Here is a 61,277-nt window from a genome sequence, read left to right as displayed (position 1 = left end):
CCCTTGTAGAAGCCCCAATTTGACACATGATTGGGGGGGGGTAAAACCCCCTGTGTTATACATGAAGAAAGAGGGCAAGTTGTTTTTCAGGGGGCTTCTGTACTGTTGTAATGAGTGGATGAATGCCGTATCTGTGTAGGGATCATAGAACTGTAGTGTCTGAAGGGACCTGCGGGGTCAGCAATCCAACCCCCCCCCCCCCGCAATGCAGAACAGGGGCAGCCACCCTGAAGTCCCTACTCCATTTTACATGCTGTGGCATTCGTACAGCCCCCCCCCCATCATTCCATGGACTATTGAACCTGCACCATCACGACTTGTCTGTTCCACTGCCACCAACCAGGTTTCCACGGTAATATATTCAGACTCAGTTAGGTTGTAACGTATTAACAAAGATTACAGTTTATTGTAAATGCAAACAAGTTTTAAATACACTCTAAACCGATTCACTCTCTCTGTTTCCCTTCTGTCTCTAACTCACTCTGACTCCTATGCCTCCCACCCACAAGAAACCAACGGAACTAACTGCCACAACCCCATGGTTGAGCCTTAAACACAGTTAGGCTCCGCCCCTGGGCTTCTTATTGGTCAGCCTATTAACCCTTTCTCCCTCTTCCCCAGTACGACATCTCCATAATGAGTGGGAAAACATCACACACGCCTGGATTGGATATCCCGCTTTATCACTACCTGAAGGAGTCTCAAAGCGGCTAACATTCTCCTTTCCCTTCCTTCCCCAAAACAAACACTCTGTGAGGTGAGTGGGGCTGAGAGACTTCAGAGAAGTGTGACTAGCCCAAGGTCACCCAGTAGCTGCATGTGGAGGAGCGGAGACACGAACCCGGTTCCCCAGATTAGGAGTCTGCCGCGCTTAACCACTACACCACACTGGCTCTCATAAGGGATAAGGGAAACCAAGAGAGACCCTGGTCTCGTATGATGCATGCCTTGCCAAGGGGAACCCAAAAGGGATCTAGTTCTGCCTACTTACCTGGCAACACTGGCCCAGAAGCCTCGGGGCTCTTCTTTTGCAACAAGGGTCGCTGCTGCCTCACATCTTGCCTGCTGCTGACTGGATGGACTCTGCTCGCCTGGCACTGGATCATCTCCGGGAGAACAACTGGCTGCACCTTGTTCTTTCTGCCGGCCTCTGCGGGCCTCACCAGCGTTGGCAGGAGTTGAGATCTTCTTTGGGCAGCACAGGCCTGGCTGACACTCTGTTGGACACTCGATGTCTGGGCCGCCTGCTCATCCCGCTGCACCTGCTGGATGCTTTCCCTTGCTGGCTGAACTGCGCTGTACAACTTGAGGGAAGACGACCGGGTGGATCTGGTTCTTCCTCAGGGCCTCTGCCTGCGACTGTGGCTTTGCCAGCATTGGCAGAAGTTCGGATGTTGTTCTCTGGCCAGCAGGGGCCTGGGCCACACTCTGTTGGTAACTCAATGGCTGCCCCTCCTCCTCATCCCACTGGGCCTCCTCTGCTGGATATACTTTGTTTTTTCTTTGTTTTTTCAAAAAGAAAGCCATCCTGCAAGAAAGGAAATGGCCTGCATAAGGACATCAGAAGAACAACTCAGCAAAAAGAACCCACCAAATAAGCTACATTTTAATATGTTATGTCCCAAGTGTTGGTTTTGACCTTATCAGAAGTAGTTTCTAGTGTGCCTCACGGAGGACCTGACGTTCTGCAGGAGCCCGGGCCCCAGGGAAGTCCAGCTGATCTCCACCAGAGTCAGGGCCTGCATGACGGAGCTGCTCTGCCAGGCCTTGGGGCAGGATGCAGGGGAGAAAAGAAGCCCCAAGGACCCCACTGGTAGGATCGGGGAAACAGCGGGGCCTGGCAAGGAGGAACACTCTCAACTCCAACCTGATAATTCCACCTGCCCAGATTTGAACTTGTCTGAATTACATTTCAGAGGTATTTTCATTCATTGATGTTGTTTTTATGATGTTAGCCACTCTGAGCCCAGCCTCAGCCAGGGAGGGCAGGATACAAATAAAAAATTATTATTATTATTATTATTAAAAGGGAACACAAATGCCAAATAAAAACTAAATATTATCACACTGACTGGGGGGGGGGGAGAGAAAACACACCCACTCTCTTTGAAGGTGCCTCTCCGCGCCAGCATTGCTAGTGACCCCCAGGCCCCTGGAGACAGGAGGTCACAGCACTAGAACAACATGATGAAATGATGTCAGTGGAAAGGAGAGCCCTTGCTCCCCTGGCCTGGGACAATGGGCCAGGGGTGTGCAGATGTGGCCTCCCAGTTTCACTGCAGCCTCCACTGGGTTTTGCTGAATTCGGCCAAGCATTATTATATTTATTAAAGTAAATAAATTTATCAAATTTCTATGACACCCTTCATCCGAGGATCATTTGCTTGGTTCACCTCCGCAGTTGTAGCATACATAAATAAGTTATTTGTTTTCTTTGGAATATCCTGTCCTAAAATCCATTGTCTTATCATCACAATCACTGGTGTATGACTTTCTACCGTGTTTAACAAATCCATATGTCTATTAGCATGCAAGAAGCATTTTATTCTGTGTTGGTTGTTATCCGTCAGTTGATTTTCAACACGCCCCCCCCCCAGAGCCCCCCCCCTTCATTCCAAGTTTTTATCTTCCAGGGCTCTGGGCTCTCTTCCAGCTCTCCTTCGTTTAATAAGATTTAAGGTGCAGCAATCTTCCAGGCCCCTTCATGGATCACTGCCTTGTCGTGGCGAAGGGGCTTGAATTACTCAGGCAAGCTATGGACAGGTCAAGATGGACAGGTCATAGCGGAGAGTTTGGACCAAACGTGATCCACCTGGAGAAGGAACTGGCAAGCCGCTCCAGTATCCCTGCCAAGAAAACTCCATGGACAAAGACAACAGGCATATAAAAGATATGACGCTGGAAGATGAGCCCCTCAGGTCGGAAGGCGTCCAACTTGCTACTGGGGAAGAGCGGAGGACAAGTACAAGTAGATCCAGAGCTGATGAAGCGGCTGGGCCAAAGCCGAAAGGACGCTCAGTTGTGGATATGCCTGGAAGCGAAAGGAAAGTCCAATGCTGTAAAGAAAAGTATTGCATAGGAACCTGGAATGTAAGAACCATGAACCTTGGTAAGCTGGATGTGGTAAAAAATGAGATGGCAAGAATAAACATTGACATCCTAGGCATCAGTGAACTAAAATGGACAGGAATGGGCGAATTCAGTTCGGATGACTATCATATCTACTACTGTGGGCAGGAATCCCGTAAAAGAAATGGAGTGGCCCTCATAGTCAACAAAAGAGTGGCGAAAGCTGTACTGGGATGCAACTTCAAAAATGATAGAATGATCTCGATACGAATCCAAGGCAGTCCTTTTAACATCACAGTAATCCAAGTTTATGCACCAACTACCAGTGCTGAAGAAACCGAAATTGATCAATTCTATGAAGACTTACAACACCTTATAGAAATGACACCAAAGAAGGATGTTCTTCTCATTATAGGGGATTGGAATGCTAAAGTAGGAAGTCAAGAGATAAAAGGAACAACTGGCAAGTTTGGCCTTGGAGATCAAAATGAAGCAGGGCAAAGGCTAATAGAGTTCTGTCAAGAGAACAAGCTGGTCATCACAAACACTCTTTTCCAACAACACAAGAGACGACTCTACACATGGACATCACCAGATGGGCAACATCGAAATCAGATTGATTATATTCTCTGCAGCCAAAGATGGAGAAGCTCTATACACTCAGCAAAAACAAGACCTGGAGCTGACTGTGGCTCAGATCATCAGCTCCTTATAGCAAAATTCCAGCTTAAACTGAAGAAAGTAGGAAAAACCACTGGGCCAGTAAGATTCAATCTAAATCAAATTCCTTATGAATACACAGTTGAAGTGAAGAACAGGTTCAAGGATTTAGATTTGGTGGATAGAGTACCTGAAGAACTGTGGATGGAGGCTCGTAACATTATACAGGAGACAGCAACGAAAACCATCCCAATGAAAAAGAAATGCAAGAAAGCAAAGTGGCTGACCAATGAGGCCTTACAAATAGCGGGGGAGAGAAGACAAGCAAAATGCGAAGGAGATCGTGAAAGATACAGGAAATTGAATGCAGATTTCCAAAGAATAGCAAGGAGAGACAAGAGGGCCTTTCTAAACGAGCAATGCAAAGAAATAGAGGAAAATAACAGAATGGGAAAAACCAGAGATTTATTCAAGAAAATTGGAGATATGAAAGGAACATTTCGTACAAAGATTACCACAATTAAGGACAAAAGTGGAAAGGACCTAACAGAAGCAGAAGACATCAAGAAGAGGTGGCAAGAATACACAGAGGAATTATACCAGAAAGATATGGAGGTCTCATACACCCCAGGAAATGTGGTTGCTGACCTTGAGCCAGACATCCTAGAGAGTGAAGTCAAATGGGCCTTAGAAAGCCTTGCTAACAACAAGGCCAGTGGAAGTGATGATATTCCAGCTGAACTATTTAAAATTTTAAAAGAGGATGCTGTTAAGGTGCTGCACTCAATATGCCAGCAAGTTTGGAAAACTCAGCAGTGGCCAGAGGATTGGAGAAGATCAGTCTACATCCCAATCCCAAAGAAGGGCAGTGCCAAAGAATGCTCCAACTACCGCACAATTGCACTCATTTCACACGCTAGCAAGGTTATGCTTAAAATTCTACAAGGCAGGCTTAAGCAGTATGTGGACCGAGAACTCCCAGAAGTGCAAGCTGGATTTCGAAGGGGCAGAGGAACCAGAGACCAAATTGCAAACATGCGCTGGATTATGGAGAAAGCCAGAGAGTTCCAGAAAAACATCTACTTCTGCTTCATTGATTATGCAAAAGCATTTGACTGTGTCGACCACAGCAAACTATGGCAAGTTCTTAAAGAAATGGGAGTGCCGGATCACCTCATTTGCCTCCTGAGAAATCTGTATGTGGGACAAGAAGCTACAGTTAGAACTGGATATGGAACAACTGATTGGTTCAAAATTGGGAAAGGAGTACGACAAGGCTGTATATTGTCTCCCTGCTTATTTAACTTATATGCAGAATACATCATGCGAAAGGCTGGACTGGATGAATCCCCAACCGGAATTAAGATTGCCGGAAAAAATATCAACAACCTCAGATATGCTGATGATACTACCTTGATGGCAGAAAGTGAGGAAGAATTGAAGAACCTTTTAATGAGGGTGAAAGAAGAGAGCGCAAAATATGGTCTGAAGCTCAACATCAAAAAAACTAAGATCATGGCCACTGGTCCCATCACCTCCTGGCAAATAGAAGGGGAAGAAATGGAGGCAGTGAGAGATTTCACTTTCTTGGGTTCCATGATCACTGCAGATGGTGACAGCAGTCACGAAATCAGAAGACGCCTGCTTCTTGGGAGAAAAGCAATGACAAACCTAGACAGCATCTTAAAAAGCAAAGACATCACCTTGCCGACAAAGGTCCGTATAGTTAAAGCTATGGTTTTCCCAGTAGTAATGTACGGAAGTGAGAGCTGGACCATAAAGAAGGCTGATCGCCGTAGAATTGATGCTTTTGAATTATGGTGCTGGAGGAGACTCTTGAGAGTCCCGTGGACTGCAAGAAGATCAAACCTATCCATTCTCAAAGAAATCAGCCCTGAGTACTCACTAGAAGGACAGATCCTGAAGTTGAGGCTCCAGTACTTTGGCCACCTCATGAGAAGAGAAGAATCCCTAGAAAAGACCCTGATGTTGGGAAAGATGGAGGGCACAAGGAGAAGGGGACGACAGAGGATGAGATGGTTGGACAGTGTTCTTGAAGCTACTAACATGAGTTTGGCCAAACTGCGGGAGGCAGTGAAGGATAGGCGTGCCTGGCGTACTCTGGTCCATGGGGTCACGAAGAGTCGGACACGACTGAACGACTGAACAACAACAACAATCTTCCAGGTCTTAGGGGGAATGGGTGGAACTCCACGTTGATTTCTCCAAATCATTCTGTCTGTGCAAGCATGCCAGTTTTCCAGATTTGACAGAAGAAAAAAAGAGCAGGAGATTCATTTGCCCCCAGAAACGCCCTGTGTCCCCCACCCCTCAGCCTCTTTCCCCCCAAAGGCTTTCCCCCCCCACCTGATCCAGTTCCTGAGCCACGGCTTCCCCTCCACCAGGATGAAGAGATGGATGAGGAGGTCTTGCCAGCATCCTTCTTTCACCTGCGAGAGACAAAGGGAAGTGGGGAGTCAGGAGCGCATGGTGCTTCTCTCAGAGGTGCATTCTGGCCTTTGTGCCCATTTCATATTTTAGTTATGTTGTTATAATTATCTTCAGATATTGAAAGAACCCAGGGATTAGTTCCAGTGTCAACAGAATGTGGCCAGACTGAGAAACAACTCCTTCCTCCTTACCCAGCAGCTTCTCTCTGATGTCCAGCCGAGTCCTCTCTGCCTCAAAGGAATCAGGACCCATTTCTGCAGACAGATCCTTTTCTTGAAAGAGCAACAAGGATTTGTCATAGAGAATGTGGAGATGGGTTAGAAAAGGAATGCCTGGGAACTGGTCTCAGCTCTGCATTCACTCACCCAGCTTGCTTCTGTCCATAGAATCATAGAGTTGGAAGAGACCACAAGGGCCATCCAATCCAACCCCCTACCAAGCAGGAAACACCATCAAAGCAATCCTGACAGATGGCTGTCAAGCCTCTGCTTAAAGACCTCCAAGAAGAAGACTCCACCACACTCCTTGGCAGCAAATTCCACTGTCGAACAGCTCTTACTGTCAGGAAGTTCTTCCTAATGTTTAGGTGGAATCTTCTTTCTTGTAGTTTGAATCCATTGCTCCGTGTCCGCTTCTCTGGAGCAGCAGAAAACAACCTTTCACCCTCCTCTATATGACATCCTTTGATATATTTGAACATGGCTATCATATCACCCCTTAACCTTCTCTTCTCCAGGCTAAACATACCCAGCTCCCTAAGCCGTTCCTCATAAGGCATTGTTTCCAGGCCTTTGACCATTTTGGTTGCCCTCCTCTGGACACGTTCCAGCTTGTCAGTATCCTTCTTGAACTGTGGTGCCCAGAACTGGACACAGTATTCCAGGTGAGGTCTGACCAGAGCGGAATACAGTGGTACTATTACTTCCCTTGATCTAGATGCTATACTCCTATTGATGCAGCCCAGAAGGAGGTCTGGAAGTCGTCCTTGGAGGTCACCAATTGCAACAAACCTTTCACACTCCCCTCCCCTGTTACTAAGTTTATTTATTTTTATTTTTATTTGCTCAGGTGTTCTGGGTCAGACTAATTAGCCTCCCCACCTGTCCCTCGGAGGTCCGTCAATGAAGTAAACTCCCTGGTAGATACAAAACGGGAGTATCTTAGTAACCGGAGTGTATTTGTCCAGCTGCCACGGCCGTTTATAATTCTTGCTCTGGGCTTCAGGGGTTAAACACCTTATTGCCTACAGCCCCAGGGTCTCTCTCTCTAGATCCCTCACTGTAGAAGAAGAAGAAGAAGAAGAAGAAGAAGAAGAAGAAGAAGAAGAAGAAGAAGAAGAAGAGTTTGGATTTGATATCCCGCTTTTCACTACCCGAAGGAGTCTCAAAGCGGCTAACATTCTCCTTTCCCTTCCTCCCCCACAACAAACACTCTGTGAGGTGAGTGGGGCTGAGAGACTTCAAAGAAGTGTGACTAGCCCAAGGTCACCCAGCAGCTGCACGTGGAGGAGCGGAGACGCGAACCCGGTTCCCCAGATTACGAGTCTGCCGCTCTTAACCACTACACCACACTGGCAACTCAGTGGCATTCACAATGTTTCAGCCCGCTAGCCCCTCCTGAGTGAAACCCCTAAGACACAAACTAACACCCCGCAGGATAGTTTGGACTCTTCCCTGGGGTCACCTCTTCATGAGCAGTTTACAACCCGCTGGACCCACAAATTGACGACGACTGACTTATAGGAACAAAACTAGTCTTTATTTTTCTTTATAGAGCATAACGGTTTCAGAGAATCAAATGTTTAAACGTAGTTTCATAACGGCATAAAAGGTTTTCTATTCAGTATAACATACTAAACCTACAACCTAGCCTAACCTACCCACCACTATCCTGGTCTCTAACCTTCTCTCCCTCAATCACCACTCACTCCTTCTTTCTCCTTCCTGACCAACTGCCGCTCCCTCCTTTTAAAGGGCGAAAAGTCTGCCTCCTGCGAGCGAGCTGCCAGTCACATAGAGTGTATGATAACTCCTAACACGCTGGGGCTCCTGACCATGCCCTGCCTAAGGGCAGATCCGTTACACCATGCAATAGGCTAGCTATGCTTCTCAGCCATACTAGCATTCCTTACTCAGGTGAAAATCCCATGGTGCTCCCTGCCCTGAATGTGCCCCCTGCCCCTGCTTGGCTACACCCATGCTCACTGCCAAGGATTCTGCTGCACTTGCCTGTGGATTTGTGGGTTTTGTAAACTGATTCGAGGTTTTTTTTATTCTACAATCAAGCAACACATACTTTTTATGAAATAGCGAAATGGAAACATGGCCACCTGCCCGATCTGAGGTGTGTCAGGAGATCTCCAAAAACAGAGTGGGTTTTTGTTGGAAGGGGACAACACCTACTTCTGGTGCTCATGAGCAACAGTGACTGGGTGTGAGTTGCAATCAAAGTGTACTTCCTGCATTGCAGGGGGTGGGCTGGGTGACCCTTGGGGGATTGCTGAAGCCTACAATTCTCTGGAATCTGAGGCAAACTGTCAAACTGTTTAGCTTTGGTGTAGGTGCCAAATGAAGGCCTTTCTGTGGCAAATAGCCTGGATTAGTTGGAAAATGTTGATTACTTCAACTACCTTGGCAGTTATCTTTCCACAAGGGCCGAGATTGATGCTGAAATCCAGCATCGCCTGAGATCTGTGAGTGCAGCTTTCTCCCGACTGAAGTGCTGAGTGTTTGAGGACCAGGACATTCACAGGGAAACCAAAATGCTTGTTTACAAAGCTATTGTACTACCAACCTCACTGTATGTTTGTGAAACATGGGCCACTTATAAACACCATCTCCAACTCCTCAGAAGATTCCATCAATGGTGTCTCTGAAAATTTCTACACATCACTTGGGAAGACTGGTGAACTAATGCCAGTGTACGGGAAGAAGGAAAGATCACCAGTGTTGAAGCAATGATTCTTCAGCATCAACTTCGTTGGACTGGTCATGTTGTGCAGGTGCCTGATTATCGTCTTCCAAAGCAACTACAGTCATATCTCAGAAGTTGAATGAAATCAGTTCTGGAAGTCTGCTCGACTTCCAAAATATTCGGAAACAAAAGCTCCTGCAGCCAATCGGAAGCCATGAAAGTCCTGTCGGATGTTCAGGTTCCAAAGAATGTTTGCAAACTAGAACACTTACTTCCGGGTTTGCAACGTTCGGGAGCCAAAACATCTGAGTACCAAGGCGTTTGACAACCAGGGTACAACTGTACTCTATTCCGAACTTTAAAATGGAAAGCGTAATGCTGGTGGTCAACAAAAGAGGTTTAAAGAGTCTCTCAAGGCAAATCTAAAAAACACAGACAACTGGGAAACACTGGCCTAAGAGCGCTCCAGTTGGAGAACAGCCTTTACCAATGATGTCATGGGCTTTGAAGACACTCGAACTCAGGATGAAAGGGAGAAACAAGCTAAGAGAAAGGCACGTTTGGCAAACCCTCACCATGATCAACTCCCGCCTGGAAACCTATGTCCCCAATGCAGAAGGACATATAGATCCAGAATTGGCCTCCACAGTCACTTATGGACTTACTGTTAAAACTATGTTTATGGAAGACAACCTTACTTGGCTATGAGTGATCGCCAAAGAAGAAGACTATAAGGACACCAGTCCCCACTGTGCCTCATTTCTAAAGGGAAACAGACATTGTGTAAGCACCTGGAACCCCTGGAACCCCACATCTCTCAGAGATTGGGGTGGCATGTAACTCTATATTTATCCATCTGCTTGTTTCTTCCCATCAGTTACATCACAGTATATGATTTATTGGTAACCATCCTGATCCCACCTTTACATATATTTTGCGGGGAAAACAATTGTATTGATTGAAATTGTTTTTGCGTGCTATGATTCTCTTCAGAATCAATAATAAACAGTTTCACCATGTCACTTCCAGAATATTCCCAGTCTAATGGAATTCATGTCGTGATAGCAACTCCTTTTCAAACCAGAAGAGTCACAATATTATCTTCATTTGGCACTATTACCGGTAAATTACAGAGTTACACCATTAGAACTGGGATGGTTCACCACAGTCTTTGGGAGGAAGGTCAATATTGAAAAATGAAACCAGTTTGGGAGATGAAATTTATTAGAAATAAGACCCAGGATGGGTTACAGCAGAAGGGGCTGTGTGCTGTGACTTCTCACAACCTGCACCTATTTTAAATGATGGAGGAGCAGAGTGTTCAGGCCCTTGTTGCAGCAAGAGGTGCCCCATGCTGCTGCCCTTTCTTCCCTGACCTCTGGGCACCTGCTATGTGCTGGCACTTCTCTCTGCAGTGGGCAGGAACTCCAGAGCTTCCAAGCCTTCAGTGCTGGCGCTGACAGACTGGGATGAATGCAGTCTGTGATTGTGATGTCACGTATGACATAAAGTACATTGTGGTGAACAGGAGAACAGAGTTGCCCACAAACGTCTGGAAAATGTCAGCCAAGTTGAGTCAGACAAAATTCACAAAAGAACATGACTCTCTGTGGAAGGTAATTGGTGGACAGATGTTGAGACGTTATCTTAGATGATTGTCAGATCTTTGGCCTTGTGCTTGGCAAGGTGGGGGGAGACTCATGAGTGAGGAGCAGGAGGGAGGCTGGTGCGAAGGGTGGAGGGGCGCCATTTCCCTGGCTATGCCAAGATGAATGGTTTCAGCTCGTTGGAGCTGACCCAAGGAGGTGCCCAGCTGCATATGCCTTTTGCAGCTGGAAATGTGCAAGCCATCAAGTAATGTAGCTTACCTTTCTCTCTGGAGCTACTGGCTCCCCACTTACCCACCTACCCACCCTAAAGCCCAGGTGTGGTTTTAACAGGTGCACATTAGCACTGGTGTTTCCATGACTGAGTCTCCTGACTAAGAAAGCTGTATCTGTTGACTATCAGTTTGCTGTGCAGTTGTGAAGGAACAAAGACTCTGGTCAACCTATACAGGCCTGGAGCTCTCTCAGGCAATCCGTTGTCACACCAACCAGCAATTCAGCAAGGGGAGGAACTGAACCCAGCCCTTCCTCCTCCTCCTCGCCTTTCTTTGAAGTGGAAAGTTTGCAAGAGTCTAACAGGCTAAAGGCAATGCTGTCTTCAATCCATAAAATGCAGCCACACTTATATCCCACCCTAAAAGGGCTAAAGTGAGGATGGGAACAAGACTGTGCAGCAGCTCTGCCTGATACGGCTGAGAACTCCTTTCTGCTCCACTTCAGCTGCAATTAAACAACCAAATTCAACTTCTCAGGGATGGGGAACCTGTGTTGTTCCAGATGATTTGCAAGGGGATATAAGTTACCACTAATTGAGCATTCACGTTTATGTATCTGTTACTTTCTCACATATGCTGTGGATTTTGTGTGACTTCCTTGAGTAATGTTTTCTTTTGAAATATTTAAGACAATTTTTTTTTGTTAAATTTGTGTTAAATATGTGTTCTGTAGCTTGCCTCTGTAATGTTTTATTTTGAAAACTTTAAGGTAATATTTTAGTTTCCTGTTAATTATGTTTCTTTGAATGTATACTTTAGATTTGACTTTCTTCAGTAATCTTTTTTTGTTTTGTTTTATTTGATGCTTTAAAGTGTTTTAAGATTTTTTTTCTTTAAAATCTAAAGTGGTAAAGATATGAAGTGAATAAGAATAATAAGAAATAATAATTAGAGAAGCCATGCTCAAAGCAGTCCATTGCTGCTGCTTTACTCCAGTCATGTTAACTTCTGCACATAACAGGTTCTCCTCTGAGTCTGCACAGAAGTGTGGAGAAAGGGTGTCCTTGCTGCATCCATGGCGGGATGAGGTGTTTGGTCATATTCCCAGAATAACAAACCAAACTGCCCCCCAAATGCCCCAATCAGGGACATAACTAGTGGCACCTTAGAGACCAACTAAATTTGTTCTTGATATGAGCTTTCATGTACATGCACACTTCTTCAGATACCAATGTTTCAGCAGGTAAGGAAAAACCTCCTGAGCCTCAGCTGTCCCTTTGATGAGGGAGATTCCCCAAATGTCACTGATTCCCTTATTCTTTTGGCCCTTGTAGGCCTATGTGTGCATGATGCTATACTTTGGCTTGTACATGTTCTGTTAAAGTTCAGAAAGTTTATGTATTTCACCTTATTCTGTTACTCTTCTGTTATGGTTTTATTAGATCTTGATAGAACTTCATGCTGGTCTGCTCTGCATTTTTAGCTGCGTGGGCTCTGTAATCGCATGGGGGGGACTGAGGAGGCTGTCTTCCTCTCCTATATTCTTTTGGAGAACACACAGTCTCTCATATTAAATATTGAACAGCTGGACAATGAGCTCTTTATAAACTGCCATTCAAAAAAATAATAATGTTCTCTTCCTTCTTTGTGCCCCCTGTCTAGTCTTTTTTTGAGAAGACTTGCAATAACGTTTAACATGATATTACAAGGTGATGGTGGGTTTTGGAAACATCTAAGTAATCTTTGGGAAAGATATTTCCACCTGCCTCAGCTCTCAGTTCTGTTACAGGATCTGCTCCGTATTCAAGAGAGCAAGTCCACGGAAGAATAGAGTCCGGGCTCATCCAGCGAGGGAAGAGGAGCGCACTTGGAACAGAGACACAGCACCTGCTGCTCTTCCCCGGCAAAAGGAGAGGGCAGAGCCTCACAAGGAAGAGCTAGACGAGAATGGTGAGCTGTCAGCCTTAGGCAGAAGAAGGGGGTCATGAAACCATTGTCCCAGTGAGGCACCCTTTTTCACAGGGAGGGGCTTTTGAGCCCCCAACCCACCCCCCAGAAAAGGCTGCCTCACTTGCTGGCTACAGAGAGCGGAGCTGAACTGCTTCTCTTTCTGAGGCAGCACTACTGCTGCCTGCCAGATTTTCTCATTGACTTTGTGGGTGCCCAGCCTCCAGAATTATATTATTGTGGGTGCCCAAGCACCCATGGCCCCTGGAGTTGGCTCCGATGCTCAGAGGCCCCTGAGAGTCTCTCTGGGGCAGAGTTGGGACCAGCAGCTTTCAGCTGCCTGTATGGACAGGAAATGTCCCCCACCCACTTTTCATGTATTATGACAGAACTTGCATAAATGTTAATAAATAAATAAATAAATACTGTAAATAAATAACCCATTCAGGATGGCCTGGTCAGGGTTCACTCTTTCCTTTTATCAGAATCACAGATCTGCTTCTGCAACCTGAGGAATCTCCGGGAAGGAACTGGTCCCTTCCTGGTGCAGGCCTCCATCGACAACCTGTGTGCCCTGGCAGAGACCAAGCTGGCCGGGGTCCTGCGGGCCATCTGCAAGTATCGCCAGAGCATCCACAAGGTAGGCAGGAAACCTCTGTGACTGTGAGATGCTCCCAAATGCCTCATGGCTGCTCCCAACAGCTCCACGTGGATGTTAAATAGCAATGGCAATAAGGCTCAGCTGCAGAAGGGAATTGAGGGGTCTCTTGGATCTGGTCTGCCTGTGCCCCCCAATGATTACACATCATTTATGGCATAGGGAAACCCAGGCACATTGGTGGGGTATAAATAATAAAATTATTATAAAATGTGGTTTCTACATCCTCATAGTCAAAACACCCTTAGGTGAATCATGCTGCGTTCTGCATCTCAAGATGCTGTTTGAACTTGGAGCCATTATCAGCCATCAGGAAGAGCACCCATCAAAAGGGCTCTTCTGCTGTTGGGACCCTTAGACACTTCTAAGCAAGAACCACCTGCAGAAGGCACCCACTGACCTTGGGAGCAGCAGGGGGGCAGTGGGACCTGCATACCCCACAGCTGCAGCTTGGTGTGTCTGTCTGGGCACTTCTGAAGCATTTATGTGAAGCAGGGCAGTGTCTGGGAGAGTCAGACACACAGACTCTGCGATGGTGTGTGTGGCCAGAAAGGAGAAAGCAGAAAGGGTGGCTCACCGGGGGGGGGGGGGACAACACAAGGAGGACTGCTCCATCTTGGTGTGGTGGTGAGACAAATTGGTGGGAGGGTGTCAGGAATGTACCGCCCTCCCACCCCCACAACACAGGGGTAGAGTTAGACCAGGGGTAGGCAACCTAAGGCCTGTGGGCCGGATGTGGCTCAATCCGGCCCACGGACGGTCTGGGAATCAGCGTGTTTTTACATGAGTAGAATGTGTCCTTTTATTTAAAATACATCTCTGGGTTATTTGTGGGGCCTGCCTGGTGTTTTTACATGACTAGAAGGTGTCCTTTTATTTAAAATGCATCTCTGGGTTATTTGTGGGGCATAGGAATTCGTTCATTCCCCCCCACCCAATATACTCCGGCCCACCACATGGTCTGAGGGATGGTGGACCGGCCCATGGCTGGAAAAGGTTGCTGACCCCTGAGTTAGACTCAGAAACTGAACTAAATAAATGAGGGAACAATTCTGCAGATGAGAGCTGGTTGACAGAGTCAAGGAAGGGCAGTTAGACACCCCCCTTCCCGGGGAAAACTCTGTTATCTCTCAAGGGGAGGAAGAGTTGGAAGGCAGCTAGAGCATTGCTAGGCAATCAGTAGATAAGCAGAGGTCTGCGTTTGTGTCGAGTGACAGTGGGGAGGGGGCAGGACAGCCTCTCAGTCCCCATTCTAGGCATCTGGATAAGATCAGATGGCAACAGAAGGGCAAGGGGGGAAAGACGGGAGTTTGACATCCTTCCTACTGTGGGAGGGGCCAAGATTCAGACTGACCAACTATTGTAAATGCGAGCAGGTGAGAAGCTGTGCTCTGGATGGGGTTTTTTTTTTTTTTTGTAAATAAACATACATAAAACCACCAGAGAGTCATTACTTCTTATCAGGGCTTGCTTGCCAGCCAGAGATCATTACAGAGGGCAGCTGACCAGCCCTGACCAGAGCAGGCCCCTTTGTGGCACCTGCTTGAATGGAAGCTGGTGCAACAAAGGACAGACATGGCCCACAAGGGCAGTGGAGTTCAGGATCCACCCCTGTTCTGTGAGAGGAAAACCTTGTAGTGAGCTGTGAGGGGGCTTGTGCTAACCTTAAATCTGTCTCACCCTGCAAGCATTTCTGTGGCTTCTCACCAGCATGAATTCTTTGAGGAGTCAGGTGTGGGTTCAGATGGAAGCTCCTTTTCTCTTCTTTTTGCAGGGTGCCTTGAGTGAATCCAATGCTGGCCTTTGCTGCTTTTTGCATGCATCCACAAACCACCTTTGGCACTTGACATGAGACTTTTGGTTTCCTTTCGCATTTCCTTCTTTTCTACAGATCTCTCCAAAACATCGACTGCGCATTAATGAAATCCTGCAGACGGTGATCAGGTCAGCACACAGCGTAGACTACAAACTGGCTAAAGTCATAATCAAACTGGCTGCTGAAGATATGCTGAGGACCACAGTAAGGAAATGGATGTTTCTTATACCACTAAGCTGAAGGAGTGAGCGATGCTAGCTCTCTCCCACCACCTTTCAAGCCTTGCAATATTTTATTTATTTTTTCATTAATTTTGTATACCACCCTTCATCTGTAGATCCCAGTGCAGTTCACAACATAAAATTATAATATAAAAAGCACAAAATACATAATAAAAATAAGGATATAAACAACCCAATAATTTCCAGTACTTGGGCATATTACAAATATGGGAGAATTTCATTCAATCAGAGCCCTGATGGAACAACAGGCCATCCCATTAGCCCATCCCCAGTCATAGCAGCTAAGAAAAAGGTGTGGTTGGCATCCCAGTCTATGCTGGCTGTAGCTGCTTTTCCCTAGACATCATCTGAGCCTTCAGTGACAGAGATGGGTCTAGGAGCTCCCCAAACAATGCACTTGTTTCTTGAGAGGGAGAATAACTCCATCCACAACTGATGATCTCCCCAACTTCCAGACCTTGGAGACTCTTTTCACAGAGTCTCCCATCTTACCAAGATTCGTTCTCAGTTTGTTGGCCTCATCCACCTCACCACTGCACCAAGGCACTGGCTTAAAACAGTCACAGCCTCTCCCAAGTCAGATGCAAGTCAGATGCAAGACAGAAACAGAGCTGGGTGTCATCACCATACTGCTGAAACCCTGCTCCAAATCTCCCAGAGACCCTTCTCAATGGCTTCATATGATGTTAAACAAACTTGGGTAAATTGGTGCCCTGCAGACCCCCACAGCACAACTGCCAAGGGGAAGCATAAAACTCAGAGGTAGGAGCAGAACTGCTAGAACACAGTGCCACCAGCTCTTGGAGAAGGTCCAGAGGAGGCCATGGTCAGTGGTGATGAAAGCCACAGAGCAGCAAGGTCTCCATTCCCATCCCTCTCCTGAAGACAGTTCTCTGCCAGGTTGACCAAAGCAGAGCCTGAAGCCAGGCTGGAAGGGGTCAAGGCAACCCATTTCCACCAAGGGTGTCTGCAACTGGACTGCCACCACCTTCTCAACCACATAACACCCAAAGGGGTATTTGTGACAGGGCGGTTACCATAATTGTAAAGCACCTTGGGGTCCAGGGAGGTCCTCTTTAGGAGCAACCAGCCCCACCCCACACAAATGTTGACAGAGGAGTCTAGTGAGTCAGCAAACAGATGCCCTGGGCACAGGAGGCAGCAGTAGCCAGAAGTGCCTTTGACCACTTTGTTCTTATACACGGACTCCATTATCTTCACTCTGGGTCCTGCAGTGGTCCAGATGAGATTTCTGCAATGTGCTTCACATGCGTCTGCCCTTGAAGGAGCTCTGGGAATCTCAGGTGCCTTGAAATGCAGCCGTCCAAGTTTTTACCACAACCAGTTAGCTGGACCATGTTGTTCCAGGGATCTTTCACGACCCCCCTGCCAACATGTTTCCAGGTTAAATTGAAGGAGCTTCTTCTTGTCTTTCAATGGCCTGTGATGATAATTTCTGGCAAACAACCTTTCACCATATTACCCTGACCAACAACTTTGTCCACCCCTGTTAGAAATACAGCGGGTCGGGGGGGGGGTGCCTGAGTGAAAGGTCCCTTCAGCTGCAGTGCCCCCCCCCACTCCCCACAGAGCAGAAATGAGCAAGTGGCCTCAGCTGCCCACCTGACATTTATATCCCCTTTGCTTCTGCAGGATCTTCGGGACCTGTACCAGGATGCAGCTGGTGACATCCTGGTGGCCCTCTGGAACCACTTCCCAGCAGAAGTGCTGAGCAAGCTTCTGGATGGCTTCCAAGGGCGGCTGCTCCCATACCGTAGCATCCTCTGTGTTCTGGGGAAACTGGCAAACAAAGGTACAAAAGCCTCATCCTTCCCAGTACTCCCTTTCCACTCTGCCTCTGTGTCGTCAGAACAGAGCTGGTTCTGATCCAAAGTCCTCTGGGGTGTTTGGGATAGGGGTCACCTGGAGAAAACTAGGCCTGCTCAGCCAAATGAGCCAGAGGCAGCAGCCAGCTTCTATCAGCAGGTCCCTGGGAATTCTGCACAGGGCCAGCATTGCTGGCTGCCCATCATAGAAAATGGCCACCCCTTATTATACTGGGGCAGATGGGGGCAAATACCCAGACAGTGTGTTCCAAGAGAGGCCCGGCACAGCGGACTCTGCCTGTCTCTCCCTCAGGGTCCCTCATTGTTCCCCTTATACTTCTCCTGCCCCTCCCATGTGTGGGAATGTTTTGGGATGCAGGAGAGGATATATTGTTTAAGATATCCTATTCCAACTTGTGTTTACAAGTCCCAGAAATTAGCAGAGTTCTCATTCTCCTTTTTAAACACACACACAGCAGAAAGCTTGCTCAGGTTCGTTAAAACCTCTGTAATAAATATCCTGGTATTTCCCCCATTAATCCCTCTCAAAATAAGACATTACACAGTCTTCTATAAAAGCATAAGAACGTTTACTCACGAGAAATCATCTTTTCACAATTGGATCCCAGACGGCAGACTTAAACTTAGTAAAAATTACATTTACTCAGGAGACTGTTCCATAAAGGAAAACAGCTCCTTTGTGTTCTCTTGGCTGGAAGCCAAGAGAGCATCCTAGCGGTCTCACTTCTTTGAGAGTGTGGTCCAAAAGAGGAAGATGGAGTCTGGCCCCTGTGGTTTTGTGTTAACCTGCTCAGGTGAGACTACCCCCATCTCCAGTTACACAGAGGAAGTCCATCCCAGCCCAGGAGAAACAGCAAGTTCCGACTGGCTGGCCTAGAGTTCCCCTTCTATGTCCACTCTAGCAATGTTGTGTTTGACTGCTCCTGTGCTTTACATCCCACACCATGAACAAAGGTTGCCTCATATATTTGGAGAGCTGCTCATGAACTGCCCATGGCTGCTGCTGAAGCCTGCAAATGAGCTCTGGGGAAATGCCTAGCAAAGCTCTTCTGGACACACACAGTTTGAGTGCTGCTGATAAGCTTGTGTTTATTTTGGTGCACAGTCTGTCACTGCCATTACCACCATGTCTACTCAGAATTAAGTACTACTGTATTCAGTGGGGCTTACTCCCAGGAAAGTGGGGTTAGGATTGTAGCCTATAATGGCATGCACTTCAAATGCAAGGACCTATGCTATGCATTTGAAGCCCGCACCATCAGATTTAGCATTGCATAGGCAAAAAGGACCAATCCTTGCTTGCTCCACAGACTTAGTGTCTGAAGCGCTTTATGATGCTCATGAAACTCAGTGGCCCTGATCCACTGCCTGCCTTTCCTATGCAGCCTTTACAGAGAGTGACGCCTACAAGACTGATGTGTGGGAGCGAAAGCTGGTGGAGGTAAGGTGAGAGCTCTTCTTCCTCAAGGGCAGGGGGGGGGATCTATTCAGGTGGCCTAAGCAGAGCCAGCCAGTCTTGAGGCAGAAGGAAATTGGGGCTGTTCTAACTTGTGGGGTGGGGCAATATTAAAGTACATTAAGTTTGTTGGCTAAGTTCAAACAGCCTTTCTCTGCTGCTGGCACCACAGTGGGGACCCTCAGGCACCATTCAGGTTTTTAAAAACAAAATCAAGGGATATATTTGGGCGATCTTGAAGGCACTCCAAAGCATTTGGCATTGCAGTGGAGGGCCTTGGGAAGAGCCAGATGTTGCCCTTCAGTCTGTTTCTCCCGTTTGTGTCCTGCAGTTTGTGGAGCGGCTCCTGATTGACGTCACGGACAAGGCCTGCTGTGCAGAGCTCAGCCGTGAGTTGATGAGAATGCAGCAGACCCAGAATGACCAAAGCCCAGAGAAGGTTCGTGGAAGAAGGAAGCCCCATGAACTGCTCTGCTTACAGGGGGCCTGGGGCTCTGGCCACCCCTGGGGTCAGTGGGGTCCTAGCAATCCAGTCAGCTTTCCAGAAGAAGTTTCTCATGGAGTTTTCATGTGATCCGTCATCCAGTCATGTTTCTTTTGTCCATTAGTTCAGTTCCCTACAGCTGTAAAATGCTGCCCCTGAAACCCTAACCCAACCACAAAGTTACAGGTAGGTAGCCGTGTTGGTCTGCCATAGTCAAAACAAAATAAAAAATAAAAAATTCCTTCCAGTAGCACCTTAGAGACCAACTAAGTTTGTTCTTGGTATGAGCTTTCGTGTGCATGCACACTTCTTCAGATACACTTCTTCAGAAGAAGTGTGCATGCACACGAAAGCTTATACCAAGAACAAACTTAGTTGGTCTCTAAGGTGCTACTGGAAGGAATTTTTTATTTTTTATTTTGTTTTGACTATGGCAGACCAACACGGCTACCTACCTGTAACTGGGAATGAGGGACAGTGGAGAATGTGGTGCCTTTTGGACCTATAGTTTATTTAGACACATATACAACCTCAGCCTATGATGGAGGAGCTCAGAGTACAGTGGTTCCTTGGTTCTCAAATTCCTTGGTACTCAAACAACTTGGAACCCAAACACTGCAAACCTGGAAGTAAGTGTTCCAGTTTGCGCACTGTTTTCAGAAGCCAAACATGCTCCATTTTGAGCGTTACACTTCCAATTTGAGTGCCACACTTCCATTTTGAGTGCCACACTTCCATTTTGAGTGTTATGCTGAGGTCTGTCTGTTTTTGCTATTTATTTTGTGGTTTTGTGGCTCTTTTTTTGTGTGTAACTGTGGAACCCGGTTCAGCTACTGATTGATTGATTGATTGATTGATTGTGTGACTGCAGTACATTGTTTATTGCTTTCATTTTATGGATCAATGGTCTCGTACCAAACCTACTATGGTGTTAAACAAGGCTGCGTCCTTGCGCTTACTTTATTCAACTTCTATATTAACTCCTTCGTAGGAAACAAGGAGAAAGAAAATGCCCCCCCCCTAAATTGGCTGGTACACCCCTCCCGGTTCTCTTATATGCGGATGATGCAGTTCTAATTTCCTTCTACTGTGTAGGCCTAAGAAAACCTCTAAGATCTCTCACAGTCTATTGTAATGCTGAACAATTAACAATTACTGTATATACTTGAGTCTAGTTTTTCAGCACATTTTTTGTACTGAAAAAGCTGCCCTCGGCTTATACTCGAGTGAGGCGGGCAGTGGGGGCGGTGAGAAAGAAGCCCTTTCTCTCCGCTCATGCCGCCACCCGCTCTCCTGTCAACCGTTCCTTAAGAAGCGTACAAGAGCGGTGGTTCTTTACTCTCCCCAGGCAGCTTGTTCCATTCCTGAACTGCTTGCATAAATGCAAACTTGGCAAAGGAGGAAGAGGAAGGAGCAGCCCAAAGAGCTGCTTTCGGGCTGCTCGTTCCTCCTCCTCCTCCACAGCGGCAAAGGTGAATCGGCTTATACTTGAGTCAATAAGCTTTCCCAGGTTTTTGTAGGAAAATTAGGTGCCTCGGTTTATATTCGGGTCGGCTTATACTCGGGTATATACGGTAACTATAGCAAGTCCAAAGTTATGGTGTTCTCTAAAAAAAGAATGAGACACAAATGGAGAATTGACAATCAACCTATTGAACAGGTACCGTCTTTTAAATACCTGGGTATAAACTTTCAGGAAAAGGGCTCGTGGCATTACCAGGTTAAAAATACAGTGGTACTTTGGGTTACATACGCTTCAGGCTACAAACTCCGCTAACCCAGAAATAACGCTTCAGGTTAAGAACTTTGCTTCAGGATAAGAACAGTTTCAGGTTAAGAACGGACCTCCGGAACAAATTAAGTACTTAACCAGAGGTACCACTGTACTATTCCAAATGCCCAAAAGAGCTACCAAAGCTATTATAAGGCTTTTCTATGGAAAAGGGGGCCAAAATATTCTGGCAGCCTCCCAGGTCTTTGCTGCAAAAATATTAACACAACTGACATAGGGCTCTCAGATCTGCAGATTCTTAAATCTTGCTCTCTTAGAATCATGCCAAACTAAGTTCTATTGCTGCCTGCTAGGGATCCCTTCTTGTGTGTCTAACATAGCTGTCAGCCTGGAGGTTGGGCAAATCCCTGTTAGTGCTCGGATATGGATTCTGAAGATCCATTATCGGTTAAAACTGATATTTTTCCCTGTTGGGTTGGCACCCTTAACCCTACTGGATTCCTACCAATCCAAATGGAAAGCTACACTGAAGGAAAAGCTAAGAGGACTGGGGGTTTTCCTCACAGGCCCTGAGAGCTGTAGGTTATGAGAAAGCTAGAGCAATAATCAGCCAATGAATTTGGGGGTGTGGAACTGCAATGCCACATGAACGAGAAGAATAAACACCCAGCAATAAAAGATAATGGGAGAGGATTTACCCCAGCAAATTATTTGTCAAAATTATAATTACCTAAATACAGATGGTAATTTACCCTTGCTAGATTCAATGTGCTGCCATCTGCCTTATTACAGGGCAGATTCGAGGGTAAACCATATGTGGAACAAGTCTGCCCCTGTGGCTTGATGGAGGTAGAAACTGTCTCTCATGCCTTGTTACGCTGCTATTTCTATGGGGATATACGCTCGGTATTCATTACCCCTGCTATGCAAAAATCTCCAAATGAATCCGAACTTCAATGTCTAAAATCCCTGGTAGAGGACAAGGATCCTGAGATCACGTTAAGAGTAGCCAAATTCTGTGCGATTGCCATAAAACTTAGGGAACAAGCAGTGCTATCATAATGATTAAGGCCTTAAATGATAATTTTAGGTTATATTCTAGTGACTAAGTTTTAATTTATATATTTTTAATTGTTGCCTTATCTGTATTGTCCCTGTTATACCTAATTGCAAATTCAGATGTATCCCTATCGTGTTTTATGACTTCCTTGATATTGTATGTGGGCTGGAACTGGTCTGTGACCGTAATAATAAACCAATTCATTCAATAGTCTCATTAGATAGTAAAATTCACGTTAAATTTCTGCTTTAGGGGTTGTTTTTAAAAGTCTGGAATGGATTAATCCATTTTGCATTACTTTCTATGGGAAAGCGCACCTTGCTTTTGGAACGCTTTGGTTTTGGAACGGACTTCCGGAATGGATTAAGTTTGAAAACCAAGGTACCAATGTATTAACACCCCAAAAGTTCTTGCTTCTCCCATAGTCACAGCCTTGGATTCAAACAGAAATAAAGCATGTCTCTCCCTCTCAGGCTTCTGCCAGCCTCCTGCTTCCAGCCCAGCTCACACATACCTCAACTCTGCCTTTTGTCCTTCTAACTCCAAGCCGGTTGAGGAAGGGATAGCTACCAGCACAAAGCCACTTCCTTCGTTACCCCAGCTGCACATACTTAGGGGCTATTTATTTACCAAGACGCTGGCCTGGCTATTCCAACAACTGAATCCTTGCTGGATCCAGGAATTAGAAGGGACTCGGGCATACCACCTACCCCAACCCACTACCACCAAGGCTCACAACACTATTGTAACATGCTTTGGAAAAGAAATCTCAGTCAACCACGCGCACCCACACACACCAGGTTCTCATCCCTTGGTCTCCCCGTGACCTTGTGGGTGTTTGTTTTCTTCCTCTTCTTCCTACAGGTCTTTCTCTATCAGTATTATGGGGCCATCCTGCGTGTCTCAGATGACTCTCAGTTAGTCCAGGAGCAGCTCAGCCATCTCCTGGCCTTGCACCACAGAGGACCTTGGGAAGCCACGGTGAGCATAGCTGTCAACCCTCCCTTTTTTGCAGTGGGAAATGGCCATAGCTGTCAACCTTCCCTTTTTTGCAGTGGGAAACGGCGCTGGAATAAGGGAATTTCCCACAAAAAAGGGAAAGTTGATAGCTATGACGGTGAGGCAAGGCAGCTGCTCTCCTCCCAGCAAAGGGACTCCATCACTGCATTTGTAGACAAGCCCCACATCATCCTGCTGTCCTTGCTGGCCCAGCTTGGACCTGAGGGCGAGGTGTGGGTCAGGAGAAGGAGAGCAGCCTGTGAAGTGTTGCACTTTCTGAGGCAGGGAATAGGGGGCTGGGCTGGCGTGGGGAATGCAGGTGGGGAGGCCCAGAGGAGAAAGAGAAGCACCCATCCTCAGGGCATTTCATTGACCAGGTGAAAGAATTTGAGCTTTGCTTGTCCCAGAGAAAAGTGGCTCTGAGTGTGGGAGGGAAGAAACGCCTCTCGGTTGGCTCCCTTGGGACATCTGTCATCTGATTTCCTGCCCAATCTGACATGATCACAAAGGCCTGGGCACGTCCCTGGGGGCCCAAGGCTGATGCTGGGCCATTGGCACAGCTCAGTAATCCAAGAAGAGAGCAAAAGGTGAGAGGTTTCCAGCCTCCTCCTTGTCCACAGGACCAGGAGAAGGGAGTTCTCCGAAGGGCACGGCAATGGGAAATGCAGCAGTCAAGCTGGAAAGCAGCTGATGGATCACCAGTTTTTAAAAAGGAGCCCAGAAGACATCTGGGAAATGACTGGCCAGTTAGATGAATGTCTGCCCTGGGAAAACTGGTGGAAAGCATTATGAAATGTGGAATTATGAAGCAGATAGGACAAGCCTGGTTGAAACAGAACCAGCATGGCTTTTGCAATGTTAAGTCCTGTCTCATTAACCTTTTAGCATTCTTTTATTTGTATATTTCCATCCCACACAATTCTTATACAACTTGATTGTAAGAAAACCTTCAAACAGTTTACAAAACTTCAGAGTTTTGTAACAAGCATACAGATAGGGCTGATTCAGTTGACATTGTGTAATTGGGCTTTTAAAAAGCTTTTGATAAAATGCCTCATCCCAGAAACTCCCGAGCAAATTCAATAGTCATAGGATAAAGAAGAGAGGTCCCCTTGTAGATCAATAACTGGTTAAGAAGCAGGAAGCAGAGGCAGTTCTCCCATTGGAAGGAAGTCGGTGGAGCAAGCTTGTTTTCTCCTGCTCTGCTGGGTAGGACCTATGCCAATGGACTCAAGTTACAAGAAAGAAGAGTGCAACGAAAGCTCATACCAATAACAAACTTAGTTGGTGTCTAAGGTGCTACTGGAAGGAATTTTTTAGCATGTTGTTTATGTTGTGTGCAGCCCTTTGCTGTCCAAGGGTGCTGATCCGCTGAAGTGCCTAAAATGTTTGCATTTGTAATCTTCTGTTTCTGAAACCTTTCAGAGAATCCCATTGCCTGGCGCCTCTGCCCAGGGAAGAGTTCTGTGTAACTCAGGACACTTGCATATCCCTATACAAACATGGTCTGGTCTGGCTCACCCTGTTTCCTCTGGCTGGTTCCTTCTCCTTCAGGGCATTGCTTCTGCAGTTGGCTTGGCTGCGTCTCGCCACCTTGATGAGGTTTTCAAAGCCTTGGAGAACTTCAGCAAGGCTGATTCCACCCATGAAACATCTACAGAAAGCAGCAGCCAGGTATTATTCAGGAAAAGTAGTACATTGCCAGGGCATGGGGGAGGGGAGATGTTCATAGTATTGTATTTTCCTCTCCTATTTATATTCTTCAACAACAAAATATTTTGTAGAAATTAGACCATTTTTATTCCCAAGTATAAATGTGGAGGTTATGAGTTTCTCTTGGACATGGCTATGTTGTACTTCTGCAAAGACCAGCCTACTGGTTACAGTGGTGCTCAGACTGCTCATGACACAGCTGAAGTCTGGTGTTCTCACTGGTTGTCAGGGAGGGTGAGGCGACTTCGGCATTGTCTCCCATTAGTTGCATGGGGCAAAAGTGCTTGATTGCCATTGGGTCCTCCTTGCTGCTGGCTGTGGCTTCCCAAACACCTTGCTCTGCTCCACTCTGCTTGGCAATGTCTCTCTGTGTTGCAGAGACTCCAGAACATATGCGGCTGCCTTAAGCAAGGGTGACAAGTCCTGTAATGGAGGCTTTGCATAGTCCCTCCTGGTGACCTCTGGTTCATCATGGGCCCAAGGCTGGACAGAGGACAGAGAAGGCAAGATCCTTGGCCTTCCCCAGAGTGCCTACGGGACGCATTAGACAAGCAAGGCAGCTGCCCTCACCACTCTAAATTCAGCACTGTGCTGATTCATGTCATTCTCCGCCTGCAGTCAGAGAGGCTGCTGCAGAACTTTCCACAGTCTCACCAGGGAGGCCTCTGACCTCGTTCTCCACTAAGGAGCCACCTCTGTCTGCAGCGATTCCAGGGATCTTGTCTTCTCAAGAAAGAAAGAAAGAAAGAAAGTCAAACTCTCTGCTGCTTGAGTGAAGGGAAGGACCTTTGGGGGAATGATAGAAGGAGGGTAATCCCATTGACTTTGGCTTCCCTGTAATGCTGGACAGGATCCTGGCAACACTGACTGTCTCCCCCACCCCCAGGACTTCAAGTGGAACACCCTCCTGCTCTGCTATGGGCAGGTGGCCCTGGGGATCAAAGATGAAGTTCTCCCGAGAGTGGACCTGATTCTGTCCAAATTGATTGAGTATTGCACCATCAGCCCAATGGTATTATGACCATTTTTGCCTTTACGATAAAGAGAATGGTATTGTGCACTATGTGTATCAACAAATCACTGTCTTTTGTATGTTTTAAATGTTTTCAGGTTATGGTTTTTAATTCTATATCAGGGGTCAGCAAACTTTTTCAGCCATGGGCCAGTCCACTGTCCCTCAGACCTTGTGGGGGGTCGGACAATATTTTGAAAAAAGAAAAGAAAAGAACGAATTCCTTTTTTTATATATAAAGTTTTTATTATTTTCCGTAAAACAAAGAAAAACACTACAAATACACAAATACACAATAAAAAACACAATAAACAATGAACAATAAACAAATTCAACAACAATAACAATAAACATAAGAAAAACATATACATACCTACACATACACTTATCTTTATACCCTTCTTGTTTCTATCTTCTCTACATGGGGACTTCCCCCGTTCCCTCCACTGCATTCCAAATCAATATGTCTTTTTCCATAAACATTTACCAAATCTCTTAATAATCTTTAGATTTGATTAATCAAATATAAATCATCACTTAAACTCAATATCCTAAGATGCTCTTAAACAATTAAATCATTCACCACAAAACTTCTTCTGAACAATTTTATCTAACATTAACAAGCTAAAGCCAATTCTACTAGCTAATTCTGCTCAGATATTCAATTTTACACTATTAACTAAATAGTCCTTAAATTTCTTCCAATCCTGCGACACCTTCTCCTCCCTCTGGTCTCGGATTCTCGCGGTCAGTTCGGCGAGTTCCATATAGTCCATTAGCTTCATCTGCCATTCTTCCACTGACGGGATCTCTTCACCTTTCCAGTTTCTTGCAAGTAAAATTCTAGCAGCTGTTGTGGCATACATAAAAAACACTCTATCCTGACTGGGTATCTCTTCGTTGGTCATGCTCAAAAGAAATGCCTCTGGTTTCTTACTAAAGGTAATTTTCATTACCTTCTTGAGTTCATTATAAATCTTGTCCCAGAAAGCATTTACCCCTGGACATGACAACCACATATGATAAAAGGTACCTTCCGCAGATTTACATTTCCAACACACATTAGTCATTGTAGGATTCATTTTAGCTATCTTAACTGGTGTCAGATACCATCTATAGATCATTTTCATGATGTTTTCTCTTAAACTATTACAAGCCGTAAATTTGATACCTTCCTTCCACAATCTCTCCCAATCATCCAACATAATATTATGGCCCACATCTTTCGCCCAATCTATCATTGTCGATTTAACCAATTCATCTTTCGTATGCCACTCTAGCAACAAATTGTACATCCTGGAAAGGTTTTTAGAGTTCGATTCAATCAATTCTGTTTCCAGTTTTGATTTTTCCATTTGAAAACCAATCTTCTTGTCTGCTTTAAAAATCTCATGAATTTGATGATATTGCAGCCAGTCGGCGACTTCGCCTTTCACTTGATCGTAACTTTTCAACTTAAACTATTCACCTTCTCGCTGCAATATATCTGCATATCTTAACCATCTTGCAGACATATTAGGTCTCTTATAGGCCTTGGCCTCCACAGGTGAAATCCATCTAGGAGTCTTTCTCTCTAACAAGTCTTTATACCTCATCCAAACCTGATACAGGGCTTTTCTCACTATATGATTCTTAAAAGTCTTGTGAACTTTTACCTTGTCATACCAAAGATAGGCATGCCAACCAAACATATTGTCGAAGCCTTCCAAGTCCAACACATCAGTATTTTCTAGTTTAAACCAGTCTTTTAACCAGCAAAAGGCCGCTGCTTCAAAATAAATCTTTAAATCTGGTAGGGCAAAGCCTCCTCTCTCTTTAGAGTCTGTTAAAACCTTAAATTTAATTCTCGGCTTTTTTCCCTGCCATATAAATTTCGATAAATCCTTTTGCCATGTCTTAAAACAGTCCAATTTATCCAAAATTGGAATGGCTTGAAATAAAAACAACATCCTTGGTAAGACATTCATCTTAATGGCAGCTATTCTGCCCATCAATGAAAGTTTCAGTCTTGTCCATATCTCCAAATCACTTTTAATCTCTGTCCACAGCTTCTCATAATTGTCCTTGTACAGGTTCAGATTTTTTGCAGTAAGATTGATACCCAGATATTTTACTTTCTTAACGAAGTTGAGGCCAGTGCGATCTTGTAATTTTTGTATCTGTTCTGCTTTCATATTTTTAGTCAATACTTTGGTCTTCTGTTTGTTTAGTTTGAAGCTGGCTACATGTCCAAACAACTCAATTAGTTCTAAAGCTTTGGGGACACTGCTTTCAGGTTCTTGTAGGGATAACAACAAATCATCTGCAAAGGCACGTAATTTGTATTCCTTCTCCCCCACCCTTATTCCTTTAATCTGTTTCTCCTTTCGTAGCATATTTAGAAGGACCTCCAGGACCGTGATAAACAATAAAGGGGAGATAGGGCACCCTTGTCTTGTTCCTTTCTCAACTCTGATCTCCTCCGATATCACACTGTTTATTATAATTTTTGCTTTTTGTTCTGTATAAATGGCATTAATGCCATTTAAAAATCTTTGTCCAACTGCCATCTTTTCCAAATTTTTCTTCATAAATATCCAAGAAATGTTATCAAAGGCTTTTTCAGCATCTATAAACATCAGTGCTGCGTCTGTATTTATGTTTTTTTCCAGTTTCTCTAAAATATCCACGATGATTCTTGTATTATTATTTAGTTGTCTTCCTGGTAAAAAACCTGCTTGGTCTTTATGAATATAGTCTTTCAGCACTCTTTTTAATCTTGAAGCCATGACATTCGCAAATATTTTGTAATCGACATTTAACAGCGAGATTGGACGATAGTTTTTCATTAAAGTCTTATCTGTATCTGGTTTCGGAATCAGTGTGATATAGGCCTCTTTCCATGTCTCTGGTGCCCTATCTCCTTCTAGTATTTTATTGCAAACTTCTTTCATAGGCTGCAATAGCCAATCTTTCAAACTTTTATAATACTTTGCAGTCAATCCGTCTGGTCCTGGGGCCTTCCCTATCTGCATGTTGTTGATTGCTTCTTTGATCTCGTGTGTCGATATAGGGTGGTTGAGCATATTTAACTTATCTTCTGGGACTTTTTGCAATCCATTTTTTCCCAGAAACCGGTCAATCTCTGTTTCTTCTACTTTCTCCTCCTTGTACAATTGTTTATAAAATCTTTGGAAACACCATCTAATTTCCTCCGGGTTCTCCACAATTTTTTCATTTACTACCAATTTGTTGATGATATTTGCTTTCTGTCTTTTCTTCAGTTGCCAAGCTAGTAGTTTTCCGCATTTATTTGCTGATTCAAAAAATCTCTGTTTCATCATTTTAATCTTCCATTCAATATCTTGATTCATGATTTTAGCATATTGGGATTGCAAGTATTTAATTTCTTTTTGAATTATTAGACTTTTGGGGTGTCCTCTTAATTCTTTCTCTTTTATTTTAATTAATTTCAAAAGTCTTTCCATTTCAGCATTTTGTTGTTTCTTCTTTTTTGCTTTTTCACTTATGAGGAACCCTCTCATTACCGCCTTGCTTGCATCCCAGACAGTTCTTTTTTCCACTTCCGAATTTAGATTAATCTGGAAATACTCTTTCATCTTTTTTGCTGCTCTTTCTACCAGCTTGGCATCTCTCATCAAAGCATCATCCATTCTCCATCTGAAGGAGTCCTTGGAAATTATTTTTAAATTTGCTTGTACAGGGTTATGATCAGAATATGTCTTTGGACTGATTTCTGCTTTTTGTAGTTTCGGGGCCAATTCGTTCGAAATCCAGATGTAGTCTATTCTCGACCATGACTGCTGAGGTTCACTAAAATATGTTGCCTCTGTTTCAGTGGGGTTTCTTAGCCTCCAAGCATCCACCAAATTCAAATTATCCACCATTTCAAAAAATGTTTTTGGGAGTTTCCCATCGTTTGTTAATTTGGTTCTCTGCGATCTATCCATTAATGTGGAAACTGCACCATTAAAATCTCCAAGGCACACTATTTTATAGTCCAAATAATCCAACAGCAGATCATGTATATTTTTATAGAAAATTGACTTCCCATCATTAGGTGCATAAAGTCCCAGAATCAAAAATTTTTCGCCTTGTACTTTAATTTCAATAGCAATGTATCTCCCTTCTTCATCTTTGAATAGCTGTCTTGGGCTGTATTTCTCTTTTGCGTAGATTATCACTCCTCTCTTCTTGACTTTGTCCGATGATATAAATTCTTGGCCTAATTTTTTGTTTTGTAGAATTCTTCTGTGTCGTCGAACTACATGGGTCTCCTGTAAGCATATTATGTCTAAATTCTTTTTTTCCAAACTATGAAAGACTCTGTGTCTCTTCGGTCTCTGGTTCAATCCCCGAACATTCCAAGTCATCAATTTAAGAGCCATGTTTTAGTCTCCTCCTCCCGTTGCCTGATCTTTCTTGTCTTCTTCTGGATCTTTTGAATCGCTTGGTCTCAGGGTCCCTGGCAGTGGAAGTACTCCTGGAAGTTGGTAGAAAAAAGCAGGATCTAGTGCTGAACCTTTAAAATCTTCCAGGTGCTTATCCAGGAATTTTTGTTTCTCAGCCGGGGATCTTATCCTTATTCTCTTCTCTTTGAACATAAAAGTGAGGCCTTCTGGAAATTCCCAACTAAAGGAAATATTCCTTCTTCTTAGCTCTGTTGTTAGGTCGTTATAAGATACTCTTTTATCCAGGAAAAATTTGGGGATGTCTTTAAAAAATACAACTTTGCTCTGCTGGACCACTAGGTTGTTCTTGTAATGTAGGTCCAAGATGTAGTCTCTTTGGTATCTGTTGTTTAGCACAATCGAACAATCACCGACTGCCTTGGTACCTTTCTTTCCTCTGGGCCCAAATCTGAAGGCCTTCACTATGAGTGCTGAGACGTCTTCCTCTTCCAAATGCCAAAACGTTGAAAATTGCTCTACAATATATGCCTTTAAACTTCCCTCTTCCAGTTCTGGGAGTCCTCTGAGACGAATGTTTCCTTCTCTCTGTTGTAGTTGAAGAAAGGCAAGAGATTCTTCCACACTGCTCTGCTTTGATCCAATTCTTTCTATTTTCTCCAGATCAATATTATCCAGTTTTTGCTCCACCGTTTTTATTTTTTCCTTTACTGCTCTAAATTCTTCAGTTTCTTTCTTTAAAACTGTCACCTCTTGACCAATTTTATTTATTTCTTCTCTATTTTTCCTGACGTTTTCCTCAATTTGGCCAATAGACTTTTCTAATCTTTGGGTGGAATCTTTGATTTCAGCTTGAAGCTTCTCTGTTGCAGAGTTTACTGTTGAATTTACTGAATTTACTGAAGTCTGCGTCTGCTTCACGTCTTCTGATACTTTTTAAAGTCCTTCTGTTATTTCTGAAATGCTAGCAGTTAATTTCTCAATAGCATTAGCCATTTGTTCCTGTGAGGTTAAAGAAAAAGAGCCTTTTCTTTGTGAAGTTTTGGCTCTAGTACTGTCTTGCATTTCTTGGTCACTCTGTAACTGTAGTCTCAAGGTCACCCCAGTTGTAGTTATTGTCTCAGACATTCACAGTGGAAAACCAACAGTCCCAAAAGTAAACACCAGGTGGCCAGCAATTCAATCCAGAGAACAAAGAGGCTGCTGAGCCAGAAGTCCCAAGCAGTTCCAACCATCCAAAATATAGGCAAAGATTTCACTAGTTTTAAAGTTTTCAAAGCTCGTTAAAAGTCAAGAACAGTTAGTTTGAACAGCCCAAGGCAGTATTTGTATCTTCTCTTGCAATGTAACCACCAAGTCCATAAAGTAAACTGGCTGCAGCCGGCTACAACAAAGTTAAAAAGTCTCTTCTGGTAAACAGTTACTAAAGTAAATGGCAACAATATAATGCAGCCCGCTTCTGACCCGGAATCCTAATCCAGAGGGTGAAGCGGTGTCTTCTTTTATCACAATTCTTAAAATTAAGTCCTTAAAAACAGTCCAAACAACTTTTAAACAACTTTTAAAAAGTTCGGCAGAATTAGCAAACTTTTTCCCGTTAGTCGCGGCTTAGCTCCTTTACTGTTACCCTGCTCTGTTAAGCAGTTCAAAGAGAGCGGGCTTCCTTTTGAAATTTTCTCTGTAAGTCTAAAGTCTTTAAAGTTTCCAAGTCCGATAAATAAGTTTTACTTACAGAGTTTCTTTTGACAGTCTCTTGTTAGGAAGTGCTGGGTGCTCGAATCCGGCGGGATCGCTGCTTTGTTCTCCGGGGGCAGCTGTCTCTTCAGCTCCGTGCCGTTGCCCCGCTCGCTCGATTTTCCCCCTTACGAGGGTCTACCGAGAGCGGGGGCGACACGTCTGGAGCCCACAAGACCACGGTCCACGGGACGCTCTTCCCGTGGCTTTAAGGGGCCCGCGGCGCAGGCACGGTAACCCCTAAAGCCCCTCGGAGAACCGGAGCTCTTCAGCTCCCGTCCGCCATTGACCGGCACCAAACCGGAAGTGAAAAAAAAAGAACCGCCATTGACCGGCACCAAACCGGAAGTGAAAAGAACGAATTCCTATGCCGCACAAATAACCCAGAGATGCATTTTAAATAAAAGCACACATTCTACTCATGTAAAAACACCAGGCAGGCCCCACAAATAACCCAGAGATACATTTTAAATAAAAGGACACATTCTACTCATGTAAAAACACGCTGATTCCCGGACCATCCGCGGGCCGCATTTAGAAGGCGATTGGGCCCCATCTGGCAATGATGCGTTTTCTGACCTGGGAAGGGCAGGACTTATTTTATTTCATAACTTTTCTATACCAATTAGAATAATAGAATTGTAGAGTTGGAAGGGATCCTGTTGTTGTTGTTGTTGTTGTTCAGTCGTTCAGTCGTGTCCACTCTTTGTGACCCCATGGACCAGAGCACGCCAGACACCCCTATCCTCCACTGCCTCCCGCAGTTTGGCCAAACTCGTGCCTGTCGCTTCGAGAACACTGTCCAACCATCTCATCCTCTGTCATCCCCTTCTCCTTGTGCCCTCCATCTTTCCCAAGGAAGGGATCCTAAGGGTCCTCTAATCCAACCCCCTGCAATGCAGGAATCTCAATGAAAGCATCCCTGAGAAATGACCATCCAACCTCTGCTTAAAAACCTCCAAGGAAGGAGATTTATATAGGTATATTAAAAAGAGTTGCTTGAAAGTTTTGGAGCAAGTACTTTTTGGTGAGAGAAACGCCGCAGAAATTTAAAATCACAAAATATACAGAAAAGTAGTGTGTGGAAATATACAGAAAAGTAGTGTGTGGAAATATATAGGCTCTTAGACCTTTATGTTGCTTCCAAAGTTCCCCTCTTCCCTTAGCATAGTAAGAGACCACATGTTTAGTAGGTTAAAAAGGATATTTTAACAAACTTTTCAAAGGTCAGGTTCATGTGTTTTTCCACACAGCAGTTAGAAAACACAGGCAGTACAACTTAGGTTCCAGAGTAGTGAATGTTTCTAAATTATTTGTACAGAAACACTAAGGTGACTTGTTTAAACTACATGTTCTGAGCTTGGAGCAACCAGCTCATAACTCCCTACTGGTAAGGTTCATAATATTGATCAGTCTGACTCGGCATATATAAAGCAGCTTTTTAAGTTCCTAAAACCAAAAATCCAGTAAGAGCAAAATCAACCAATAAACAGCTGCGCAGAGATATGCAGGCTTTAATCTCAACAGCAAAGGCAGGTCTGGGTCTGCTTCCAGAAGGGTGGAAGAGAACTGTGTTCATGGAAATGCCAGAGCTTGGGGAATCTGGCAGCATGGAGGCCAGACTGGAATGCAAACCAGGTGACACTTATTGCAGGGCCTCCATAGTGGAGCTTAAATCTCAGGAGAAGGCTGTGGCATGGGAGGAGGAGGCATGGGCAGAAATAAGGGGGTTCCCCTGAGTTTTGAGGGCTCTGTAGGTAGAAACCAGCATCTTGAACTGGGTCTGGAAAACAGATCAACCTCCAGTGCATCTGCCACCAGTTAAATTTTACCTGTGGTGTCAGAGCTAGCAGTTGCCATGGCATCAGTGACAGTGGTCAAATCCCTATCAGGTCACTAGCAAACTGCAGAGCTGCAGAAGGATCTCTGCCAACAAAATGGCAAAAGCAGGTTTAGTACAAGGAAGTGTAACATAATGCCCATTGAAGCAAAAAATAATGTGTTTTTAATGTTGTACACCACCCTGGGACCTTTTGATAAAGACTGGTATATAAATTGTAGTAGTAGTAGTAGTAGTAGTAGTAGTAATACACCAATGGGGATTGAGCTGACTGCTGGCTAGGGCTCTGGGTGGGCTGAAGGGAAAGCTCAAAGGAAACACTGGCTCCATGCGCAGCAGCTGTGATGCCAGACATTATTCTGGTGAGACATTGAAGTTGCACCTCATTGCCTCCCCTTTTGTTCATTCACCAGTTCAGCCTGGGCACTTTCCCCCAAATTCTGTGCAGCTCCTTGTTTGATTTTCACTGCCACGAATAACTGGCTGCATCAGCCACAAACATGGCCTCTACATTGTTGTTGTTGTTCAGTCGTTCAGTCCTGTCCGACTCTTCGTGACCCCATGGACCAGAGCACGCCAGGCACGCCTATCCTCCACTGCCTCCTGCAGTTTGGCCAAACCCATGTTAGTAGCTTCGAGAACACTGTCCATCCATCTCATCCTCTGTCATCCCCTTCTCCTTGTGCCCTCCATCTTTCCCAACATCAGGGTCTTTACTAGGGAGTCTTCTCTTCTCATGAGGTGGCCAAAGTACTGGAGCCTCAACTTCAGGATCTGTCCTTCTAGTGAGCACTCAGGGCCGATTTCCTTGAGAATGGATAGGTTTGATCTTCTTGCAGTCCATAGGACTCTCAAGAGTCTCCTCCAGCACCTAATTCAAAAGCATCAATTCTTCAGCGATCAGCCTTCTTGATGGTCCAGCTCTCACTTCCATACACCACTACTGGGAAAACCATAGCTTTAACTATATGGACCTTTGTCGACAAGGTGATGTCTTTGCTTTTTAAGATGCTGTCTAGGTTTGTCATTGCTTTTCTTCCAAGAAGCAGACATCTTCTAATTTCGTGACTGCTGTCACCATCTGCAGTGATCATGGAACCCAAGAAAGTGAAATCTCTCACTGCCTCCATTTCTTCCCCTTCTATTTGCCAGGAGGTGATGGGACCAGTGGCCATGATCTTAGTTTTTTTTTATGTTGAGCACTAGATATTTTCAAATGAAGAACGTATTTTCTTGTTCCCTTTATTTGAACAGGCCTTTTAGGGCTTTTACTTGGTTAACTACATGAATTGGAAATTGCATCCTCATGCCAGATAGCAATGTGTATGCTACAAAAGGCAAAAGAGACTTTATTCATTTATATATTGCTCTTCCTCCTCAAGGAGCCTGGCATGGGGCACAACATCCAAAGTACAGCCAGCAATTACACCTCTAAAAATTGCACAAGAAGCAGCATAACAAACCAGCATAACAAGAGAACCGTTGAATCCCAGAGCCAATTTATGACCCAAACACTTGAGCAGGTTTAAATGTGCTTTCAACTGGTATTCAAATAATAGCAGACATACATGCCATAGAACCTGCAATGAAGGTCTCTTTTGAAATGGTGCTTGCTACAAAAGAAGTTGTATTAAATGCTCCATTAAAATATCTGTTCCCTGGTTAAAAGGGGGAAGAACTTTTTACTTGATCAAAAGTTGTTTAAATAGCTTACATAAGGGTTCAGCATTGTTTGATAATGAGGCTCTGCTTTTTGCTCTGGGTTTGGGTTTAGACCATAAGCCTGAAGAAAACCTTTTTGATTGCGGTGCTGATGTTCCTTGAGGCCGTTTCTGCGACAGGAAAAGCACACAGCCTTCGAGTGCACATGAAATCCCCCCTTGTGGAATGCCTGATAGTAAGTCAGCTGCACACTCCATACCCAGAAACCTGTAGTGAGTGAACTTGGCCACAGACTAATCTGGTTGCTTCTCTAGACTTGCTACACCTATAAGCTGGTGGTCTGAGTAAGCATCCTCCCTGGTCATCGCAGTGGTGGGTCCTCGCCAAGTCTCTGCCCAGTGCCTGGCCACTGATCCAGAGACAGTTTGGGGTAGGACACAACCCAAACCCATAAAGTTCACTGGGCTGATTTGGGCCAGTTCTGTCCAGCTCACAGGTTGTTTGTTACAAGTGATCAAGAGAAGTCATAGCGCTACTCTGTTCTGCCATGGGAAGACCCCACCAGGTGTCCCAGGTCCCTGAATCTAGGTGCCACAATTCAGGAAGGATATTGACAAGCTAGAACATGTTCAGAGGAGGGTGACCAAGATGATCAAGTGTCAAGAAACCAAACCTTATGAGGAATGGTTGAGGGAGTTGGGTGTGTTTAGCCTGGAGAAGAGAAGACAGAAGTGACAAGATGGCCACCTTCAAATATCTCAAGGGCTGTCACCCGGAAGAGGGAGTTGGGGTGTTTTCTGCTGCTCCAGAGGACAGGACCCAAACCAATGGATTCAAGTTATAAGAAAGGAGATTCTGAATAAACAGTAGGAAGAACTTCCTGGCAGGGAATGGACCACCTCGAGAGGTGGTGGACTCTCCTCCATCTCCCTAAAGTTCATTTACAGTATAATGTAATGCAAATTTATGAATAGGTTTTTTACTTGCATGAGCTCCCTGAGGTTACCTTCTGCTTCCATTAGCTACCAGCCTTCATTTGTCCATAGCTGAGAGGGCTCATGCTTCCATATTGCCTACTCAAGAGCTGTATAAGTTGCCCACTCCTGCCATCATGGGACCAAAGACCTGAGGAGGTCATCAACCCCGCATTTACAGAAGAATCTGAGTGTAATGTTTAGTCCATATTGTTGCATGCCACCCTAATCTCTGAACAGTGAGAGATTATAGAGGTTCCAGGCGCTTACCCAGGATTTTGTTTCCTTGGAATGAGGAACAGCAGAGACTGGGGTGTCTGTAGGAGATTTGGTTTATTTACACATATATACAACCTGGAGGGGACATGGGTGGCGCTGTGGTCTAAACCACAGAGCCTAGGGCTTGCCAATCAGAAGGTCGGCAGTTCGAATCCCCGCAACGGGGTGAGCTCCCGTTGCTAGGTCCCAGCTCCTGCCAACCTAGCATTTCGAAAGCACGTAGTGCAAGTAGACAAATAGGTACCACTCCAGCAGGAAGGTAAATGGTGTTTCCGTGCGCTGATCTGGTTTGCCAGAAGCGGCTTAGTCATGTTGGCCACATGACCCGGAAGCTGTCTGCGGACAAATGCCGGCTCCCTCGGCCTATAGAGCGAGATGAGCGCGCAACCCCAGAGTCGTCTGCTACTGGACCTAACGGTTAGGGGTACCTTTACCTTTACCTTTATATACAACCTGAGCCTACGATGAATGGGTTTGCAGCTTTAACACTCCAAAAGGCCTTGCTTCTCCCATAGGGAGAATCCAAAACAGAAATTAGCCATGCTCTCTGACTCCTTTCTACAGCTGTCACAGGTTTGCCACAGCCTTGGATCCTAGCAAAAATCAGGCATGGCTCTGACTTTCTGCCTTCCCAGCCTGCTGCCTTACTTCACATAACTCAACTCCCAACTCTGGCCTGTGTCTTTTAACTAGCAGTGAGTTGAGGGAAGGGGGCTCACCCATTTGTCTTCTGGCACAGAGCCACTTCCCTTGTTACCTTAATGGCCCAATTGGCCCATACATAGAGGGACATTACCTCACCAAGAAACTAGCCTGGCTGTGGCTGGAATTGAATCTGTGCTGGATCCAGGAATCAGAAAGGGGCTCACACATACAGCCTAGCCCCATCCCAACTAATTCCCAGGGGAATTAGATTCTTGGTTTTCCACCAAATCGAGGTCCTCCCAAGTGGCACCATGAAGCCCTCGTGTGCATCCCCTTGGCATCTGCCAAGGCCCTGCCCAGCCCCATGATTAATATTTATTTTACATTGAGGGTGGGGTTGTTTGGTGGAGGGACTGCCCACCCAGAAGCTGGTGCAGTCCTGGGTCTGCCTGCCAGGGTGGCCATGCTCAGTGACGCCACTCACGCTGTGTCCCTGCAATGACTGGCAGGTGCTGATTGAGAGAGAGCCCATCCATGCCCTGACGGACACCGTGCGCCAAGACGCCATGTACATCGTGACAGAACTCAGGTAGGGGCAAAACGATGCTGGGGGGGTCAAATTCAGAGCTGCTCCCCTGACTGAGAGTGGAAGGGGGGTGCTGAGTTGGTCCCTCCTCAGAGACCAGTGAACCTGCCTGTGTGTCTGGCCCAGACAGTAGTCCAAGCAGCCGCTGCATGGGCTCAGGCAGAGGGGAGGGGCCCCTGGCAACCTCTGAGGGAAGATGCTGGAGATCAAGCCTTCTACATGCCAGGCACGTGCCCTCAGAGCTGAGGGTTCCCTCCCTTGCTACCATCCTTGACTGTGCAGCTGCAGGATACTTAGGAGCAGGATGCTTAGGAACGTGAACCGAAGGATGTGACAGGTGGGTAGCCGTGTTGGTCTGCCATAGTCAAAACATAATAAAATAAAAAATTCTTTACAGTAGCACCTTAGAGACCAACTAAGTTTGTTCTTGGTATGAGCTTTCGTGCACAACCATCATTTCACCATTTGCTGCCGCAGATTAATCTCAGGTGTGCTTCTTTTTCCTCAGCAAACTGAAGCCTCCCCTTGAGGCAGAGAAGAAGACCGGCCTCCTCTGTGCCTCCTTCCAAAGCATGTTTTGCTTGGCCCCCTTGGAGCTCCTGGAAGGGCAAATTGCGGCAGATGAGCAGGCAGCCAACGTCAAAGTGAGCCCTTCCCTTTGTGTGTCTCACTTGCATTGCAACATACCGGTAGTTTCCGATGAGAACTGCCCTGGAAATTACAATGTGTGCATGCAAATTTATGCACATCTGTTTAGTGGTTAAGAGCGGTAGACTCGTAATCTGGGGAACCGGGTTCGTGTCTCCACTCCTCCACATGCAGCTGCTGGGTGACCTTGGGCTAGTCACACTTCTTTGAAGTCTCTCAGCCCCACTCACCTCACAGAGTGTTTGTTGTGGGGGAGGAAGGGAAAGGAGAATGTTAGCCACTTTGAGACTCCTTTGGGTAGTGATAAAGCGGTATATCAAATCCATTGGCTGCTGCCATTGCATTCCCAGGGCTGAGCATGGCACTCTTCTGTCAGTCATGCCCCAGGTGCTTATGGGATGCGCCCCCCCCCCCCAGCTCTGCCTTGTCTGGCCTCTTTGGCTGGTATTGCAGCTCCTTGAGCTGCCTGGCTATTCACCCTGGTGGGTTTTGACCTTGTGCCTGCTTGGGGTGGTTTTGTGATGTTTTTGTGCTGGTTGGCTTGTTTTCTCTTTGTACCAATTGCTTTTAGCTGCATTTTACTGCTTAAAACTTGTCCGTGGTTGTCTGGCAGTGGCCACCAACCAAATGGATGAAAGTGCTTGTGCTGAAGGAGCAGATCTCTCCCCACACAGGAAAGAGGCCCTCTGACAGCACTCTCTGGATGCGGCCCTGGCAGTGTTTTGGCTGCCATTTTAGAACTTGTCATTTGGATCAATCTTCATTTTAAGGGATCCTCATGCGTGCAGGACAGGAAACATGGGGAGCTGTGCAGCCCTTCGCCAAACATCTGTCTGCCCCACTGCATCTCCCCCCTCCCCGCCCATCCACCACCAACACCAGAGCACACAAAACTGCTCCAGGCTCCATTAGTGAAATGAGAAGATCCTTCTCTGTGCAGAATGGTCTCTGCTGCTTTGTGGGTGGCATGGAGCTGCAGTTTGCTTATTAGGTGGGGACAGAGCCATCTTTCCCTTTGGGCTTACTAGCGTGTTGCACGTGGCGCACGCCTCTCAGCTGCTGTGCCCCGCCAACTATATGGCTGGCACCCCCAGCGCCAGCAGCCCTGGGGGGAGGCTGCCCCCCATCCTCCTCCTGACCCCCTCTCACTCAAAGGGAGGAGGCGAAGGCAGAGCGGGGACGAAGACCACGCTGGCCCCTCCACCCTAGCCCCGTCCAGCAGGAACTCTCAGGGCGCTTTGCAAACTCTTACGATGGAGCGGGGCGGGGCGACTGGCGGCTGCTGCCGAAGGAGTCTCTCCAAGGCTGCTGGAAGGCGGCCCCGGAGAGCAGCGGGGTGGATCTCCCTAGCCCATTGGACCAGCTGCGCAGTGCGGAGATGCCGAGCAAAGTCCTACTTTTTGCAAAAGCTGCCCTTGGGGCTGGGTCCTGCAGGTGAGAGGCGGGAAAATCTGGCACCAGGTGTATGTATGGCTGTGTGTGTGTGTGTGGTTGGTTGGTTGCGCGCGCGTGGGGCGCCAAAGCTAGAGGGCGACCCGGGAAGGGGTTAATGGGTCCGAGGGATCGGCTGGCTTTTTTCTTTCTTTCTTTCTTTTTTGCAGTGCTTCCATCTCCATTAACATAGCTGCCTGTCACCTTCTCCTTCGGAGTAGCGGCACACACCCCTCTGCTCTCCCATTGCTGCTCAAGTTCCTGCGCTTAAGTGATTGTGTTATGTATTGAAGTTCTCACCCTAGACCACTAGGGATGTGTGTATATAGCTCATTCTGCTGCAGTTCTCACTCAGGTCCACACATGCAAATGAGGGGTTGAAAGTGACGTTCTTAGATTGGGTAACTACAGAAAGTTGTTACTGTTGGGACTTCCGGCGGCTGACGCCATTACGGGTGGTCGTGGGCTGCTTCGGCTGCGAAGCACCCAGTCCATCCCGGGGGTTAGGAGCCCCGCTACCGCAAAGCGGGGCTCCGGTTGGGGTGCGGGAAGAGCGTCCCGCTCCCTGGGCTCCCCGGCTGTGCCCGTTGTGGCTCCGAACCCTTCCCCCGCTCCCCCTGTAAAGGGGGAGTGGGGGTGAAGGGACGACGGAGCCGGGCTATAGGGGACAAGCCCCAACCGGGATGTAAATGCGGCGACAAAGCCTGTGATGAGCGTCTAAGTTCTACCTGTCTTTAGTGAGTGTAAAGAACCCAGAGGCGGTGAGTAATTGATTGACTCTTTGTATCTTTGGAACGATCTGGGGGAAAGAAGAAAGGCAGCCCGCCTCCCTCCCTTCGGCGGATGAAAGGAATTAACCCTTTAAGTGACTGCTGCTACAATAATTGACAGAAAGTATCTGGAAATTGAAAACTGAGACTGTTGAGATTTCCCTTCGGGGGTTAACTGGGGAAAAAATATCTCCATTTGAAGTTTTGGTCTTTATACTCCGGCATCGGAGAAATGGCGGCGACTTGGACTTTCGTGGGAAAAAATTGAAACAAAGGAAGGAAGAGACAGGAACTGAAACTTGATACCCATCCTCCCCCCCAAGATGCTGGACTTTGCGCTCGCGCTGGCATTGAATTCTGATTTGGAGGATGAGGAAATGCTCACTGTCTTTCAACTGGAACTGCTTAATCGAAAACTGCAAGCCTTGAGTGGAATTATAAATGGAAAGAACTTATTTTCCACAGAAGAGGCTTTTCAAAAGTTCTACACAATGGAAACAAACTTTTGCAAAGAGCTGGGAGAGGTGTTGGAAGGATGGTCTGAGATGGCTGGGCAACTCCGAATGGAAGGGGGGCCGGTTTCTGGGGGTGGCAGCCCTGGAACGGGAAGATTTACAATATCCAGACTCCGAGGTGGCAGCTCGGGGGCAAGGGACATAGAATTAAGATTTCTACAAGAAGAAATAGTATGGCACAAAGAAACGGAGAAACCCAGAATGGAGGGGATGAATATCCTGAAGCTCGATGCAAGGTTTGTTGTGAATGCAGCCTGGATCTGTGGACATCCAGAAGAAGATAATTGGAGATCCGGTTCTGGTGAAAGACAGGAAAAGACAATGGACAGAGGGGGAGTGGGTTGAAGTATTAAATGTATAATCTGAATGGTCTGCCACGGTATCCGAAATCGGAGTGTGAAGTCTGTTAATTACAAGTTTATTTTAAATAAGTAAGGAGATATTGAATTTTAAGTTAAAAGCAGCATGATAAAGGATAGAAGAAATAAGTTTAGCTATAAGAATACTTGGTTAAGATTTAGGTTATAATGCAAAGACTAAGACAATTGTGTTTTTTCTTTTTAAGTAAAGTTAAATTTTTTATAGAGAAAAGTTGTTAAGGAAATAGTATATTGATTTAAAACCGAAGGTGTATAGGCGGGGGAAGTCAAACGTCAAGATTCAGAACTAGAAATTTTTTTTTTGTAAGGTATATAGATAAGAAGAAGAATCCTGACATTATGTGTATTTGTATTTGTTTTGGTATTTGTAGGTGTGGGGTTGGGTTTGTGTTATTTTATGAAAATGCTAATAAATTCTGTTAAAAAAAAAGAAAGAAAGTTGTTACTGTTGCTTGTAGCTGAGTTCTATATAAGCAGGCTGCTGAGCCCTTCAGTTCAGTTTCTGTTCCAGCCTGAGAATAAAGAGAGCTGCTTGGAGAATCACTGTGTCGTCTGCTATGTCCTACCCACTATTTAATAGATTGGATTCCCCTATTGGCATTATTTAAATTTACTTGCTGCTGGCACCTGCTTACTATATTTCTGCTCTTATTTCTGATTAAAAAATGATGATAACCATTTGGTGGATGTTAATGCAGCTCCTCTTCCATTAGGGAGTGGGGAGGCTGCGATTTTCCTGGCTGGGAGCCTCCCTTATGCTTCCCAGCCAAGGAGAGAGGTCGGTGTCTTCCTTTCCCTGGAGAGTGTGGAGGAGGACCCAGAAGGCTGTCTAGCAAGGAGGGTGTTAAACGTCTTGAGACATGTGGGCAGAATTACCTTTCCATAGAATTGTATAGTTGGAAGGGACCCCCGAGGGTCCTCTAGACCAACCCCCTCCAGTGAGGAATCACAGCACAAGCATCTCTCACAAAACATGTTTGCCCCATCTTCCCTGTGAACAGCCCTACAGATACAACAGAATAACAGAAGCATTCACAGAGTTGGAAGGGAACCACCAGGGTCATCTAGTCCAACCCCCTGCAATGCAGGAATCTTTTGCCCAACATGGGGCTTGAAACCACAACCCTGAGATTAAGTCTCATGCTTTACTGACTGAGGTTTGTTTATGTTCCCTGTTTTCTTTTCCCAAACAGAGATAATGTGTAAGCAGGGTGCCAGCTCCCTAAAAAAAGGTCAACAACTCTGGGAAAGGGGGTGTGCCGGAGGGATCTTTGCACCACGGCGCCAGATATATTTAAGACGACCCTGGGTGGGGAGAGGACTGCATCAGCTCTCTCGTCCTCCATAGTCAAAGTGCTGGCAGAAAGGAGCCAACACCCAGATGCCCCTTATCCTTTCCTCCTTACTCTGGCTAGTCCAGGCAGAGAAATGCCTTCTTGGGATAATGACCAGGCCCCAGCCCCATGTGGCAAAGGGGGGGGGGTCAATCAGGCCGTTTTATCTCTCTGGTGTGAGACTCCAAGGTCCTGAGGCTTACACAAGGCTCGTGTTCCCTTTTGGACATGAGGCACAGCAAGGTCTATGGAGACTTTATGATTTGTTGTTGTTGTTCAGTCGTCTCGTCGTGTCTGACTCTTCATGACCTCATGGACCAGAGCACGCCAGGCACTCCTGTCTTCCACTGCCTCCCGCAGTTTGGTCAGACTCATGTTGGTAGCATCGAGAACACTGTCCAACCATCTCATCCTCTGTCGTCCCCTTCTCCTTGTGCCCTCCATCTTTCCCAAGATCAGGGTCTTTTCTAGGGAGTCTTCTCTTCTCATAAGGTGGCCAAAGTATTGAAGTCTCAGCTTCAGGATCTGTCCTTCCAGTGAGCAGTCAGGACTGATTTCCTTCAGAATGGAGAGGTTTGATCTTCTTGCAGTCCATAGGACTCTCAAGAGTCTCCTCCAGCACCATAATTCAAAAGCATCAGTTCTTCAGCGATCAACCTTCTTTATGGTTGAGCTCTCACTTCCATACATCACTACTTGGAAAACCATAGCTTTAACCTTTGTCGGCAAGGTGATGTCTCTGCTTTTTAAGATGCTGTCTAGGTTTGTCATTGCTTTTCTCCCAAGAAGCAAGCATCTTTTAATTTCGTGACTGCTGTCAACATCTGCAGTGATCATGGAACCCAAGAAAGTAAAATCTCTCACTGCCTCCATTTCTTCCCCTTCTGTCTTTATGATATACTAGTGGGTATATGCCCATTAAATTAATGGGCGCTAGGACACCGCATCATGCTCGGCTGCACGATCTCGAGCCGCGGGGCTGCGAGAAGCGCTGTTGCTGGGGAGGGGGTGGCGACGTCGACGCTCTCAGCCCGGTCTCTTCCGCGCATGCGCCCAGCCTCGCAGACACGCCCCCTCGCACTTGTCCCCGCCCCCGCCCCTTCCCGCTCTCGCGTCCGGGCATTCCCTGGCTGGCTTGCCGCCTCCTCGCTTACTGACAGCCAGCCGGCCCCTCCCTCCCTCCCTCCCAACTTCTCCTCGCGCCGACCTTTCCCGAAGTGTCTCTGCGTTCCAAGTCCCAACGGCTGTCCTTGGGGCACATGCGCAGTAGCGCAAACCCACGGACACAGGGACTGGACGCAGAGACACTTGGACTTTATTATATAGGATGGTTCATTTACCCATGCACACAACCTGAGCCGGGGGGGGGGGGGCTCACAGCATTGACCCCTCCAGAGGTCTTGCTTCTCCAATAGGCCCAACAGCTTTGGATCCAAAACAGAAATCAACCCTGCTCTCTGACTCCTTCCTACAGTTGTCACAGGCTTTGTCAGCACATCACAACTCTGTCCTTATGTCCCCTGCTAACTACCTCTCTAGGCTTTGTTCCCTGAATGACCCAAACTCAGCAAGCGATGACCAGTTTGGCCTGGCTTGTATTGTTAACATAACCACTTCATCCAGGGGTTCAGTGCTTGGAACAGTTTAACTCCCCCAAGCTTGATTCATTCTGTTATTGTATCCAGGGATTTAGGATGTCTTGCACCCCACAAACTCTTAGCAAGGGGTAGGTAGGTAGGTAGATCACACACAGAGAGAAAGAGAGAGAGAGAGAGACCCCATGCCTCTTTCCTGTTGGGCTGTGCAAGGTTAATGGCAGCTGCCTCTTTCTGCTCCAGGGGCTCTACTTCCAGACCATCAGCAGCTTTGAAGAGATGTTGCAGGCCCTGCTGCTGGAAAACCGACGCCCAAGTGAGCTGGAGCACATGATGGAGGTATGACTGAACGCAAAGGAATGCAAAGGTGGCGAGGCAAGCAGCATGATCCTTTGCGTGCTCATCAGCATGGGAGCTGGTGCCAGAGCCCCTCACCTGCCTGCCTCCCTGGGCACCAATGCTGTGGGTGTGCAGCTAGGGAAGGGACAGCGGAAGGAGCTCTGGTGCCTTTGCCAAGTGCTGGCACCTCTCGTTGTTCTCAGGCTCTCTCCACTTAGGCTAGACATCACAGGATGCCAAGCACATCTCTGAAAGGGAGCAGGGTGTGTTCAGAGACATGTTTAGTGACATAAATATTGGTCTTCTAAGATGCAGAGATGACTGCTAATATGCTAACAGGAACAAGCACACACCCAGTTATTGGCCCTGCTAATTCTGCAAAATCTGACAGAAGAGAAGCACTGCCTGCAAGCCTCAACTCCAGTTCCAGACTTCAGCCAAGACACATTTCCTGAGTTTCCCCTTTGCCTTCCAGCTTATGGAGCCCTGGATGAAGGCAAAAGTCAACCATATACGAGAGAATGCCGTGGAAACAGCCATGAAGCTCTTGAAATTCGTTGCTACACATTTCCACTCAGACGTGAGTATCTGCAACGTCTCCTTGGGCCCAGAATAGGCCTCTCTTCCTCACACGCTCCCAGCCAGAAGCCCAGCAGGGACAGCCCTGGGGCAGCTGAGCCCCCTTCTTGTTGCCCCCTTTGTCCACATATGGCACGGTGCCCCCTGGAGCCCATCGCAGCACCTGCCAGAGAGGGGCAGAGGAAACCTTGGCACCCTAGGGGGGGAAACAGGCCCAGGATGGTGCCGGGCTGTTTGCTCCAGCCCCGCGTGGCCTGAGGACTCTTCTGCCCCCCTTCAGTGGGGATTGCAGAAGATGTTTCCACAGCAGTGGCTGCAGCATCCAGACCAACTTCCACCACTTTGGGTGTTTGGGAGAGTTGGCCTTCTTGCACGACCAGGACCAGACTTTTCTGTGGTGGCTCCCCAACTGTGGAATGCTCCCCCCAGAGAGGCTCACCTGGCACCATCATTGCATGTCTTTACATGTCCTCGTTACCCAGGCCAATCTATGGCCTGTTAAATGTGGGTGGGTGCTATTATGATTATTTTATTATCATGCTGTGTGTTATTATGCTCTGTATTATTATTTTTATTATGCTGTGTAAATTAAGTTCTTAATATTGTACACTGCCCTGGGATCTTTGGATAAAGGGTGGTTTATAATTTGAATTAATAAGATGATGATGATGATGATGATGATGATGACGACAATGACTCAGGGCTTTGGTAGAATCCATGAAGGCTTCTTTGGACTCTGCATGGGTTTGTGGAGGGGGGAGGTCAATGCTCCCCTCAAGCAGACACACTCAGACTCCCCTGGCATTGCTCCTGAGCATGCATGACATTGATCCTGCCCAAGCTGCTTCCAGACATGTGTCCTGGGGCAGTTGGGTCACCACAGTGGGCATCCCAGTCCATGCACAACAGCAGACAGCACCACCCTGAAGCCCAGAGGGTGCCTGGTCAGCAGCTCCTTCCCTTCCCTTCTGTAAATAAGTTCTCAGGGGAATTCTGCAAGTTGGCTCATCTGACGGCTGTCCTGATTGCTCTGTGCAATGATCCGGTGCAGCGTATCAGTTCCTTTGCGGTGCAAGGAGTCAGTTGCCTCTATGAGGTCCTGCTGCGTCGGCAAGGTAAGACATGGGGGATCTGCCGCCGCCACCACTTCTTTTTAGCTGTGGTTCCTGAATTGCAGGGGGCTGGGCTACATTACCCTTGGCATTACTTCCAAACTGCTACCATTCTGTGATTCTTTGCTGCTGTGCCCAGATAGTGAGTGAGCCAGAGGCCACAGTTGCCCATTGCATCTGCAGGGGGTGAGGGGGTGCCAGCCATGTCAGACTGATTTCTTAAAGGCCATCAGTTGGGTCCAATCCACATTTACATTGGTGTTTAGACCAGTGTTTTTCAACCACTGTTCCGCGGCACACTAGTGTGCCGCGAGATGTTGCCTGGTGTGCCGTGGGAAAAATTGAAAAATTACTTTATATATAGTCAATATAGGCACAGAGTTAATTTTTTTAACATTTTCTAATGGTGGTGTGCCTCGTGATTTTTTCATGAAACAAGTGTGCCTTTGCCCAAAAAAGGTTGAAAAACACTGGTTTAGACCACTAAATGAATCAGGCCCCAAATACCTGGAAGGCTGTCTCCTTCTGAGATGCGTGTGGAGGGAGGCCTCTTGGTAGTTCCTCCACCTGCAGAAGCTGGAGGTTTGGCCTGGGAGAGGGTGTTCTGTGTGGCGGCCCCTGAATTGTGGAACTCCCTCCCTGCAAGGGTGTGCCTGCCTGGCATCTTCAATATGCAGAAGTCGCTGCTGCCCAAAGTGGTCTCCTCCTTTTCCCTCTGTTCCTTCAACAGCGCTGAAGAAGAGCAAGCAGAAGAGGATGAGGTGGTCAGTGAGGAGGTACTCGAGGTCCCAAGAAGAGGACGGCCTTTCTTTTCTGATTCCGGAGAGCAGCTGGCACATGGCCATGGTATGGTGACCAGTCCCCTGGCAGCTGGTTTCAGAATCCATTTCTGTGTGTCACCCAGACAATTCCTCCAGCCCTAGAAAGTGGGTGTTGGCAGCAACTCTGAGGGGCCCCTGCAAAAGCAGCAGGGGGCCTCTCAGGATGCATTGCCCCCTGCACAGCAGAGCAGGGACTGGGCACAGATACACGAAGCCATACCACTCCCTGTGGAGCCATGAGAGTGGGCCATGGTGGTGACAGCAGGGGTGCAAAGCCAGCATTAAAGACCACAAAAAACGTTGGACCTGATCTCTGATCTACAGGAGGGAGGAGGGAGGGCCCAACACCACAAGCCAGGTTCAGATGGTGCCCTGCAGGTGCCCTGCACCTCACTCTCAGCAGTGGAAATGGCCTCACAAGTTCCCAAGTGCCCCACACAGGCTCCAGCCCCCTGGGCCTGCGTGCATGGGCTCCAACTGAACCCCATGCCAGCCCCACCCCAATGGCATGGATCCCTGGTGGCAATGTAGGGAGAGGGGCCTGGCACTTGCCTGCAGCCAACAAAAACCATCGTTTTGTCCTTGTGAGGGTCCGGGTGGGGGTTCACGTGGAGCAGCTGATGGGCAGGCACCCCCAGCTTTTCTGGACTATGATCTCTGATATAATAATGCTCCAGCCTGACCAAAATTTGCCCAGAACAAGACTGTTCTGCTTAGTCCTTCTGACCATGTGGACAACCACCCAGCAGATCCCACAAGTTGTGGACCTGTGCAACACCAAAATTCGGCTCCCCACACCACTTCTTGCCTTTCATTCCCCTGCAGCACCCCCAAGGCTCTTCACCCAGTGACTGTGCTCCCCTGAATCCACCTCTGCTCACACAGCCTCGTACCTGCAGTGCAGCCATACTCCTCTCACTGCCTTCCCAAGGGGATGTAGGTCTAGGCTTTTAAAAAGGGAGCAATTACATGTTTTTTATGGGATGTTTAAAATGAGAGCAAGGGGTGGCAAGGAAAAGGTTCCATGATGAGCTGTTTGCTCCTGAAAGAGTTGGCCTGTATGCCAGGCTGGGCATTGTGGTCCCTCAGGCTCACTGTGGTCTGTCCTGCAATCTTCCATTTGCTACTCCCTTGTCCTCTCACCTGGAGATGCTGCTGGGGTTGAACCCAGGATGCTTCCAGAGACAAGGAGGGTGCCTGGTGGGTCTGGCCCACCCTTTCACCTTTTACTCTCCCCCTGCTCTTTGCAGCACTGTGAGGACCACCTTTTCCCATCTCAGCTGACAAGCTTCCTGCTCTGCGTTCTGGATAATCTGAGAGGCTCCAGCGCTGAGCTGCTGAAGGCTGCAGAGGAAGTGCTCAATGCCATTCTGAAGAACCACGCAATGAAGGTGGAAAGGGTGATTATGACTATCATTATAGATTTCTTTATACCCCACCTTTTCCCCTGATGGCAGCTTGCAGATAAAACCAAGAACGGCTAAAAATATAGAAAAATCAGTCATCAGAATGCAGAACACTGATACAAGTAAAACCATACAAGTAATTACAATAAAAGCAGCATGGCACCAGCCCTTTCATTAAAAGCAGTCAGTCCCCCAAAGCCTGTTGGAACAAGAAGGTGTTCACCTGCTGGCAGAAGCACAACAAGGAGGGAGCCAGTCTGGCTTCTCTGGGGAGGGAGTTCCAAAATTGCCCATGAGACGCAGCCACCAAGAAGGCCCTGACCTGCCTCCCCACCAAGCATGCCAGGGAGGGTGGTGGGACTGAGAGAAGGACGTCCCCTGGAGACCTCAGAGCTCAGGCAGGTTTGCATGAGGGGTACCCCCTTTTAGATAGCCTGGAGCTAATGGTCAGAAGAGTCCTTCAGCCTGGGAGCCTCCACTCCACCCTGCTGCCTCAGTGACCCCAACTGAGGAGATAACACTGCCTTCCCTTTGCAAATGATGAACTCCACTGAGACACAAAAGCCAAAAATGGAGTGTGTGTGTCCAGGTCCCACATGGACCAAAGAGCATTTGCCCCCAAACACACTTTGCAGGGCGGAAGCTCTTCTGGGCCACCTTCAGTGCTTCTCTTCTCCCAGGTGAGAGACATTGTTGGTGCCATCTACCTGTGTCTGCAGCAGCGCCAGCACTCCTGCTGGACCCGGAAGGTGGTGCTGAGGGCCTTGGCCTTCATGGTCCCTTACCACATGGAGGAAGTGATGCAGAGCTGCCTGTCCTTCTCAATACCTGTCAACAGGTAGGCTGCTTGATTCTCTGGGTAACCATGGCTGGGCTGCCCCCCACAGCCATGCTCTGCTCCCTGCTGCTCCTCCTCCCAGAGGAAGCCGCTGACTGATCCTGCATCCCACGGGGCTGACTTCACAGGCATGCCAACGAGCTCTGGACAGTGATGGCTTCCGGCCCCCAGGTGGCCATCCAAGTCCTGCAGCTCCTGCTGAAGCACCTTCAGGTCAAGGATCCCTTGGAGAGCAACGAAGAAAGTGCCACCATGTCTCTGGCTGTGAGTAACGGAGCCGGGCCTGGCTGCGTCCCACTGACTGGCGGGTGGGAAGCTGGTCTTCTCTAGGCAGAGGGCCCCCCTCTCTCTCTTGGGTGTGAGCATTGGCCCTTGCAGACAGGCGACAGTGGCATGAATGACCTTGAGGGGACATGGCATGTTCCAGAAGAAGAAGCTGCTGGGTGCAGAGGCCCAGTGAGGACAAGCGCCTGGTGCTCCTCTTCTTCAGGCCATGAACGTCATCTACGAGACCTTCCACATCCCAGGATACCGCAAAGCCTTGGCAGAGATGCACCTGCAATTGTTCATCCCGTTGCTCAAGCAGGTCCTGTATGTGATGCAGTTGGACTTGCCCGACTCTTTGAAAGTCAGGCAGGAAACACTCCTCAGAGAAAACACCAGTGCCCTCAGCTTCCAGAGGTACCTGACAGGATCCGTGTGGGAAGGTTGGCCAGGCTGCTCCCCAGCAGGAAGTCTGTTGCAGGGGGGCAGGGAGGGTCTTGCCCTGCAGCAGGAAGAACTGGCGGCGGCGGGGGGGGGATGCAGGCAGGGGGCCTGTGTGGTGCAGTATGACAGGAGGTCCTTCTGGCTGCTCCATGGAGGCCGCCCCGTCCAGCAGGCAGGAAAGAGCTGGTGCAACAAGTGGGGCGGGGGCTCTTCGTGCAGAAAGCGGGGAAGAAGGGGCCTTTGAGTCCACTTGTGTGGACGTTTTCCTGCCTGTTCTCAAGTCGTTGCTAAATGCAGCGTCTCCTAAAAATGGGAAGAAGCCTCTTCCTTTGGACTTGGGAGCCGCAGGCAGGAGTGGCACTGGTGGAGTTCACTGGCGCCTGGAGGAGGCTTCTGCCTTTCTCTTCCTGCCATGTTCTGCTCAGAAATGGGGCAGCAGAGCTGGCTCTCAAGACGTTTTGCTGCATGAGGTGAAGGGCAAGGTGGCACCTTCCCTCAAGGCACATACAGAAGCCTGTTGGGTTGGCAGGCGGATCTCACTCCACTGCTGGTGAAAGTCCTCCCACGGCATCTCCCACGGCACTTGAGGGCTGAAGACTAGCATAATGGCTGCAGGGCAGGCGGTGTGGCCCTCGTAGTCCCCTCCCCTCAGCCCCTGCCGCCTGAGGCACCTGCCTCTCTGCCTCATCACAGAGCCAGCCCCAAGGGCAGTATCTTGCGGGAGGAGAGCTTGGGGGTGCTCTGGGGAGATCTGACTCCTGGTGGCCCCTTGCAGAACTTCGGTAGAGATCATGAAGAACCTCTTCTCTGTGGCTGGAGACTGGGCCGTCTATGCCTGCATCGAATTCCAGCAGGGATGGATGGTGCTGAGCACCCCGGATCACTTCTTGCAAGGCACCCGCCTAATGGCCAGGTGAGAGGAAGCCCTGCAAGGCAGCTCTTCCCAGCCCTCCTTCCTGGGGGGTGCAGGTCTCCCTCAGCTCCCTGGCTCCCCTTCTCCACTGCCTTTGCTCCTCCTCCCCACTTTGGCCCTCCCCAGACATATTGCCTTCTCCACTTGTCGCCTGAGCAGGGCCATGACCGAGTGCGACAGTCCCCAGATCCCTGGCATCTTTGGGGAAGCAGCACTCATCCTCAACAGCGAGGAGGACGAGATGAAAAAGATGACTGCCCTGGCTCTCGTCATTGAGGTGAGGCAGTGCCAGGGGGTCAGAAGGGCAGCTGCCAGCTGGCTGCTTCCTCCCACCCCTCAGAAGCCCTGAGTGATCAGGGCAAGCAGAGGGCTGGGGGAAAGGGTTTCCAGCAAGGATGCCCCTGGAGCCCAGGGCAAGTCTGGGGGGCTTCACTGAGTCGTTTCTCGCCTCCTCTCAGGCTGACTCTTGGCATCTCTGCGGGGGGGGGTCCCATTAGGGCTTGGGGGTCCTTCTGCTCAGCCTTCCCTCCTGCCCCTCAGTTCCTCAAAAGCCCATCCGCTGTCAAGATGATGAACCGGTTCAGCCTCCGAGACCACCTGGAGGAAGGATCAGCAGCCACCAACCCCGTCATCAAGGAGCTGTGCCTGAAGGGGCTCGGCAGCTTCGTCTTCCAGCCAGGGAAGGTGAGGAGGGGCCCCAGGAAGCAACTGGAGCTTGGAGGGCCCCAGGGCTGGAGAGCGACCTCATGCTCTGCCCCCCACAACAGGGCTTCCATTTGGGCCCCTCGTGCTCAGCTCAGGTGAGGCTCCCTCTGGGACACAGCCTCCTTGATGGAAGGGGGGGGGAAGAGATAGCCTCTTCCAAGAGGGGGAGGCCAAGCAGTTTCAGCCCCTTTGCCCCTGACCCCCAGGCCGAAGGGAGATCCTGAGCAAGCACCAGGGAGAAGGAGCAGCCGGTGTCCTGCCAGTGCAGCCGCAGCAGACACTGGGGGCATTGGGGGGGGGTTCAGCTTTTAGCCAAGAATATGCTCTCAGATCAGGAGTCAGCAGGACTCCCCACAAAACCTCCTCCGCTCCTTCAAAGCCTTTGTTTCCTGCCTCACCTGGCCCCTGGTGGGTGGGGGTCTCCCTGCCTTTGCTCGCTCTCCTCCCCACCTGCATCTTGGTGCTCTGCCAAGGCAATAAATATTTCCGGTCAGGACAAAGCTGGGGTGGGAGAGGAAACATGTTGGCAGGCTGCCTGAACAAGATTTGCAAATCACCATGGGGGTGGTGCTTGATGCCCCTCACAGATGTGGCTGGTGTGAGCGGCCGATGCTGAGCTCCCCCCAGCCCCTCCACCCTCTCCCCCCCCCATTCAGGTCAAGGTTCTCCGTGAGGAGCTGCCCACCCTGATTGGCTCCGTCTTCAGTGGTCGCGAACAAGACATCCTGCGGGGCCTGCAGGACATCATGACCGCCATCTACGAGATGGATGGCCAGGGGATCGGGCCCCTCTGCATGGACCTGGCCCTGAACGTGCGCTCCTTTTTCGAAGATGTGAGTGGGGGGTGTTTGGGGAAGGAAGATGTTTGCAAAGGCACAAGGCCAAGCAGCCATCGCCTCGAGGGGCAGCGTCAGCCATGAGGGCCCCTGGCCTCCAGGGAGGGAGGGGGTGGGCTGCCTCTTCTCCTCTGGCCACTGGCCTTTGCTGCTGCTTAGACACCCAGCTGAGGGCACAGAAGGGAGCATGGAACATGGAGGCAGAGATGGTTTCCTCCGAGTCCCCAGATGGGTTCAGGAATTCCACCCCCCACCCTGATCTTTTTGAGAAATGTTATTTTCACTAATATCTTCATTTTTGTGCACACTTTTGCACTGTAATGTCTCTGAGAAAACCCTGGACCTTGGCAATGAGGAAACAACGCTGCCAAAACAGTCCTTACTAAACTGCAGCCATAGTTTATTAAAGAATCATACACAGCAACGACATCCCCCGCGAGGAGGGAGTAAAACAACTAAAATGAATGAATGGGAGGGGAACAGATTACAACTAAAATACCTGTATCCCAGCTAATAGGATTCAGGTGTACACAATGAGATTCCACACTTAAAGACACATACATCACATGCCCAAAGTATGCATTTTGAAAACATTGGTTGGAGAACTGCATCACAACAATTGGATATATATGAACTTCAAAGGGTGGTTCTGTTCTCACATTGTTTTAGAAAGTGTGAACTTGATTGATTTGGCTTCAGCTGCAAGCCAAAATGCATTTCTCCTCTGCCCCGATCCCAATGGCCTCCGGTTAAACAGCACTGGAGAAGGCACAGCGCCTCCAAGAGCTGGGGGGCAAGAAGCACCTGTCACCCAGTGCCTTCCCCCCAGACCCACCTTCCTGCATTCCCACGCTGTGTTGCACGGCTGTCCTGGGCCTGACCTGGGTGCCTCTTGTCCGCCTTGGTGTCCCCCCTCCCAGGAGCGAGGCCCCGTCCGTGCAGCATCCATCTCCCTGTTTGGGCAGCTGGTGATGAAGGCCAAAGAAGCAGACAAGCCCCTCCTAAGGAAGGAAGTCCTCTATAGCCTCCTTTCTCTGCTGCTGCACCTGAAGGACCGAGATGGCACTGTAGCCATGGCAAGTAGCCTCAGTGCCCCTTCCTCAGATCCGCAGGCCCAGCACACTGGCAAGGCCAGCGCTTTGGGGCCATGGACACCTGCTTTGCATGCAGAAGATGCTTTGCCTGGTAGCATCTGCAGGGAAGACTGGGCAATACCCCTGCCTGGAGCCAGGAGAGCCATTGCTGCCAGTCAGTGGGGGCAGCACTGAGCCAGGCAGACTTGATGGCCTGACTCTCTGAAAGGCAGCTTTTGGAAAACTGCTTCCCTTGCATTGTGAGCAGTGGAGGACTGATCTACACTCAACATTTAATATTGCATTATTAAAATGTGACACCAGAGGGCGATGCAGTGCAGCAAGCCTCTGACAATTGGAAACTCCTATTAAGCTTTATAGAACGTTTTGATTTAAGACGTTCAGAGCATCAATGTAGATCCAGCTGGAATCTCCCTTTGGGTTGAGGGAAATGGGCACCACTCCACAGGGCAGCCCCTACTTTGCACCCAGAGGGTCCCAGACTCAATCCCTGCTGCCTCCCAGCAGTTTCTGCTAAGGCCACTACCTGAAACCTCGGAGAGAGCTGCCGGTCCGTGCAGATGGTCCTGGGCTGGTGACTTGGCCATGGTGAGCTAGCACTCTTTCTTCCTAGCAGCTCTCCTGACCAAGCAGCCTGAATCTGGGCAGGCAACAGGGAGGGGAGCAGAGAGAGGAGGAGATACCGGCTGCTGGCAAAGTGGGGGGAGCCGTCCCCTGGAGCATCTCTTTATAACAAGAGCAGCTTCCTCTCCTCCTTCCTGGGTGACCCTCCTCACTTTCCCTCTGCTTGCAGAGCTGCAAATTGACCCTCCTGCACTGCGGGGTCTTTCTTGGGTGGGCCCACCTGAAGCTGATGTTCCGGAGCCTGGCCTGGGATGACTCCCGGAACTGCGTGGTGAATGTGTGGAAATACCTGGTCAGTGGGGCGCCGAGTCTGGGGTTTGGTTTTTCAGAGATAGATACAAAATTATTGGCATTCATGTGCCTCCATGACCCAAAGCCACACCATCTGGCCACATTTTTCTCACCCTCCATAATGACCCCCATCATGCTCAGCAGCCCCCTCTCAGCTTCCCAGCCTTTTTTATTTCCTCCCTGTTGATGTCTCTGAAGCTGCCCCCACAGTGCGGCCGTGTCCTTGAATTGGCCTCCAGAGCCACAGTTTTCTGGCGCTGTGAGTGAAGGAGATGCACAGCTATAGAGATGGAGGGCAGCCACTCCTTTTCTTGCAGAGGACAAACACAGGAAAGGAACAGGATCCTTCCTTTCCCACAGGTGCTCCTGCCAAGATACCACGAGGTTTCCAGATTAAGAGCTTGGCAAGCTGTGCTGTTGGGCATAGGAACCAACTCCTAGGGGCCAAGGGGTCTTCACCCCCCCCCCAGGGGGCTGGGCCTTCCCAGTGTTAATGGGCATTGTCATTCAAATGGTTTGGATGCACCACATGTGATTGGTTATGCAGGGCGGGGCTTTCCTGCCCACCCCCCACCCCCATATTTTATTGAGGTTGGTACCCCTGCTGTCAGATGTGGCTCTGCTGTAAATATCAGCCCATCATTTATGTTTGATTTCCAAGCTGCCCCACTTCAGTTATGAGAACAGGGCCTTCTCTGCAGTGGCTCCCCATCTGTGGAATGCTCTTCCTAGGGAAGTTCACCTGATGCCTTCATTATATACCTTTAGGCTCCAGGCAAAAGTATTCCTTTTTAACCAGGCCTTTGGTTGATTTGATTGGCATCCTGTGGCCTTTTAAAATGTGGCTCTTTTTGGAGGCGGGTGTTATTGGGTTGTTTTTATTTTATCCCTGTTTAGGGAAGTTTTTAAACTGTGATATTTAAAATGTATTTTAATATTTGATGGAAGCGGGGAGCCTCTGGTCCCAGCAGGAATGCAGATTAGGAGGCCAATTCAAGGACACGGCCGCACCAGAGCACCTCTGGCACAGATTTTGGGATGGGTGTGGGGGACCGCTGGCCCTCGAGATGCTGCTGAGCTACAATTCCCATCCTCCCTGGCTTTGGCCATGTTTGGTGGGGCTGATGGGAGCTGTAGTTCAGCGGCATCTGCAGGGCCAGGGATTCCCTTGGGTCATGCAGTAGGACCAGCACTGCCTCTCACCAGGGAGAGAAAAGAACTGCTTGCTTGGGAGCCCAGTGGGAGTCTCTGCTTGCCCCCTCTGCTTGCAAATGGCTGGCCAGCCTCCCCAAAGGTGCACCTGACTGCTGGGGCTGCAGCACCAAGGGGCTGTGTCCTGAAAAGGCCCTTGTTGTGTTTCTGCCTTGGTTGCACTGCTTGCTTAAGGAGCAGCAAAGGCTTGTTAATAATCATTCTTTATTAAATGTATATATCCCCCTTCACCCGAGGATCAGAGGGCAGCTTAACCTGCCTACAGGAAAAGGCTCAAAATCGAGGAGGGATCAAAGCAGCCTCCGCAATCCATGCCAGCCTTTTCTGTCTCTGCAGATGAGGAACCACCACGATGACATCCACGTTTTCATATCCCAGGCCTTGGGATACCTCCATCACCCCCAGGTGGAAATAAGTCATGCAGCTGCTCGATTCACAGGTAAGCAGAGCACAATGCTCCTCGCTCCCCTTCTGGGAGTCAGCTCTTCTGCCACTGCAGCAGGATGCCCAAGTGCCTCCATAAACCTTCACTATTTGACATTACCGTATTTTGTGGCTGAAGAAAGGGAGCACAATGCAGTGTCCTGGACTCCCTGCAGGATGTGTGGCGGGGCATCCCTGGGGGTGACAGCCCAGCCAGTAAGGAGCCCGGGAGACAGGCACCCCACTGGGGTGGGGAGCAGAATCGGGGCCACCAGGAGCCTCAGGCCTCCTGGCATTGCCTCACCTCCAATGACATGGCCTCCCCTCTTTCTGAGACCCCTTTCCCAATGTTTATTGCCTTATTCTGTGAATGAGCCGCACAAGGATGAATAAGCCTTTGCTTTTGAAATGTTGCCTTCAGACTTGTGTGCGGCTTTGGGCTTGTCTGTCTTGAGCAGTCCTTGGAGAAGCCCAAATCGTCTCCTTGTGTTCCTCTTTGTGTAGGTCACACTCTCAACTACTACAGCTCTGAGCTGTCAAAAAACCTTGAGCAGGAGGACATTGTCTACCTGAACAAAGGTAAGGGAGGAGGGGTGCCAGAGGAAGACCTTCTGGTGGAGGCCAAGAGCTACAGAGGCAATGCCCACCCCCTCCACCAGGCGTGAAACAACCCATTGCTTTAGGCGTCTTGCGGAGGCCTCTTTCTTGTGTGTCCCGCCTCTCCCTGACCTGTCAGATTTGACCTTGTTGTTCCTGCAGTCCTGCTTCTCTCTGCTTTTATAGTCATGTTTCACTGGTTGGTATGTTGTGTTTCTGCTTTATTATCTTTATCTTGTATTTTTTCATGCGATTGAGGGACTTTTAAAAGTCAAACAGCTTAGAAATGCCTTAGATGTTGTTGGGCTCACAGCTCCCATCCTCTGAGCCAGAGGATGGTGGGGCTGCAGGGCAGCAGCATCTGATGCCCCACCCCCCACCCCGTCTCCGGGGGAAGGAAAGCCCCTGTAGCTGGTTTGGGGTTAGACAGCCAGACAGGGGCAACCACAGGACCTCAGTCCCTCTGGGCACCTCAGTAGCAGCTGAGACAGTCAGGATGGGCACCCTCAATGCCTAGCCCTATTGATCTGCCTTGAAACCGCCTTGTGACCAGCATACCTGCTTTGCTCTAGTTTTCCAGGAGATTGAGTCCAGCCCAGATCCCATCATGGTGCACTTTGCAAAAACCTACCGGGTGGTTTTGCAGAAGCTGTCAGTGAAGCGGAGGTGAGCCATGAGGCAGGAGGGTGGGTGGGGCCCTCGGGCGCCAAAGAACACCTTGGCCAACAGAAAGGGGAGTGTCCGGGGGAAAGTGGGGACGTTGGTGGCACTGAGGGCTGAGCGGGATGTGTGGTGGGGGTGCCTGTGCAAGGGAGCAAGGAGGGCAGAGGGATGGGTGCAGACAGCTTCCCAGGGCAAGGCCCAGGACACAAGGCCAGTGAAGGGAGGAGAGGGGCAGAGAGGAGCGAGGCTGACAAGGTCCACGGGACCAGCTGTCCGCAAGATGCCAAAGGATGGGGAAGGTGTCTGGAAAAGCAGAGACTGAAGTACCATCTGCCCTCCCCCCCCCCAGGCTGTCAGGTGCTGGAGAGAAGAGCACTCCAGAGACCAAGGGCAACTCTGCAGGTGAGACACAGCCAGCTCAGGTTCAGAAGCCTCTTCTGCTGGATTCTAGCCCTCCTTGGCACAGTCACAGGGCTAGAAAGGACCCAGACTCACCCTTCTCCCTCTATAACAGCCCTGGTTGCTTCTTTGCAGGATAGTGACCACCAGCCACTTGGCGCTCTCTCCTGTCCCCTTTTCAAGAGGGCAAGAGGTTTCTGCAGAGTAGGTGGATCGGGCCCAGGCCCAAGTCCTGCTCTGCTCACCATCACCTTGGCAGGGGGCTCCCTTATGAGGCAATGGCACCTCCAAGTTTGTCCCCAGTTAGAGGGTTGCCCTTCCTCCTCCCCCCCCCCCAATTTTCCATGGGAGCGACAGGCCCTCGCTTGCCTTCTCCCAAGATTCTGGCCCATGGTTAGGGGATGTGGGAGAGGCTGCCTGGCTGGGGAAAAACTGAGTTGCTGTGTGAATAGAAGTGCTGGGAAGTGGGCAGGCTGAGAAGTTAACCCCTTTGGTCTCTCTCCACTCTCACACCCCCAAGGGAAACCGCTCAGCGAGTGTGACAGCAGAGTGCCCAGCCCAATGCTATTGCTGCCACCAGAATCGCCAACGCCACGCTCCCCACTGCTGGAAGGGACTGCATTTCTGGGCTTGGAAAGTCCCAGGAGAGCCAAGCGCAGCATCACCCAGCGAGGTATGGGGGTGGGGGTGGGGGGCTGGCTGGCTGGCTCAGACATGCCTCAGCCTCCAGGGCAGGGAGGGCCAAAGGACAGTGTTCAAGTGGCCCTTGCTTGCTTTGGGTTCCAGTCTTCCTTACTCCTTCTCCCTGAACATGGGATGGTCCAGGGGGGTTCTTCATGCCAATGCTGCCTGCTTTGCCCCATTACAGGGAAGCAGCCCACTGAGTCTAGCCGAGGAGACCGAAGGCATTCAGCTGAAGCCCCAGCTGGGATCTCCACTCCTTCCAGAAGGACCGCCAGTGGTGGGAGGAAGCAGAGCCCTCAGCATGCAGGTGCCCACCTAAGCCAGGTGGACGGTCGGCCATAAAGGTATCGCTTTAGGACAGTCTCTAGGCCAAGTGTGCTGGGCCTTCCCTGGGCTGATGGCATTGGGGCACCCATGGGCAAAGAGCCCCCAAAGAAGTCATGCCAAGTCAGAGCAGAATGGTCAGCACCTGAGCAGAGCCAGCCCACCTTCCTTCCTTTCGCCAAGGAGTCTAGCCAAAGAAGTTAGCAGAAGGCTCTTCTATTTAGAAAGGGGAATGCAGAATATTTCCAGTTGCAGCAGCTGACTGAAACCAAAATGGCTATTTTAAGCAGTTCCCGATATCCGTTGCCCACCTGCTTCCCCCTTTAGCCTCAGCCCCTCTGAACAGACTGGGGCCCATGTTTGCAACTGATGGAGGGTGTCCACCAGAGAATGACAGACAAGGGCCTCAAGCAGGAGGAAAAGGCACAAGCTTTTCCCAGTGCCCCAAGATGGGATGTCGACCATATGGCCAAAGCACTTGGTCCCAAACTCCCATCCCTTGATGGCCCTCTTTCAGCACTGGGGGGAGGGGGGAGCAGCAGGGTATAAATAATGAAATTGTTGTTGTTGTTGTTGTTGTTGTTGTTGTTGTTGTTGTTATTGTAGTACACAGGCCAGGTCCTCCGTGGCTGACATCTCTCTGACTTTTTTAGGCTGTTTGCAAATGGTGTGCTTGGAGGCACCTGCCGCAGAGGGCCCCCCCTGCTCCAAGGACCCCCCAAGGGCCCTGGCTGCTGCCCTGTCCGCAGGTGACAGCAGGGCTGCTCCATGATGCGCCGGAGTCAAGGCCAGGCTCCTGCCACTGCCCTTGGTCTATTATGACTTCATGGACCCTCTTGGACTGTAGGTGCCCACCCAGCACCCTCACGTACCAGCTGGGTGACCGGCCGGGCCAGGCTCCGAAAGGAGCCCCTTCCCTTACGCCAGTCAGAGAAGGCTCAAAGGGCACGGAAAGGCTCAAAGGGCACCATGGACCTACATCTTCCATACTTGGGAAACGCCTTTGCAGCAGAACAGGGCTGTCCCAGTTCTGCACTCGTGGATCAAGCCATTGTGGCAGAGCTGCCTCCTACTCCTCTCAAACGCAGGTTTCCTTCCCAGTGGCACCAGCAACCTCCCACACAAAAGCACCACCACAGAGGGCTGCTGCATTCACAGCTGGGGGGGGGAGGCCTCCTGGGTGCAGTGGGCAGGACACAGGCATCCCTCTCCCTGCACTGCTTCACAGAGACCACCCCAAATCGCAAAAGGAACAAGCCTCTGAAATCAAAATCTGGCAGGGAATTCTTAAGAGACGACCCCACATGGACATTGCAGGCGTGAAGGATTGTGGGCAAGGACTGAGGAGGGCAGGCCCAGCCAGAGCACGGCTCTGGACCTCAACAGCAATCCGGAAATGGGCAGGCCCTTGGCACCAGGAAGGCCGCCAGGCCCAGCTGCAGCGCCGGATCTAAGAGCAGCAGGAGAGGGAAGAGGCTTTGGGGGACCCAGCTGCTGCGTAGAACTCACAGTGCCATTGCCAGCCCCCACCCACAAGAGTGGCCTGCCCTGAAGCTTCAGCCCCCCATACTGGATGGCGTCTGACTGGCACACAGGGCAAGGGATGGTTTGGTGGCCTGGCAGGACCTGAGTTTGAAGTTACTCTGTGAGTTGGGTTGACGGTACCCTGGGACTGCAAAGCAGGATCCAAATGTTAAAAATAAATCAATATGCACAAATCTGGCTGGGCAGCGGCCATTTCTCCACCACAGGGCAGGTGAGCCTGGCCAGGACTGCTTCCCCAGAACCAATGGTGGGAGACCCTGCCTGAGGGGTACGCAGAAAGGCTGACCACAGCAGCGCCAAGGGACCCCCTCCTTCCTAACTGGGACTCAAAGACCCCAAGCTCACCTCCTGCCTTGGGAGTCCCAGACCCTGCTTCTGACAGCAGAGCCACCACCCCATAATGCTTCAGTGGCTGCAACAATGAGGAAGTGTCCAAACAAGCTGGGCCAGGGGAGCTCCCACTGCCTCCCCTCTTTTGGAA

The 61,277-nt window shown here is 48.5% G+C and overlaps 1 protein-coding gene across 1 annotated transcript; it reads left to right on the top strand.

The window, feature by feature from the left end:
• The first annotated feature begins 10,562 nt into the window (after positions 1–10,562).
• LOC117052642 (maestro heat-like repeat family member 5) lies at positions 10,563–59,317 on the top strand. The gene is made up of 34 exons (XM_033159613.1): positions 10,563–10,591; positions 10,674–10,709; positions 12,705–12,865; positions 13,348–13,502; positions 15,412–15,540; positions 17,232–17,391; positions 18,811–18,866; positions 19,213–19,320; positions 23,022–23,138; positions 24,711–24,830; positions 25,756–25,881; positions 35,639–35,761; positions 37,934–38,013; positions 38,519–38,654; positions 44,927–45,022; positions 45,498–45,602; positions 46,581–46,716; positions 47,444–47,559; positions 48,785–48,934; positions 49,621–49,778; positions 49,907–50,042; positions 50,269–50,459; positions 51,262–51,399; positions 51,559–51,676; positions 51,940–52,083; positions 52,761–52,937; positions 53,861–54,016; positions 54,828–54,950; positions 56,498–56,600; positions 57,089–57,163; positions 57,754–57,847; positions 58,194–58,246; positions 58,764–58,916; positions 59,112–59,317. Exons 1-34 carry the CDS (start codon positions 10,563–10,565, stop codon positions 59,267–59,269), a joined length of 4,116 nt encoding a protein of 1,371 aa, XP_033015504.1. The 3' UTR covers positions 59,270–59,317.
• Positions 59,318–61,277: the final 1,960 nt, after the last annotated feature.

The sequence above is a fragment of the Lacerta agilis genome, chromosome 9 (assembly GCF_009819535.1).
Source record: "Lacerta agilis isolate rLacAgi1 chromosome 9, rLacAgi1.pri, whole genome shotgun sequence".
In the NCBI taxonomy this organism is placed as follows: domain Eukaryota; kingdom Metazoa; phylum Chordata; class Lepidosauria; order Squamata; family Lacertidae; genus Lacerta; species Lacerta agilis.
The sequence above is the reverse complement of the archived record's forward strand: the minus strand, read 5'-3'. Positions and strand labels throughout refer to the sequence as shown.

What these genes read in the sequence shown, in the direction of transcription:
- LOC117052642 (XM_033159613.1), top strand. Translation starts at nt 10,563, where the DNA reads ATGAATGCAGTCTGTGATTGTGATGTCAC. An exon ending in ATGACCAAAGCCCAGAGAAG is followed by an intron (nt 19,321 to 23,021) that starts GTTCGTGGAAGA and finishes TTCTTCCTACAG; the next exon opens with GTCTTTCTCTATCAGTATTA. An exon ending in CTACACATTTCCACTCAGAC is followed by an intron (nt 45,603 to 46,580) that starts GTGAGTATCTGC and finishes TCTGTAAATAAG; the next exon opens with TTCTCAGGGGAATTCTGCAA.